Genomic DNA, 72089 nt, shown 5'->3' on the forward strand with positions numbered 1-72089 from the left:
ACTGCAACAGAAAAGAGCCTATGTGCATATTCCCATCGCTTTCCCTGACTGGCAATAGAACCTGGTGCACCGGCCAACTTAACAAATAACCAATGTCCATCACCTGAATGACAGAGACTATTTAAGTATAGTACAACACACCAACCCATTCGTAATAAACTACATTGTAAATATATATCATAAATACTACACATTTAAAAATGGGAATACCAGCCAAAAAAAGAAAACGAAAGTTTAATTCACGTCGTGGACGTCATGCATATGCAACCAAACGAAGATATACAAAACATGCCAATTTCCTAGAAACACAATTGCCCAGCTTACTGCAGCATGTCAATAAAAAGAAAGTGAAACCCTACAAAATTGTGCCAGTAAGAAATACTTCTGTACCTGGAAAGTCTTCCATTAAAATTATAGTTAAGCGTCTGACAGTGTGCAAATCTTTGAAATTACGAAATTTGACATGTAATAAGACATTGGAATTTACATGTACATCTACAAAGAAACAAAAAGTTGAAGGCTTTCGCTTAACAGATATTTCCCATATACCGAATTTCATTAATCAAGCATGCAGGCATACCGTTTCTTGTGCTGAAGCAAGCAAGAAATTAACAGAGGGAAATGATGCCTTTGAAATTGTTAGAGAAAGTAAAAAGTCTGGATTGGTCTCAACATTAGTTGTTGCATGTTGTTGCGGACATACATTTACAGTAAATACTAGTGACCGGGATACATGTGGAACAACGTCATTTCATGATGTCAACATCAGAGCAGTATGGGGGTCGATGGTCACTGGGAATGGGTGCTCCCAATTAAATGAGACATTAGGCACTATAGGTTTGCCAGGTATGACCCCAAAAATGTTTTCTCACATAGAAAATCATATTGGAAATATGTGGCTGAACTGTCTCCAAGGAGACCTGGACTTAGCAAATGCAGAGGAAAAACGTCTGGCTCTAGAACGTAATGATTTGCATGATGGGATAGCTGCCATCACAGTTGTTTGTGATGGAGGATGGTCCAAGAGGAGCCATCGACATACCTACAATGCTTTGGGAGGTGTTGGGGTGATATTTGGTGCTGTCACTGGCAAATTATTATACATAGGTGTTAGGAATCGCCACTGTCACATATGTACACTGGCCGAATCAACAGAGACAGAACCTCCAGCCCACACATGTTACAAGAACTGGGACCATAGCAGCCAGGCGATGGAAACAGACATTATCTGCAATGGATTTGAGGAGGCTGAGGAAAAACATGGGGTTCGCTACATGAGAGTCATAGGAGATGGGGACAGTTCTGTTTTTTCAAGTATACAGGAGAGAGTTCCAGTATGGGGTCGACATGTGAAAAAGTTAGAATGCGCTAATCATGCATGCAAGTGCTTGCGTTCTAGTCTGGAGAACCTTGTCAATGACAAACCGCATTACAAAGGCAGAGGAAAGTTGACCAAGACAGTTCGTGTTCGCCTTACAACAGCAGTCCGTTGTGCTATAAAAATGCGTTCCCTTGAGGAAGACAAAAAACAGGCCACCAAACAACTAGAAAAAGATATTCGGAATTCAATCTTCCATATATTTGGGGATCACAAAAACTGTAGTGATTTCTGTAAAGACTTCACAGAAAAAAACAAGGCACCACTTCCTTCATCATTAACATCAGCATCATCTTCGACATCCCATCCATCTCCCTCATCAGCAGCCTCATCCTCAACATGCCATCCATGTCCCTCATCAGCAGAATCATCCTCGACATCAACATCTACACCATCTGATTTCAGCCCGTCTGAAATACTTGAGGATCAGCAAGAATACTGGAAAGAGGGAACTTCAGAAAAAGATATGGCAGAGTCTCGTGGGGGAGTTAGCTATGAAGTTGACCTAGACAAAGATATTTTAAGAGATGTTAGTATTCTGTTGGACCGTCTAGCATCGAAGAGTGACCGTCTTCTCGGGAACTTCACTACAAATCTTGCAGAAAGTTGGATGGCTATCCGCATGAAATTTGATGGGGGAAAAGTTATCAACAGATGCAAGAGGGGATCCTGGCATGCAAGATGCTATGGTGGAGCGTTGCGAAAAAATTTTGGCCCGGCTTGGTCCCCATTGGTATTTCATAGATGTACTGGGAGGAAACCTGGAGAATCTTTCACAACACTTTATAGACAAAGGTCAAATCACCTTACTAGAAGTCTGAGATGCCAGGCCAAACCTGAAACCAAGGCCAGAGCGAGGAAAAGAAAACTGAAATCAACATCTGCCGCAAACACCAAGGCAGCAAAGAGAGCGTACGGAAAGGAGGTGGTGGAATCTGTTGCTGACTTGTCATCCGATGAATTACGAGAACGTTGCAATTCTTTTTATAAGAAAAATGTGGATGTTTCTGTGGAACAAATCAACATTATTGAGGCATCAACAAAATTACAAAGCCTAAGTACTACATGGAAAGAAGAACGTCATCTTCGCCTAACATCATCTTCATTTGGTGAAATAGTACATAAGAATGTTCATAGGCCTGTAGTTCCACTAGTTAGAAGGCTTCTTTACAGCACTTTCCAAGGCAACAGGTACACTGCCTTTGGACTCGCTCAAGAACAACCATCTGTGAAAGAGTACATTCAGTACAAGCTGGAACATGGTGAAAAAGTAAGTGTTAAACCAGCAGGTCTTCAAATTGATGTCAACAATAAATTTCTGGCTGCAAGTACGGATGGTTTGGTAGAGTGCGTTGATAAATCTGAATGTGGACTCCTGGAAATTAAAAACATCTTACAAAGAAATCAACTTTCCTTCCAAGAAGCTTGTAAGAAGCAGTCATCATTTTGTTTAGAGATGGAAGGAAACATCTTGAAACTGAAAAAAACACATAATTATTATATGCAATGCCAAGGGCAACTGAACATATTTCAGAAAAAGTGGATTGACTTTGTTGTTCGACGCCAGAATCCGTACCAATTACACATCCAACGAATATTCTTGGACAAGGAGTTGTGGCAGCAATTGATATTACCCAAACTTCATGCCTTCTATTTCACTTCCATTCTACCAGAACTCTCATTACCGCGATACAGACTTTCACCTGGAATCAGAGAACCACCTAAGCCTTGGGTAATGATAATCAATACATATCATACATGTCATATCATACACTACAACTTTTATTAATTACTAATATATGCGATCATAGAACACTTGTATACCAGGGAATGGTCTTGTTAGGACTATTGCTAATGTCCCTGAAGAAAAACAAATATGCACACAATGTCTAAGGTACTACATATGCATGTATATATATAAAACACATATTTACTATACACCAAAAATTTCATAAATGTGATAATTGAATTGTAAACTGACTTTAAAGTTGATTACAAAAATGTTTCCAAATCTCAAACACAATCACATGTTAAAGTCTGAAATATCAATATTCATATTCTGTCTTCTTCACCTATGCATATTTACAAGTGAAATTTACTTATATTCCCATATATTAGCATTTTAATCACAAATGTCAACAAAGGGTCAAGCCAAATTGGCTTCACGAAGAAGCCGTGTGGCTTACATAAAAGTTGTAGGGGCCAAATATTGTAAATTGTATGATATAATTTACGAATAACACTAGGTATATGAATGTCATAAATGTTTAAGTTTCAACTATATTGGTATTTATGTATTTATTGTAATATCATGTAACTAATAAACATGGTGGTAGGTAGGTCCAATAGTCCTTAACGTTGATTGATGTTCTACTTTCTCATTGTATCATCAGCATTGTGCTATGTTCTTGTAATTCATTTTACTAGTTTTCTGTAATAATATAGTATACATGTATCTATAATATTTTATTTTATTTCAGTTTAACCAGCAAAAATTAACATCCAAGTTGAAGACAAGCAAGCAGACTTCAGCCACTACCAAAAAGACTTGTCATGGTAATTTGTTTTTCATGCTTTTTAATTGGAGCTTATTTAGATCATACTAGTCGATTCGCACTTAATGTGAAAAAGTTGTCAGTTACGTAACGTACATCGATGGTTATCTCCTGGTACTCCGGCTTGGTCCACCATTAAAACTGTCTTGTCCTTACATAACCATAAGTGGTTTACTAGACGTTAAACTCTAGCTCCCCCTTCATACTAAATATTGTAAACGTAACATTAATGGGCAGGTGTAGACGAGGAAAAATGCTGTTTTTACGTGAATAAGGGCAATTTTCTGTTTTTATTCCAGTAAAATTATATAATGAGAAAATGTTTCATTTCGAATTCCACAGTTCCAGAACCCACTTTATCAACAAGAAGCAGTGGACGTAAAAGATGCATGAAATTTGTTGGAAGAAAGATTTCACATGCGTGGTGTCCAGCTGAAGGGTCACAGATAAGCCGATGGTACACTGGAATGGTTTTAGATTGTATCAAGGTAATATCATATTCAATTTATTTATGTATTATGATTAATCATGATATACATTGTATTGTGCAATATATTAGAAATTATCTGAAGTCGGCTTAATAAAATTAATTTTTTATGCATTATTATTAGTTTGTAGTGATATTTCTTGCAGTCTTATTATATTATGGGCTTGTGACCGGTTTATACAGGTGTTCAGTTTATACAAGTTTTTGGTGTATATACAATTAAAATGTATTCTGTGTGTGTTTGCTTTTTAGATGTTTATAACGTAAATACTCTTGATTTTTTTGTTATTTTTCTGCTGCATGTAAATTATTTGTTCTTAGAGAAAACTCTTGTAAATGTCTCTCAATTCACTTCAGGGAAAAGATGGTGACAGGACAGCTGTTTATGAAGTTGCATATGAGGGGGAGGCAGCTTCCAGCACACTATCAAATTTGCAGCAAGACTTGGACAAAGGTTCCCTGAAGTTTATAGATATTTAGGTAATATTTAACATTATGTTACAGTTAAAGTAAACATTATGGCCTTCATTTTTTGTTTAGATGGTGATAATTGAGGTAAGAAATGAAGCTTGAATAATAGCTTATTGGTGCATAATTACATGTATAAAGTACAAAGTGAAGTACAATAATGTGAAGCAAACCACCATAGAGGTTGATGTAAAGCTAGACCTTATGAATGGTCACCTATAATTTTGGGATATAAGTCAGTTGATGGGTAAACTTTGTCACTCCAGTCAGCCAGCCACATATCCAGTCAGCCAGCCACATATCCAGTCAGTGAGCCACCTCTCCAGTAGTGTACACAGCCACCAGTGCAGTGAGCCACCTCTCCAGTAGTGTACACAGCCACCAGTGCAGTGAGCCACCTCTCCAGTAGTGTACACAGCCACCAGTGCAGTGAGCCACCTCTCCAGTAGTGTACACAGCCACCAGTGCAGTGAGCCACCTCTCCAGTAGTGTACACAGCCACCACTGCAGTGAGCCACCTCTCCAGTAGTGTACACAGCCACCAGTGCAGTAAGTTTATTTGTTAATGTGAACACAGTTCTACATTACTGTAATTATCATAGAGACACCATGTGACTGTTAATACACATTGATTCTATTGAAGTAGAATAACAAATATACATACCATAGGTCTAAACCCAAAAAAACTGACATGAACTCAACAGTCAAGGGACAAGAAAAAACAAGTTAAACAAAGGAACATACATCGACAGGACACAACATGAACCTCCATAAAAATCATGATGGGTGCCACATGCGGAGCAGGAAATGCTTACCCTTCCGGAGCACCTGACTTCACCTCCAGTTTTTGTGGAGGTTCATGTTGTGTCCTGACACTGTGTGTTTCCTAAGTTTCACTTGTTATGTCTTGTCCCTTGACCATTGTGTTCGTTTTAGTCCCTTTGTTTAACGTGCAGTATATATTTGTTCTTCTATTCTATTACAGTCAAATGTAGACAGTGAGTCCGGCATTAAGTCAGTCATCAATCGATCAGTCCAGTAGCCTACCAGTCAAATCTGCTATCAACTAAGTAAGCTATAGTTTTTTTTATTTTAGTTTGTTTGTGTAAGTGTAGTTGTTTATTAAGTTTTTTTTGACAAATATTGATTCAGCTAAGACCATTCATTGTGCAGCTTTGTTATCTCTCCTCAAAAATAGATCATTCAATAGATTAATTTAATTGTAAACTAATTATAATATAAGTTCATTGAAAACTATTACTTGATAACGATTAAGTGTCCTCATTTTACAGATAAATGTAGAAAGATATTGTTTGAAACAAATTTACCACTTTCACTTTTCAGTCAAATGTACACATGGACTTGGCCATCAGTAAGCCACTAGTCACCAGTCCAGTTACTAGTCACCAGTCCAGTTACCAGTCATCAGTCCAGTTACCAGTCATCAGTCCAGTAACTAGTCATCAGTCCAGTTACCAGTCATCAGTCCAGTAACTAGTCACCAGTCCAGTTACCAGTCATCAGTCCAGTAACTAGTCACCAGTCCAGTTACCAGTCATCAGTCCAGTTACCAGTCATCAGTCCAGTTACCAGTCATCAGTCCAGTTACCAGTCATCAGTCCAGTTACCAGTCATCAGTCCAGTAACTAGTCACCAGTCCAGTTACCAGTCATCAGTCCAGTTACCAGTCATCAGTCCAGTTACCAGTCATCAGTCCAGTAACTAGTCATCAGTCCAGTAACTAGTCATCAGTCCAGTAACTAGTCACCAGTCCAGTTACCAGTCATCAGTCCAGTTACCAGTCACTTGTCCAGTAACCAGTCATCAGTCCAGTAACCAGTCATCAGTCCAGTAACTAGTCATCAGTCCAGTAACTAGTCACCAGTCCAGTAACTAGTCACCAGTCCAGTTACCAGTCATCAGTCCAGTAACTAGTCACCAGTCCAGTAACTAGTCACCAGTCCAGTAACTAGTCACCAGTCCAGTTACCAGTCATCAGTCCAGTAACTAGTCACCAGTCCAGTAACTAGTCACCAGTCCAGTAACTAGTCACCAGTCCAGTTACCAGTCATCAGTCCAGTAACTAGTCACCAGTCCAGTTACCAGTCACCAGTCCAGTAACTAGTCACCAGTCCAGTAACTAGTCACCAGTCCAGTAACTAGTCACCAGTCCAGTAACTAGTCACCAGTCCAGTTACCAGTCATCAGTCCAGTTACCAGTCATCAGTCCAGTAACTAGTCACCAGTCCAGTTACCAGTCACCAGTCCAGTTACCAGTCACCAGTCCAGTAACTAGTCACCAGTCCAGTTACCAGTCATCAGTCCAGTAACTAGTCACCAGTCCAGTTACCAGTCACCAGTCCAGTAACTAGTCACCAGTCCAGTAACTAGTCACCAGTCCAGTTACCAGTCATCAGTCCAGTAACTAGTCACCAGTCACAAGGCACCAGTCCATTCACTAGTCATCAGTCCAGTTACTAGTCTTCAGTATTAGTGTGTCACCACAATCTGACAATCCTATAGTAGAGTAAGCCAGTAGTGTCAGTCACTCTTTTCTAAAGCCAATATGAGTGGGATTTGATTTTAAAAAGTATATTTGTTATTTTGTGTACAAATTAAGAGAATAAATTTCATATTATCAAATGTTTAAAAAAATAAAGGCAGATATTGGAGAATACCTGATTTTTAATTTTTATTATTCATTTCATACATACAATATATCTATGTATATACTGTATACATGTGTGGAAAGAAAATGATAATAACAAAAATCCTTAGACCATCATCACATTTTCAGGGATGAAAAAGATCCCCCCTCCCCCTCATTCTTTGTGGAAACTTAAAACTCAGAAACAATACATTAACCTTTGGCCTAAAAGCATTCAAAATTGCAAAAGAAATGAGATAAAAATGTCAAGGGGAATAACTCCTATAAAAGTTTTGCATTCATGGGCCTCCATACTTACTAGTTGGAACTACTTTTATGTAAGCAACATGGCTTCTCAGTGAAGCCATTTTGACTTGACCCTTGATTGAAATTTATGACTGAAATGCTGATATACGGAAACGTAATTAAATTTCATTTGTAAATATGTATAGGTGGAAGATGTCAGAATATAAATATTGATAAATCAGATTTTAACATGTGGTGGTATCTGAGATTTTGAAACATTTCTGGAATCCACTTCAAAGTCAGTTTTTAATTTAATTTTCACATTTATGAATTTCTTGGTATAGTAAATACGTGTTTTATATCATACCATAGACATTGAGTGCATTTTTGTTTTTTTATCAGTAATTTTTGAAGAGTTTTTAATCCTTCTACATGTAACCCCAATATGGCTGACATTAGTAAGTCCAATAGTCCTTAATGATACAAAATATTGAATCATAAATTACATTAATGAATTACCCAGAGCAAAAAAAAATATCTTTATGCACGCAACACATGTTTTTTAAACACGTAGTAAAACAGATCATGTGATCACATCTCATTTAGTCGATTGGTCGAACCTCGCAATGCATTATGGATAATAGGTTGGTGACGTAAATCTAAACTTATGTTCGTATATAGCGATCGACTCGACCTGTTGTAGTCGCAACTCCGCCGTAGCCGGTCCCAAGCCCGTGTTGAGAAAGGAGGAGGGAATCACCAACTGACAACATCTAACAGTCACCCCGGACTAATGTTCTAACCTAGAGTCGCGAGTAGAGGTTGTAACCTAAATCGAGACTTTAAACCAGCAACATCAACTCACATCATGTTGTAGTCGCGCATGCATAAAAACGTAAACAAACATGGTAGAGTGTGCGCCATTGGGCTACATCAGCAGCTCTAACGATGGCAAGAAAACTAGAATGCTTTGGTCTCCAGAAGATAAGAAATGTCGGACAGCAAACATCGACAGTAAAAATGAAGAGACGACTTTCTCCATCATCACACAGGATTGTGTCAAGACAACACGTGTTTTCGGAGAGATCCGCGGTAGATGTTAGTCGCGTATGAACCGATCAGCCCCCGACAGAAGCCTGGAGCAATTCCAACCAATTTTGATTACTCATCCCCTCACTCTACCTCATTTCATCACTCTACAACTCCATTGAAAGATAACTACTTCTAAATGGAATCACCGAATCAGAGACCTATATTAATATCTATAGGTTCAGAGAGGAGGAGGAGGAGTTCAAAAGACCGGAGAGTGGAGGTAAGATCATTGCCGGTTATAGTTACATCACTATAGACACTCAAACACTGGGGTACAATTGGAAATATAGGTCAAATTATTTCATAACATTAGGCCTACAAGATGCGAAAATGTTCATTTTGTATTGTGTGTTTTAACAGCAAACATTAGCTAAGTGCTTAGAGCCGTTTCTCTTACGGACAAAATTATGTCAACTAATAAGTTAATCAACTAATGTACACAGAAAAGCTATAACAGGCAACAAATATACATCACAATTGGAACAAAATAATTCAAATGCTTGTTTTTATCAGTACAGTGCAAAAATACATCTACGAAATGGCTTCTCAAATTTCATCCAAATAATTATATAAAGGCAAAGTGCTTTCAAATAAATCCAAAATCGAATCTGAAAGACAGTTCTATGCTTGAGACACAGGTACTTGTAGACATGATTATGATGTTTTTAATTTAAATGTTTCATTATAGACGATTAAATTATTGTATTACAATCCCATGCTTAATTTGTAAAAAAAATATTGTACCTCGGCCTTATAAATACTGTACATGTATTTATAAGGCCGAGGTACGATAGACATTTGGAAAGAGAATAACATATGAAAAAGATATTGGTGTAATGGTGGATGGAGATTTAAACTTTAGGACACATATTCAATTAAATGTCAACGAAGCCAATGATATTGTTGGTCTTATATTTATATTAGAACATTCACTTATCTGGATGAAAAATGTTTAAACTTAAGTTTTGTATCAGTCACTCGTTCGACCACACTTGGAATATGCCTCCAGTGTATGGAATTCGTATATGATATTTATATATATAATTATCTAATTGAAAACATCCAGAGTTGAGCTACCAAGATCATACCTGGATTTAAACAAATGACATATACAGAGTTGATCTATAAGGATCATACCTGGTTTAAACAAATGACATATACAGAGTTGAGCTTCCAGGATCATACCTGGTTTAAACAAATGACATATACAGAGTTGATCTATAAGGATCATACCTGGATTTAAACAAATGACATATACAGAGTGTCTGCAGAGACTTGATCTACCAACCTTAAAGCACTGACGCATGCTAGGAGACCTTATAAATATGTTCAATTTGTGAAAAACTTTTATAATCCGAGAGTAACTATAAGCATTTATCAGTGTGACATGAGTAGTAGAAAAAGAGATCATTCACACAAACTCTTTAAAAAACACAGTCACCTTAATATACAAAAAAGATGTCTTCACTTTAAAATTTTGTAGTTGATCTCTGAAACAGTCTTCCTTAGGATGTAATAGATTCAACAGATGTTATAAAGTTTGAAATTGCTCTAGATTGGTATTATGAACGTGATAATAGAACTTTTAAAGTTTAGTTTAAATGCTGTTCATTTGACACAGGAAGTATGTTATAATGTAAATTTTATTTTTGTGTACTGATATGGATATATAGGCTCATAGCCTACGTCCATAATGTATTATATGTAATATAAATGTACACTGTACCAAAGTTTTCTTGATGAGAGGAGTATAGTTTATTCAGAATTATACTGTTACGTTATATTGTTTGAAAGGACAGGGGAAAACACATTCCTGTTGATTGCCCGGACTGAAATTGAACCCGGGATCACCGGATCACCGGATCACCGGGGTAATAAGCCACCTATCTACCTCGTGCACCAAAGAAGGATGCTTTGTTGGCTGAGTGACAGAGACTGTATTTACACTACATGTATGTACAAGCCACACCGACCTGTTCCTGTTACACATGTATTATCAGATTCAGGTATTAAGGATTAAAAAAAAAGATTAAGGAATACATTTTCGTAACATAGAATTTATAAGAAATTTAGTAAGGCCTAAAAAAATAACCGTATGTATACTGACCCTATATATTTGTGCCTACCCTGAATTTTTTTTGGTAACTTTTCTATAACCTTAGTAAAAACTACTTTGAAAATGTCATTTATAAAGATAAAAAAAAAAGGTAGTGGGCCGACCACTGTCCCCTGGTATGGGGTACCCGGAGAGGACAGATGCGCTGTTTATTGTCCCCTTAGGTACCCTGGAGAGGATGGGGGCGCTATCTGTTGTCCCCTTAGGTACCCTGGAGAGGATGGGGCGCTATCTGTTGTCCCCTTAGGTACCCTGGAGAGGATGGGGGTGCTATCTATTGTCCCCATAGGTACCCCAGAGAGGATTGAGGCGCTACTAGTATCTGTTGTCCCCTTTGGTACCCTGGAGAGGACAGTGGTGCTATCTGTTGTCCTCTGAGGTACCATGTAGAGGATGGGGCGCTATCTGTTGTCCCCTTTGGTACCCTGGAGAGGACAGTGGTGCTATCTGTTGTCCCCTTAGGTACCCTGGAGAGGATGGGGACGCTATCTGTTGTCCTCTGAGTTACCCTGGAGAGGAAGGGGGCGCTATCTGTTGTCATCTGAGTTACCCTGGAGAGGAAAGGGTGCTATCTGTTGTCATCTGAGTTACCCTGGAGAGGAAAGGGTGCTATCTGTTGTCATCTGAGTTACCCTGGAGAGGATTGGGGTGCTATCTGTTGTCATCTGAGTTACCCTGGAGAGGATGGGGGCGCTATCTGTTGTCATCTGAGTTACCCTGGAGAGGATTGGGGTGCTATCTGTTGTCCCCTCAGGTACCCTGGAGAGGATGGGGACGCTATCTGTTGTCCTCTTAGGTACCCTGGAGAGGACAGTGGTGCTATCTGTTGTCCTCTGAGGTACCCTGGAGAGGATGGGGCGCTATCAGTTGTCCCCATAGGTACCATGGAGAGGAGGGGGGCACTATCTGTTGTCTCCTTATATTAGGTACCGTGGAGAGGATGGGGCGCTATCTGTTATCCCATTAGGTACCCTGGAGAGTATGGGGGCACTATCTGTTGACCCCTTCGGTACCCTAGAGAGGATGGGGGCACTATCTGTTGGCCCCTTAGGTACCCTGGAGAGGATGGGGGCGCTATCTGTTGGGCCCTTAGGTACCTTGGAGTGGATGAGGGCGCTATCTTTTGTCCTCTGAGGTACCCTGGAGAGGATGGGGGCACTATCTGTTGTCCCCTTAGGTACCCTGGAGAGGAGGGGGGCACTATCTGTTGTCCCCTTAGGTACCCCAGAGAGGACGGTGGCGTTATCAGAGCAGGTTCCATGTAGTACCACCTTTTAGTATTTAGAGAGAGAAAAAAAGAGACAAAAACCAGAGAAGAACTTCCTTGATAACATAAAATCTTAGATAGTAGTCTGGAGTGAGGAACTTTGTCAAACAAGAATTCTAACTTTGTTTATTTTTGTCATGGTTCCTTGTGTAAAGTCATCAATAGTAAGAATACATTGTGTTTCAGTAGAGTGTGGATCTGAAGTCATGTTGAAGATTTGTTAAAATGTTGTGTTGTTCAAGGTGAAACATGATGTTACTGTGTAGTATATGTTCAAGAAACTTACAGGTAATAATAGTCTAGAAAGTTTTTGAAAACTGGTACTACATTTGCCTCCCGCAAGTCAGATATGGGACAGTACCAGAATCTATGGAAGTTTGGAAAAGATATGTAAGGGCTGTAGTGATTACAGTAACCAGTTGTTTGAGAGCTCTAGCTGGTATATTGTCTGGGCCAGTAGCTATATGTACCTGTATGTTCTGTAGCAGTTTGTGAACACCTGTCTCACTTAAGATGATAGGAGACATTGTTGGAAATGGAGAGCGACCCATGTCTGGTATAACCAAAAGATTTTCTTTGGTGAAAATAGACTGAAACTGCTTGTTCAATATAGTACCTTAGATGCATTTATGATCAGAATAGTTGATACCATCTCTGATTTCTTATTGGATGAATGCTTTTTGTGTGCTATCTTTTTACATTTGAAAAGCTCCAGAATTTCTTAGGTTTTTCTGTAAGCTGGCTGCTGATAATTTCCACTGTTAGGCAAAGTATTATATACAATGTAATTTATTCAGGATACAAATAATTATTTTTCCATTTAAAATCTGAAAGATACAATCAGAGGCTCAAGCTTTTGGAGGGTGGTAATAACATAAAGTACTGTATATTTAACTTTGAATATTGAACTGTCTATTCTTGTTTTAAATTGATCATACAATTGTACTTTTTGTCAGATCTGTAGCATCTTTTATCATTTTTGCATACTCTGTGTAGTGTCGCAATATAACGGGAGGTAACTGAGGAGGTACTTGTCTAGGTAAACCCCACACAAAGAAATAATATTTGTTGAAATATTCAACATATCTTGTGTTAAAACAACAGATAATTCAAGAATATTGTGTTAGCCTTAAATACAGGTGGATTTAATTTGGAGCAAGCTCCATTGTTTGAGAAAACAGCTACAGCCCTTGGACATCTGGGTTTGGTAGGACCACAACTTCTACAGCCCAGACATCTAGGTTTGGTACAACCACAACTTCTACAGCCCTGACATCTGGGTTTGGTACGACCACAACCACTACAGCCCTGACATCTGGGTTTGGTACGACCACAACTTCTACAGCCGGACATCTGGGTTTGGTACAACCACAACTTCTACAGCCCCGACATCTGGGTTTGGTACAACCACAACTTCTACAGCCCCGACATCTGGGTTTGGTACGACCACAACTTCTACAGCCCTGACATTTGGGTTTGGTACGACCACAACCACTACAGCCCTGACATCTAGGTTTGGTACGACCACAACCACTACAGCCCTGACATCTGGGTTTGGTACGACCACAACCACTACAGCCCTGACATCTGGGTTTGGTACGACCACAACCACTACAGCCCTCGGACATCTGGGTTTGGTACGACCACAACTTCTACAGCCCTGACATCTGGGTTTGGTACGACCACAAATTCTACAGCCGCTCCAATGACCAAACTCTCCAAGGTGGAGGTGGTATATGTCTGGGTTTAATCTTGATGGAGCCAGCACAACTGGGTCAGGTCTTTTGGGCAGTGGAATGTCTACAAACACTGGTCTGTTTGGTGGCGGTAAGTCAGTTGGATGGGGGAACAAGAACTGGTTCCCTGTAGACAGTCTCTCCAATGTCAATAGGTTAATGATATTGTAGATCTTCATGTGAACATAATTAAACCTCGGCAAAGATCAGAGTTTAATTGTATTTTGTTTCAATTGTATTTCGTTTCAATTAGATTTAATCATTATGATTATAATTAGCCAGTGATTGTAAGTGATATTTAGGACTTGGAATATCAGTATCATGGATTCCTGCTTTTCCTGTATGACTCACCATATCTCTTAATATTGGCAGGTTCATTAGAATTTTGGAAAAGGTGTGCTGTGTAATTTAGTGTAATTTGATGAACTCTGGCAATTCATAGAGTGTTTATGTTAATCTATTGTGACTATAAATCATCCCAGTACACTCCATTACCCTAAAATAGATAGTCATGAAACAGATAAGAGCATGAGGGTATTTAAGCGAGAAGATTGTATTTTAAATTCTTATGAAAATGTCAAACGTTGTCAAAACTGTTCTAGTAGGTAATGAATTAACACTTTGTCAATTAATAACTGTTTCTCACACCTTTGAATGACTTGGTCAACCATCGGCGGCCAGGTAGCTCAAGCAGTAGAGCATTCGGCTAGTGTTCGGAGGTCCCAGTCTGGCTGTGCATTTTCCCACTCCTACTACATGTATAGTAAGCTTAAAGAACAAGTCTATCAAGTCAATTTTACTAAAAAGTATGTTACATATTGCACTGGTCATATCTATTGACCACATGCATACGTAATGTAGTCATTTGTGCTAGTCATGTGACCAAAGTACACAAGGACTGAAGAAAATGACCAGAAATAGGGAAGTTGGACACCTAACATTGAAATGCAGTTGTGAAAACTGCAGACAGAAATGATGAGGAAATTCTTGAAAAACAGTGATTTTTGTTCTGTTCATACACTGATCTTATTTAACATAATTAAACAAGCAAATGTGGAAAAACACTGATTCAGATCTATATCCCAAACAGTTAACCAGCAGCAGCAGAAACAACGGCAGCAACAACAGCAGCATCAACAGAATCTCCAAAGTCTGGAGAACCGTGGTACCTCCATCACCACACCACAGCTGTACTGTGATGAACGAGATGCCATCAGCGCTAAGTGGAACTAGCTCCAGGCATACTGGGACACTGGCAAGGGCTATTTCAGACAGAATGGTTGAGTGACCTTCACCCCAGTGAATCTTTAACTGTAAATTTAAGGTAACTTAAGGTGTAGAGAACCTTTTATGTATAATGCGTTAAATGCACGGTGTTCATGAAATAGTAAATGCCACCCATTTAAAGACTTTCTGGGTTTGACACCATCCAGGGTTATCCCCGACACAGATTTCCTGTGTCTTAGACGCAGAAAATCTTAAAGGGCTCTGGTACAAACTAAATGTCTGCATGGATGCATTGTAATTCCAAAATCTGCCATACAATGAAGAAATAACAGTTGATTTTGATTGACACTAGTATTTCATTGTTTGTATATTATTACTTCAGGCAACATTGTTATACCTGATGAGCAACTTTGATGCTGGAAATGCTTTACCATGATTTTGTCAATTTTTAAATGTCATGGAACTCCTGGATTTTACAATGGGACTCCCGCTTTTCCCATCCGAGAGTCCCCGGGACCCTGCATAACAAAATTTACATTTCTTTTACATTTTTAATTTGGAACAAAAATTTCATTAAAAAATTATACAAATACTATCAGAGAAAAGAGCAAATAATTCTCAATGTGTTTGTGAAATTTGATAAATTCCATTGAGAGATAGACATTAAAACTGATTTTAAATTTGTTAAAATGAATGAAATTTATATATCATGTAAGTAACAATGTCATGTGATCAAATACTTTTGGCATGTCTTTGTTAAGGGTAGGTATGTAATAACTGTAGGCCAAAAGGTGTGTAGCATACTTATTCAATCATTTGTGAATTATAATTATATAAATTAAGCCATATATATAATCCTCAACCTTAGATGGAGAAGCATGCTAATTATAAACACTACATAGACATGGTAACGACAACATTCTACTACATGTCAAATCCATACTTCAATGATCATGTAATAACTGTAGTCCCTTCTAGGCATAAACAATTTGTTATTGTTTGAACTATCTGAAATGTGGATCATATATGAATCAGCAGGGTTCAAACAATCACTAGCTAGGTAATTATTGTTGTTATGTATAACATACATGTTCAAACTATCCACCGGAGGTTTACCATAATCCTCTTTCTATGTAAAATTATGAATATCACTCACTTGGTTTCCATTGATCAGTTTCCTTATCTAATTATGTATATTGATGATTTACCAGGCCATAGGGTACAGGTGTCTACCAAAGTTTTGTAATGAAGACAAGCGTTTGGCCATCACAATCAAGAAGAAGGAGTCAGAAGTGTCTGCTGGACAGTAGCTGATCCTCTACTCCCCGTTCAAGATGTTGGGTAGCAGCCTGGGTGTTCTGTCGGACATGAGGCCACTACCAGATAACAAGTCAATCCCACATCATCTACCACATGACTGTCTTGCCACATGTGCCTTATATTTCAGAATTGGTCAATTTTACTGTACACCACTACTGTACCTTATAAGGGATTGAATTTTTTTTTTGTAATATCAGGTTTTATCATGCTTGATTAAACTTCATTGCTCGAAACAACATAAAAAAAACAACTAAGACTTGATAAACATCAATCGTGTCATCGTGGGATTACTAAAGGAAAATAACTCACTCTCATATCTGTTCAATTTATTGGTGGGTTTATAATCATAATATTCAGTGTATTAGTGTTAATTAGATAATTATTTTATGTTGAAGTGTATATAAAACAAAGCCAAAATAATTGATAGGATATCAGCCTGTATCCATGGAAACTAATGAAGGAAGTGATATTTTTGGAATTATTGGTGAAATCACTACATGTGTATTTTCAATTTATTTACACAATGATAATTATCATGTGTTTATTTTTGAAAGACTGAGTGTAGGGCAGAGCTGGTGATATATATTGTGGAATGACCTGACCAAAGACAAGCTTGGACAATTCCAACTCTGGACACAGCAAAAACTAAAACAACATAATTTCTAACATAGCTGCTGTCACAGATCATGGCTGAAGACGTCTGTCAAAGACTGGATTCACAAGGAACAACACAAAAAAAGCTAGGACAACAACCCTTCAGGTATATGTAGTACAAAAATAAAAACTTTAATAGCATTGTTTATTTTCAACAAAAGTAAGTATATATATATATATATATGACTGTCTTGCCACTGGTGCCTTCTGCTTCAGAATTGGGTAATCTAAAATTTACTATACACTACTACTCTACCTTATAAGATATTGAAAATAAAAAATCAAAAAATGTTCATTTACATTCGTTATTGTTCAAAACCACATCAAATAAAAAGTGTAAAACTTGTTAAACGCCAATCTTGCCATTGTGGGATGACTAAAGGGAAATAACTCACTTACATATAAGCATAGTATTCAAATACTCCAACAATGTTAGAGGATAACATCGCTAGAAACTTATGACAGGCGCAGTGTAACCTCCCAACTTCCTAGGGTGGATTAATAGTCGGCAAAGAATGTTAAATTTTCAAAATGAGGATTTTGATCATGTCAAGCATCACGTTTTAAATGGTGTCATGTTATTACATCTATTTCATTTCTATTTCTATTTCTAATTCACAAAAATAGCACTCAGAGACACACAATCACGATTATTTACAAATTTACAAAAACAAACTAAAAAAATATATACAGAGGAGCCCACTTATTTGCATATCGCTTATTTAAATATCCCACTTATTTGCATAAAATTCTCAGTTCCTGATTTTTTTCTTCTTTATCTTTGTATTTTAATCCCGTGTATTTGCATTGACTAAAACACCGACTCCCGCTTATATGCATATAAATATTCAAAAAAATCGAAAATTTTTAATTGATTCTAGGGTATATTTGTGATTTTTCCGTAATAAAAGTTTTATGAAAAGTGTTTGAACTTACATATTGATTTGACACGATGTACAACGTTATCTTATCATTGGTTCACACTTCGTCATTACAGGTTATGTTCAATGCATCGATATCGACATTTAGTTATTATCCAGACCATATCGTTAGCATTGTGCAGAAGAATTTAAGTCATTTAAGACAGTCTATTGCTTCAGCAGTTCCAAATTCATAGCAGGTACATCTCGTGATGATTAAGAATGTTAATTGAAACGATGACATTGTTCAATGTGGTGCCAACCCACATGTGTATTCAGGTTGTCCTACATCCATGGTACTAGCTTGTCTGGCCATATCATTGTTATTCTTGAGATTTACAGGAAAGATAATTCTCTAACTTCATGTGTATGTAGGTTTCCCTTTGTCCCTAGTTGAGCCCATTACATTTAGAGTTTGATAGGGACAATAAAATGGCCTACATCTATAACGACTGTTGAAGTTTGCCATCATTTTAGAAATTACTGAAATGGTAACTCTCAAATTCCATGTTTACGTTCCCCTTGGTCCCTCTATAGCTGTGCCCATTACATTTTGAGTCTGATCAAGAAACAATAATGGCTGATAGGCTTTCTGACTGTTGAAGTTTGTTATCGCTATTTCTTGAAGAAGGATATTTCTCAACTTCATATGTTTGTTTGGCTTGTTTTCACATAATTAAGAGGAAGAAAAGAGAAATGTAGAGAAATTTCAGTCTTATATTAAAGACCTAATAAAAATCATTTAATGGTGCATTGGTCCAAGATCTCTCTGAGGTTGACACTTATTCAATCTGTGATATTCATTTACAGGTAAATTCAAATCGCCTTGCGTTCGTTTGCATTTTGGGACTGATCGGAAAACAACATGGCCGACAGACAGCCATCTTGGATTTGGACAATTGAAGTTTGTTATCACTATTTCTCAGAAAGTACTGAAGGGATCTTCCTCAAATTCATATGTAGGTTCCCTTTGGTCTTTAGTTATGTATGTTCTATTTTGGGACCGATCAGAAAACAACATGGCCGACAGGCAGCCATCTTGGATTTTGACAATTGAAGTTTGTTATCACTATTTCTCAGATAGTACTGAAGGGATCTTCCTCAAATTCATATATAGGTTCCCCTTGGTCTTTAGTTATATATGTTCTATTTTGGGACCGATCAGAAAACAACATGGCTGACAGGCAGCCATCTTGGATTTTGACAATTGAAGTTTGTTATCGCTATTTCTCAGAAAGTACTAAAGGGATTTTTAACGTCAGGGTGCCTTTGGCACCTGCCGTTATAGGCGTGGTGGGAAAATGTTGTTACTGACAGATCTGTTCCGGCTAACTATTCCTCTTTTCTGTCGTACAAATGATATACATCCGCAGCCTAATATAGTTCCTATTTTGATAGCAATTATTGACTCAATTTAAGTGATTTAAACCGTGTTTACTGCAATTATTTAAAATGGAATGTGAATGTTTGGTGTTCTACACTATTTTAGAGTATAAATATCAACCTTTTAGGGAACAACCAACCAATTGGAAAAATATATTTATGAAACAGCCCCTGTGTATTGAACGTTGAGCCAAGGATAAAATGTCTGGCAGCCACTGATTGGCCAGTACGTTATGAAGTGAGAAAATAGATATGTAGCCTGATAGGTAACTATCAATAAGAAATGTTGCTATACATTTCTTAAGTCCGATTGGTTTTTTTCCCAAAAGTTCACGTAATAATAGTAAACAGGTAAACATTTAAGATTTTTGAGAATTTTTACTGCGAAATTCACCTATTTTCAAAATGGCTACCCTGGAGAAAATTTGAGCTGAAGGACCCAACTTTTTTTTTTTGATTAGGTGTTATATCAGACCCTAAACTTTTGTTATAAACCATAATCGTCATATTCAATTCAAGAATTTGAATGAAATAATCCAAAACGTTAACACTAAGGTCTATGGGAAAACAATTGGTTGGTTGGTCTCTATTTACCTCGTCAGTATATGCAATTTTGTTGGCGTAGGATTACGTAGTTCTGTCAGTTTGATCTTCGTGGAAATTTACATGCATTCTCAGAGAATAACTTCAGCTGTCACGTGACTCATCACTAGTCGGCCAAAATGGCGGTTATGTCTAATGTAACTAAACCAACGACCGTTCGCAGTTTCATATTCATTTGTATGTCGCTAGAATACGCAAGAAATATGACCAGGAATTGAGGGCAAGTTGTAACAAACTACATTGCCGTTTTTCGTGAGGATTTTATTAAATAAGGTTATTATTTGTTGTTTGAAAAGAATCTAATGATTATGATCCGTGTCAAAACTAGATATGTCTCGTCGGACAACGCGACCGCAATTTTCTATCAGAGTTAAAATGTGTTACTAGGGGTCATAAAATAGATGTTTGATAGGCCTTATTAACATCTTATAGTATAAATAAAATTTTAAAAAAACTTCGGCTGTGTACATCTTGGATTTTCTCTTTAGTTGTAGTTACTTGAACAACATGTTCTATTAATAGACCAATTTGTCGTTCAGTTGATTTTTTTTTCAAAGTTTACAAACAGCTTTACTGATTCAGGAGTATCTCAATAATCTTCCACAAGCATTAAAGAAATAGGGAAAGGACTATACTCAGCTATTGTAAAGTTGTCAGCAGATAAATATGTTTTACATGTTTTCTTGAATACATATATATATAAAATAGGAATACCAGGGCCAGATTAAGCCATTTCATCTGATACAAATGCAACTGTCTGACTACAAAATCCAATTTTAAATTTGTTATAATATGACCTCAGACCCTGACGTTTCTCAGGGCCTTTGGCCCTTTGAATCTCAAAATTCATATATAGATTCCCATTGGTCCCTTTTATGAAGGGGCCGTGGTGGCAGAGTGGTTAAGGTGTCCCGACACTTTATCACTAGCCCTCCACCTCTGGGTTGCGAGTTCGAAACCTACATGGGGCAGTTGCCAGGTACTAACTGGTTTTTCTCCAGGTACTCTGACTTTCCTCCACCTTAACCTGGCACGTCCTTAAATGACCCTGGCTTTTAATAGGACGTTAAACAAAAACAAACCACACCCTTGTTATGCATATTGCATTTTGGGACCAATCGGAAAACAGCATGATCGACACGCAGCCATTTTGGATTTTGACAATTGAAGTTTGTATTTTTATGTAGGTTTTCCTTGTTCTGTCGTATTGCACTTTGGGACCAATCTGAAAATAACATGGTCGACAGACAGCCATTATCGCTAAATCTCAAATTTCATATATAAGTTCCCTTTGTTTGCAAAGTACTGGAGGGATGTTTTTCAATTTACACAGATTAGTAAGAGGAAGGGAAAAATAGAGAGAAGATCAATCTGACATGGAAACTATAAAGATCATTCTATTGTTGGCACTAAGATCCCTCTGGGATCTCTTATTAGTCTCCTGCTGTTTGAAAAACGGGGGGACTTTAGGTTAATCTCCGTCCGTCTGTCCGTCTGTCTGTCCGTCTGTCCGTCTGTCTGTCTGTCACGCAATAGTTGTTCGGACAACTCCTTCTAAAGAACTACACTGATTTTAATGAAACTTGGTATACATGATGAGTATAACATGTAGTTGTGCATCCCACATTTTTTTTTCCGATAAACCAATTTTCAAAATGGCCGCGACTTCTCATTGGTTGAGGGGTGTCCGGACAATCCTAAAGTACTACTCCGATTTTAACGAAACTTGGTATACATGATCAGTATAACATGTAGTTGTATATCCCAATTTTCTATTCGAAAAAAACATATTTCAAAATGGCCGCCGGTTTCTCATTGGTTGAGGGGTGTCCGGACAATCCTAAAGTATTACTCCGATTTTAATGAAACTTGGTATACATGATCAGTATAACACGTAGTTTAAAAAATGGGAAATAAATAGTTGCACTCCTTGGTCAGGCAGGGGACTTTGTATTGCTGTTGCAATACTATCCATCCTTGTTATTGTTGGGACCAAATTTTCACTTCATATTATTCGAATTGTTCGAGTTTTCCAAGGTTTTTTATTGGGATAAAGAGAGAATTCACCCGGGACTGACAAAGTACTTCGAGTTATGTGGGGTATTCGAGTTTTCTGAGTTTGAGTTAAAGAAGTTCCACTGTAAATTAAACTGATAAAAACATGACAGGAAATGTCTGACCTAGAAGTACCTCCATGTTAGCATTCCTACAGAATACTAATCTCTTGTTAGCATTAAATGATTCTAAACATTCCATTGTTTTATGTAACAGTTTCAGTAGTGAACTCAGCAGCAGCAGCATCAAGGTATTTGGCCGTAACTCTGGGCGATCATTAATGGTAGGCTACTCTGACCATTACCTCTCTGACTTTGTTTTACATCAGAAATCACGAAAAACTAAGTAGTGATTTGGAGGTCGCTGTTCAGGTATGTGTTATAAGTTTAAAATGAAACATAAATGTATCTACTGTTAAATGATACTTGTAGCTTGGTGCAGTTTCTCAAATTGTTGAAGTTTATTGACTGCAGAACAAGTGGATGTTTGTTCAGTAGATAAAATAAATATAAATTGTTAAACTGTTGTCCTGATTTATGTACAGCTTATTGATTAGTGTTTTCAAAATTCTATAATTACAATTGAAGAGGCTGGGCGGGTTAAGATTTTTTGGAACTGACCAGATTTATTAGAAAAATAACCTCACAAAAATTCATTTACAATTGCAGAAAGATAACAAAATATTTAGTTTAGTTTTTGGTGAAACTGGGTCCGGGATACCTTGGAGAAAGTGAAAAATTCAATTTAAATTTCATAGTATGTTTTTATTTCATTTTCAGCATTCTGTGTTGGACGAACCTATTGGTGAAGAAGTTTGAATTATAGCTGATACTGATCAATGGTGAGTAATAAAGTTCAACATCTGAGATAATTATGGTGTCTATCTGAGATGTTCTTCAAGGTCAGATTAGATATTGTTATCCAATCATTCAACTCTAATTCCTGTGTGTGTAACTTTGTACTTTTAGAACAGCTGTGAAGATCTTTACTTCAATAACTTCCTTCCTTTCCAGGTGTGTCACTGTGGCGAGTAGTAGGGATGTGGACAAGCCCTTTGAACCTCTTACCAAGCCAGTAATAGCGTCTCAACTTGTATGCAACCTCATGGAAGAAGTCCTTCAACTTTGTAAACTAAAGATGAGTTCAGAATTTGTAAGTCTGAATTCTGTGTTTTACAGAAAATTCAGTGTGATATTTTCAATCTGAATGAGAGGGAAACCAGGTTCCTAGTCTGTGCCAGTAATATTTGCAAAGAACCTGTGTTAAAAAAATATTTTTATGTAGTCATTTTTCAATTTAAAATATTATGGAAGTAGAAAAAGGTTGGTCATGTTTCCATGTATATGTTCTTATACAAACAAAATTTTCATTCTTTTGGGGGTATCTTATTTTGTTTCCAAATGGAACAAAGACAACAACAAAATTTCAAAACTTTTCTCAATTTCAAAGATTATGTAAATAAAAAAAAAATGATTTTAAGGTAATATTTAATATATATATGTACAATTTAATAAATTGTTCATGTGTATGTGTTTTTATACCAGTGAAATAATTTATTCTTTTGAGGTACCTGATATTAAAAATGTTTTCTAAGAAATTACATCTTCTATATTTGTTTATCTTGCAGTGTCTCATGCATTTAGAAGATGGACTGCAGGAAATTTTCTTCAAGAGCAAAATGTTGGCAGAATATCTGAAGGATTTTAAGAAATGTAATATCAAAGAGCTCACACAGTTGTTAGGGTTAAACTGATTGTCAATCAAATGGTGACGTTTTTTTTATTCATTTAACTCTTATTGAGTTAAAAATCTGTTGGTTTCACTGTCAATATCCCCTGCTTGGAGGAACAACTCTAAACAAACCTACTACACCAGACTCTATAGATTGTTGTTATTGGTATGGCTAACTTAAAATTCAACCATGTTGAATTATTGTCGCTTGTTTATTTGTTCACAAACTTACAGGTATTTTTGAAGAAATCAATAGGTAATTGCAAAACAATTCAACATCTTAGAAGAATTTCATTAATAAAAATTTTAAAGACAGGTTAGGTTGCAGTTAAGATTCAAGAAATATGAATTTATATTTTATTGTTAATGATTATTAGCTCACCTGCCCGAAGGGCTGGGCAGGTGAGCTTATGCCGTGGTGCGTTGTCCGTCTGTCTGTCAACTTTTCATTTAAACTACTTATTCTCAAGAAGCCCAGGGACTTGATATTGGACCTGTAGCATGCTAGGGTGAAGGGCTACCAAGTTTGTTCAAATAAATGACCTTGACCTTCATTAAAGGTCACATGGGTCAAAAGAGCTATAATCTTCTAACAAGTTCTTCTCAATAACCACAAGGCACATGGACTTGATATTGGGTCTGTAGCATGCTGGGGTTATGGGCTACCCAATTTGTCCAAATGAATGACCTTGACCTTCATTCAAGGTTACATGGGTCAAATAGGCTATCCTCTTCAAATGACTTCTTCTCAATAACCAATAGGCATAGGGACTTGATATTGGGTCTGTATCATGCTGGGGTGAAGGGCTCTGAAGTTTGTTCAAATAAATGACCTTGACCTACATTCATGGTCACAGAGGTGAAATCAGTTTAAATCTGTAAACAATGATTTTGCGATAGCCAAGAATCTCTGAAACCTGATATTAGGCAAATATGCTGGAATGAAGGACTAGAAAATTTATTGATATGAAAAACCCAGCATACACTGATATTTGAATAAAGAGGTAATCAGCATAGTATGTGTAGAAAGGACCTCAATCAAATTCAAAGTTGCGATAGAGCCAGGTGAGCAATACAGGCCCATTGGGCCTCTTGTTTAAGATTGTTAGAAATCATTACAAGTACATGATTGTAGTAAATACAACAAAAACTCTAACTCTAGAAGTTATTGTAATGAATGTTATAAAGATTATAATCCATCAATCAATTCCTCAGTATAAATCAAGTCTGACATTATGCCACTTGCTTTGTTCCCGCTGTTTTATTTCAATCAATTATTTAAAATGGGTCATTTCTTATTAAAACCATGTCAGTATTTCTAAAAAAAATTGGTGTCAAACCAAAAAACTTTATTTCATTTGATAGTGTTTGGGCAAATGAATTGCTGGTTGCAAGTTGAAATGTGTATGAACTGTATTATGTATGAACACAAAGCATATTTCTTGATACTTATCTATGCTCTACAGAAGGTTTGCTCAGCTCTTGTTTTATAATGTTACCACAATGACTGCATGATGTGTTCTGTCTTTGTGAATCATGCATATGTGATTGCCATATACACGAGTGTGAAAGTGTGTTTATGTATCTACATATCTGCATTTCTTACCTGGTTAAGAGTGTATATGATATATTAAAATATGTATTGGTGCTCCAGTAAATAATCTTCCTGTGCCATTTAGTTTGACATTTCTTGTGTAATTTATAATAAAAAGTATAATTTCATTTCCTGTTGTACTTCTTGAATTTTGATTTTTAGCAGATTGCACGTGATCCTGAATTTAACCCCCTGGCACGACTACTGTCGTCTAATCATCAACAGTGTCTAAATATCAAATATTATGTACCACACAAAACGTACTTGATATAGTTTCTATTTCACTACAATAACGCAAGTTATTTCTCATCGGATGTCTGCTCATAATTGTTTTTCAAGTCGAAAGATCACAGATCAGTTGTTGATATCTTAATTACCGAAAATGACAAAACAGTCCCTGGACAATGAACAGATCAGATTGATAATTATCAGTAATATTTCACATTGTTTATACTTACAATAATTACAAAACAACTACATCTTTTGTAGTATTAAATCTGGATATAATTACAAAACAACTATTATTAAATCTGGATGGATGTGTACACACTGGACAGCCTGAGGTCACAGGAAGGTCAGAAGGTTCCTTTACCTTTATCATCCTGAACCTTGCTTTTATGATTGATCTCATGTTTTACTGGAAAGGAATGCTATTGACCTCGACCTTTAACCTGCATCTACAGCAAAGAAACAACTGAATGTGATCTTAATGAACTTGACATTTTACCCTAGATCAACAATCTACTCTGCATTTTCATAACAATATGACTAAATAAATATATTCCATATACAATGAATACAAGCAACATATTTGTCTTCTAGTGATCTTCACCATTGATTTGGGGAAACACATAGAGAAATCCTAACAGTATAATGCTTTATAATTATATCTGATCTTAAATCAGGAAAATAGTCACAGAAATGTTTCTTCAAATTGAATTAAAAGTCAATTTTTACCTTCAAATACATAACCTTAATTGTACGCCATGATGCATTTGAATGGACAGAACTTTTAATATCAAACCAGAATGATCTGTTAAACTTTTCACTATAAGACTTAGAAATACCATAGAATATGATAGAATATAAAAGAATATACTTGGGGAAAATTCCTGACAACATTATTGCATTAAATATTTTTTGATGAATGCGACCTTTAGAAAATGATATTGCATATCTAGCACCGAAAGAGAACTGGTATGTATGATAGGTAAGAAAGCCTGTCCAGTGCTTTTTGAGAAATATTATACATTTTAATGTTCTTTTAATGATTTAGACCAATTGTATTATGTTCAGCAACTGAAGGATCAAGTAAAATTATGTGTGAAAGGATAGCCGGATGAAGTGACAGATTCATTTGTAATTCAATGGTTCAATAAGTTTATAATTGAATGGATGTCATGCATAGATCTACAGAGCTTGTAGAGCAGTGTAGACAGAAGGGATCAACCACTTGCCAGTCTCCAGTAGAAGTAGGTGTCGGAGGGTTCCCTGCACAGTTCGCATGGAAACTTATAGAAAGTAGGACTGACGAGCAAAAAAAAAAAAAAAGAAAGCTATCAAGACCATAGCAGAGAAGGTAGAGAGGGCATCATGTTGGTTATGGTGTAGACGAGATGAGCTGAACTGGCGACCAAACAACAGCACGCAGTGATTGATCACCACTACCAACCAGACCACGCCATAGAAATAAGGTAAAACCTGTGATGAGGTTGGATAGTCTCCAAAGCTCCATGTCACTATATATATAGCTACTGTCTAATTGAATTAGCGGCAAGGTTCATGAAAGAGAAATCTGTCATAATGGCTGATGATGAATACACAGTTAAAGACAGCAGGCTTGATATAAATTTCTGCTTAATAGAAAGTAAATTAAAATCCCAAATTTGGCTCAATCTTTTTTTTAGCTTTTTACATTTTAAAACCTCATAACAAATTTCGGATATGACTAACTGTTTCTTCTGGTTCCGTGGAATTTGTTATAAACAAGTTTCACTGTAGTAAAATATATATGTTTTTTTGTTGGGTTGATCACTGTTTAATAACTTCTAAGGACATTTTGAGGCAGGGTCTCCTTGTAGTAGTTGATGACAAACTTAATGAACAACAAACAGAAGGCCGGTTGCACGCCATCAAGAGCAATTGGTGTAAGGTGTCTTGTCAAAGGACACAACCACAAACACGCAAAACAGTTGGTCTCTCAGCTCCCTAGAAACACAGCCAGTCAGCATGAAAGCATGCACCTCAGATCTTCACCTGAGATTACGTAGGTCGATGCTGTAAAACATTGATAAGGAAACAGAAATCCTGAATGTGTCGTAACAGTATCGGGTAATACACATATACTGTACCCACCAAGGTTATTACGAGCCAGGTTTACCACTCTACTCCACCTCTTGGTGGTTAGTACAGCAGATTCAATAAATTCAGACATTTTTATTTCTTTAATTAAAAACCAATCACTGCTTTAGTCTTCTGTATCTCTGTATTCAGTATAACAGTCAACAAGATTTCAATACAAAATATACATGTATATAATCAGCTTATGAAATTCATAAATAAACTTCGGTCTCAACATCTTTTGTTCTGTCTATAAACACTGTAAATCGGTCTCAACATCCTGTGTTCTGTCTGTAACACTGTACAATCGGTCTCAACATCCTGCGTTCTGTCTGTTACACTGTACAATCGGTCTCAACATCCTGTGTTCTGTCTATTACACTGTACAATCGGTCTCAACATCCTGCGTTTTGTCTGTAACACTGTACAATCGGTCTCAACATCCTTCGTTCTGTCTATAACACTGTACAATCAGTCTCAACATCCTGCGTTCTGTCTGTAACACTGTACAATCGGTCTCAACATCCTGCATTCTGTCTATAGCACTGTACAATCTGTCTCAACATCCTGCGTTTTGTCTGTAACACTGTACAATCTGTCTCAACATCCTGGGATCTGTCTATAACACTGTACAATCGGTCTCAACATCTTGTCTCCTGTCTATAGCACTGTACAATCGGTCTCAACATCTTGTGTTCTGTCTATAACTGTACAATCGGTCTCAACATCCTGCATTCTGTCTATAACACTGTACAATCGGTCTCAACATCCTGCGTTTTGTCTGTAACACTGTACAATCGGTCTCAACATCCTGCTTTCTGTCTATAACACTGTACAATCGGTCTCAACATCCTGTGTTCTGTCTATAACACTGTACAATCGGTCTCAACATCCTGTGTTCTGTCTGTTACACTGTACAATCGGTCTCAACATCCTGTGTTCTGTCTATAACACTGTACAATCGGTCTCAATATCCTGTGTTCTGTCTATAACACTGTACAATCGGTCTCAACATCCTGTGTTCTGTCTGAAAAAATGTACAATCGGTCTCAACATCCTGTGTTCTGTCTATAACACTGTACAATCGGACTCAACATCCTGCGTTCTGTCTGTAACACTGTACAATCGGTCTCAAAATCCTGTGTTCTGTCTATAACACTGTACAATCGGACTCAACATCCTGTGTTCTGTCTGTAACACTGTACAATCGGTCTCAACATCCTGTGTTCTGTCTGTTACACTGTACAATCAGTCTCAACATCCTGTGTTCTGTCTATAACACTGTACAATCGGTCTCAATATCCTTTGTTCTGTCTATAACACTGTACAATCGGTCTCAACATCCTGTGTTCTGTCTGAAAAAATGTACAATCGGTCTCAACATCCTGTGTTCTGTCTGTAACACTGTACAATCGGACTCAACATCCTGCGTTCTGTCTGTAACACTGTACAATCGGTCTCAAAATCCTGTGTTCTGTCTATAACACTGTACAATCGGACTCAACATCCTGTGTTCTGTCTGTAACACTGTACAATCGGTCTCAAAATCCTGTGTTCTGTCTGTAACACTGTACAATCGGTATCAACATCCTGTGTTCTGTCTATAGCACTGTACAATCGGTCTCAACATCCTGTGTTCTGTCTATAGCACTGTACAATCGGTCTCAACATCCTGCGTTCTGTCTATTACACTGTACAATCGGTCTCAACATCTTGTGTTCTGTCTATAACACTGTACAATCGGACTCAACATCCTGTGTTCTGTCTGTAACACTGTACAATCGGTCTCAAAATCCTGTGTTCTGTCTGTAACACTGTACAATCGGTATCAACATCCTGTGTTCTGTCTATAGCACTGTACAATCGGTCTCAACATCCTGTGTTCTGTCTATAGCACTGTACAATCGGTCTCAACATCCTGCGTTCTGTCTATTACACTGTACAATCGGTCTCAACATCTTGTGTTCTGTCTATAGCACTGTACAATCGGTCTCAACATCCTGTGTTCTGTCTATAGCACTGTACAATCGGTCTCAACATCCTGCATTCTGTCTATAACACTGTACAATCGGTCTCAACATCCTGCGTTTTGTCTGTAACACTGTACAATCGGTCTCAACATCCTGCTTTCTGTCTATAACACTGTACAATCGGTCTCAACATCCTGTGTTCTGTCTATAACACTGTACAATCGGTCTCAACATCCTGTGTTCTGTCTGTTACACTGTACAATCGGTCTCAACATCCTGTGTTCTGTCTATAACACTGTACAATCGGTCTCAATATCCTGTGTTCTGTCTATAACACTGTACAATCGGTCTCAACATCCTGTGTTCTGTCTGAAAAAATGTACAATCGGTCTCAACATCCTGTGTTCTGTCTATAACACTGTACAATCGGACTCAACATCCTGCGTTCTGTCTGTAACACTGTACAATCGGTCTCAAAATCCTGTGTTCTGTCTATAACACTGTACAATCGGACTCAACATCCTGTGTTCTGTCTGTAACACTGTACAATCGGTCTCAACATCCTGTGTTCTGTCTGTTACACTGTACAATCAGTCTCAACATCCTGTGTTCTGTCTATAACACTGTACAATCGGTCTCAATATCCTGTGTTCTGTCTATAACACTGTACAATCGGTCTCAACATCCTGTGTTCTGTCTGAAAAAATGTACAATCGGTCTCAACATCCTGTGTTCTGTCTGTAACACTGTACAATCGGACTCAACATCCTGCGTTCTGTCTGTAACACTGTACAATCGGTCTCAAAATCCTGTGTTCTGTCTATAACACTGTACAATCGGACTCAACATCCTGTGTTCTGTCTGTAACACTGTACAATCGGTCTCAAAATCCTGTGTTCTGTCTGTAACACTGTACAATCGGTATCAACATCCTGTGTTCTGTCTATAGCACTGTACAATCGGTCTCAACATCCTGTGTTCTGTCTATAGCACTGTACAATCGGTCTCAACATCCTGCGTTCTGTCTATTACACTGTACAATCGGTCTCAACATCTTGTGTTCTGTCTATAACACTGTACAATCGGACTCAACATCCTGTGTTCTGTCTGTAACACTGTACAATCGGTCTCAAAATCCTGTGTTCTGTCTGTAACACTGTACAATCGGTATCAACATCCTGTGTTCTGTCTATAGCACTGTACAATCGGTCTCAACATCCTGTGTTCTGTCTATAGCACTGTACAATCGGTCTCAACATCCTGCGTTCTGTCTATTACACTGTACAATCGGTCTCAACATCTTGTGTTCTGTCTATAGCACTGTACAATCGGTCTCAACATCCTGTGTTCTGTCTATAGCACTGTACAATCGGTCTCAACATCCTGCATTCTGTCTATAGCACTGTACAATCTGTCTCAACATCCTGCGATCTGTCTATAACACTGTACAATCGGTCTCAACATCTTGTCTCCTGTCTATAACACTGTACAATCGGTCTCAACATCTTGTCTCCTGTCTATAACACTGTACAATCGGTCTCAACATCCTGCGTTTTGTCTGTAACACTGTACAATCGGTCTCAACATCCTGTGTTCTGTCTATAGCACTGTACAATCGGTCTCAACATCCTGCATTCTGTCTATAGCACTGTACAATCTGTCTCAACATCCTTCGATCTGTCTATAACACTGTACAATCGGTCTCAACATCTTGTCTTCTGTCTATAGCACTGTACAATCGGTCTCAACATATTGTGTTCTGTCTGTAACACTGTACAATCGGTCTCAACATCCTGCATTCTGTCTATAACACTGTACAATCGGTCTCAATATCCTGTGTTCTGTCTGTAACACTGTACAATCAGTCTCAACATCCTGTGTTCTGTCTGTAACACTGTACAATCGGTCTCAACATCCTGTGTTCTGTCTATAGCACTGTACAATCGGTCTCAACAACCTGTGTTCTGTTTATAGCACTGTACAATCGGTCTCAACATCCTGTGTTCTGTCTATAGCACTGTACAATCGGTCTCAACATCCTGCGTTCTGTCTATTACACTGTACAATCGGTCTCAACATCTTGTGTTCTGTCTATAGCACTGTACAATCGGTCTCAACATATTGTGTTCTGTCTATAACACTGTACAATCGGTCTCAACATCTTGTCTTCCTTCTATAACACTGTACAATTGGTCTCAACATCCTGCGTTCTGTCTATAACACTGTACAATCGGTCTCAACATCCTGTGTTCTGTCTATAGCACTGTACAATCGGTCTCAACATCCTGTGTTCTGTCTATAACACTGTACAATCGGTCTCAGCATCTTGCGTTTTGTCTATAGCACTGTACAATCGGTCTCAACATCCTGCGTTCTGTCTATAACACTGTACAATCGGTCTCAACATCCTGTGTTCTGTCGATAACACTGTACAATCGGTCTCAACATGGCCTCTGCTGATCATCTGCTTTATACGATGTCCAATAGTCTTGTTTCCTTAAGGGACTCCCATTGCAAACACACCTGAAAATCAATAATAAAACATCATCAACATTTTGCAAAACTATTTATCAAATATTTTCACCTCAAAAATAAATAATATTCACATGAAAGCTCATAAGCAGACATTTTCTACCAGAATGACATTTTTATCTATTGTACTGATATTGTAACATGAGACCCTTAAAACTAGTTGCACACCTCATACAACAACCCTAACACCGGATCCTAATTACCACTACATCAACCCTAACATGGGATCCTAATTACCACTACAACAACCCTAACATGGGATCCTAATTACCACTACAACAACCCTAACATGGGATCCTAATTACCACTACATCAACCCTAACATGGGATCCTAATTACCACTACATCAACCCTAACATGGGATCCTAATTATCACTACAACAACCATAACATGGGATCCTAATTATCACTACAACAACCCTAACATGGGATCCTAATTATCACTACAACAACCCTAACATGGGATCCTAATAGCCACTACAACAACCCTAACATGGGATCCTAATTATCACTACAACAACCCTAACATGGGATCCTAATAGCCACTACAACAACCCTAACATGGGATCCTAATTATCACTACAACAACCCTAACATGGGATCCTAATTACCACTACAACAACCCTAACATGGGGTCCTAATAGCCACTACAACAACACTAATATGGGGTCCTTATTATCACTACAACAACCCTAACATGGGATCCTAATAGCCACTACAACAACCCTAACATGGGGTCCTAATTATCACTACAACAACCCTAACATGGGGTCCTAATAGCCACTACAACAACCCTAACATGGGATCCTAATAGCCACTACAACAACCCTAACATGGGATCCTAATTATCACTACAACAACCCTAACATGGGATCCTAATTATCACTACAACAACCCTAACATGGGGTCCTAATTATCACTACAACAACCCTAACATGGGATCCTAATAGTCACTACAACAACCCTAACATGGGATCCTAATTATCACTACAACAACCCTAACATGGGGTCCTAATTATCACTACAACAACCCTAACATGGGATCCTAATTATCACTACAACAACCCTAACATGGGGTCCTAATTATCACTACAACAACCCTAACATGGGGTCCTAATTATCACTACAACAACCCTAACATGGGATCCTAATTATCACTACAACAACCCTAACATGGGGTCCTAATTATCACTACAACAACCCTAACATGGGATCCTAATTATCACTACAACAACCCTAACATGGGATCCTAATAGCCTCTACAACAACCCTAACATGGGGTCCTAATTATCACTACAACAACCCTAACATGGGATCCTAATTATCACTACAACAACCCTAACATGGGATCCTAATTATCACTACAACAACCCTAACATGGGATCCTAATTATCACTACAAAAACCCTAACATGGGGTCCTAATTATCACTACAACAACCCTAACATGGGGTCCTAATTATCACTACAACAACCCTAACATGGGGTCCTAATAGCCACTACAACAACCCTAACATGGGATCCTAATTACCACTACAACAACCCTAACATGGGGTCCTAATTACCACAACAACCCTAACATGGGGTCCTAATTATCACTACAACAACCCTAACATGGAGTCCTAATTATCACTACAACAACCCTAACATGGGGTCCTAATTACCACAACAACCCTAACATGGGGTCCTAATTATCACTACAACAACCCTAACATGGGGTCCTAATTACCACAACAACCCTAACATGGGGTCCTAATTATCACTACAACAACCCTAACATGGAGTCCTAATTATCACTACAACAACCCTAACATGGGGTCCTAATTACCACAACAACCCTAACATGGGGTCCTAATTATCACTACAACAACCCTAACATGGGGTCCTAATTACCACAACAACCCTAACATGGGATCCTAATTATCACTACAACAACCCTAACATGGGATCCTAATTACCACTACAACAACCCTAACATGGGGTCCTAATTATCACTACAACAACCCTAACATGGGATCCTAATTATCACTACAACAACCCTAACATGGGGTCCTAATTACCACAACAACCCTAACATGGGGTCCTAATTATCACTACAACAACCCTAACATGGGGTCCTAATTATCACTACAACAACCCTAACATGGGGTCCTAATTACCACTACAACAACCCTAACATGGGGTCCTAATTATCACTACAACAACCCTAACATGGGATCCTAATAGCCACTACAACAACCCTAATCATGATCAATGACAGGTGTGCTTGCTTCCCAGATTAATTAAATTCTTCAGACTTATGTTTTTGACTTGTTGTATACTTTGATGTTAATTACATCTTACCTAGTAGATGTAATTATTGATAGCAATAAATGTTGATAGTGTGATCTAGACATAAACTATACAAAAAAACTAACAAGAGGACTCACCAAATTGTAAATAAAATTTCTATAATTGAAAATGAAATATCTAAAGTATTAATAACATTGTTCATTACCTAGTTAATTCAGCATAAAGAAAACAATCATATTTGACCTCAAATACTCGGTAACCACCACATCACACCAACAAGTACTGTTAATGACTGTGTCTTTGTCTTAAACACAACATACCAAGTAATGTTTGACAGGGTCGATGGTCCTGTCATGTCACCAGCGCAATATATTTACCTTTATGTCATGTAATCACAGCATTATCAAAACATCTTCAATGAATTACTTGTTCCCGGGGCAGTTTGGAAATCCAGAATTCTACCAAGTTCAAGTTTCTCAAAAGTTAAGTCATTACAATTAAAGGCCATGTTTATTGAATTTAGTTAAAAACATACAGAACAGCTGTTATTTATTAATTACAAACAGTACCTTTGGTTCTATGTGGAGATGGTCATCATCATCATCCAGATGAAACTTCCCCTGGGGTTTATAATCTGTATTGAAGTAAAAAGAAAAACAACATAAATGTATAACATCAAAGCCCTTTAACATTCCCCCTTGAAAGAACCAAGTGAGGTTAACATAAATTGATGATAACTTTGACAATGACTCTTCGACATTCCTCTGGGGACAGAATCCAGTGACTAGAGGTAAATGTAAACATTACTTGGTATGTTGTGTTTAAGACAAAGACTGCAAATTTTATTGTTAATTAATTGGATTGAACATCAGGCTTAAGCCTATATCTCCATGGTGATATGGTTATCAAACACTAGATTCTGGATCTAAAGAGAATATTGTTATCGTATACATAATAATGGAATGTTGTTTTACATGAATTGTAATGTATGTCAGGACTCAAACTTTTCATAGCCAATCGGGCCAACACTTTGAAATTTTGCATAGACCGACCAGGTTTTCTATAGCCTCGGGCACTGCAGAATACTGGAAACCTTAAGTACATATGTATACTCTGCCATAAAAGTTAAACAAAACACATAACTATTACATTGTTTGTCAGTAGAATATGGCGCTAATACCTGTGATAACTTGATTTCTATCTAAGGTAAATGTGACCTTGACCTTTAACCTTCAAAGCTGAAAAGCAAAGCTATGACTTTTGACACAGAAAAAACAATCTCAAGCAAGCACTTTCAATAAGGAAGACCTGTAGGAAGTTTAGCGTTTTGACTTTTCAATAATCTCCTGGGACCTAGAACCAAGTGAGTTATAATATATCTTTACATTTACTTTGAAATGATTAGTCTCCTGAGACACAGACCAGGGTAAGATTTTTGTTTGTGATGCATGGCTAATGTACACTGCATTGCCTCTGGTGATGGTAACACTATACAGTAGGAAAGGTTTCCAGAAAGTTGCTGATGTTTTTACAATTAATAGACAGTAGCCAGAGAACATGATAAAGATCCATGGCGTGCATACCACTCATCAATATATTATTTGTCAGTGTTAAATTCATGTGAAATACACCTCCATGATGCCCCCTCCCACCCACCAATCCTCGTTTTTGTTAACACTGTGAGAACATGTAAAATTAATGTAAAATACACTTGCCTGTTCCACCTGGTTTTGTTTCAATTTTTATCATTTGTGAATTGTGGTCAAAATTAAGGCCAACAGCTTCCTGCAACAAAAAGAAACCTATCTCTATGACAGTGGCAAGCTGTGATAACAAATCAGGGTTATCAGTAGACGTAGCACCAAGTTTTTAAGTGTTGGAGTAATTCTCTTTTCATACACATATATCTACAAAGGTCTGAGACATGAATAGTAATATGATTTACGGTTTCCTTAGTCCATGAATCCTTTTAGCAAATTTTATCCACATATATACATAAGTTATCCCTTCGTCCATAAAGAATAGCAGACATTTTCCTACTGGATCCCATCTTTCTGTCCCAAAGCTGTCCTGATCAAATCAAGTTAATTCAGGAAATGTCTTTGAGAAAATTAAAATAGATTTTTTTAACACAAACTTTGTAGCTAGATACTTCTGGAGGGTAATTGTCTGAAAGTTCCAGGATCAGTGAAGAATAAAAGTTAAATATACTTGCTGCATTTCAGATGACTTGTAGATCATTTACACTTGTGTACTTGTCAACGAAAAATGTTACAAATAAGGGAAGTAAATTAAGACTGTCACAACAGGTAATGTGTGTATCTAAAATATTCAACCTTAAAATATAGACAGACATGCATCTATTACCTCTGACAGATACTGACAAACACCCACATACCAGTTGGAGAAATCCAGGACCATAAACTATATAACTGAGTGTGTGGTTGTTGGTGTTGTATATTGACGTGTGTAGGTGTTGGTGTTGTATATTGATGTGTGTGGTTGTTGGTGGTGTATATTGATGTGTGTGGTTGCTGCGTATTGATGTGTGTGGTTGTTGGTGTTGTATATTGACATGTGTGGTTGTTGGTGTTGTATATTGACGTGTGTGGTTGTTGGTGTTGTATATTGACGTGTGTGATTGTTGATGTTGTACATTGACGTGTGTGATTGTTGGTGTTGTATATTGACGTGTGTGATTGTTGGTGTTGTATATTGATGTGTGTGGGTGGTGGTGTTGTATATTTATGTGTGTGGGTGTTGGTGTTGTATATTGACGTGTGTGGTTGTTGATGTTGTATATTGATGTGTGTGGTTGTTGATGTTGTATATTGACGTGTGTTGTTATTGGTGTCGTATATTGAAGTGTGTGGTTGTTGGTGTTGTATATTGACATGTGTGGTTGTTGGTGTTGTATTGTGACATGTGTGATTGTTGTGTTGTATATTGACGTGTGTTGTTGTTGGTGTCGTATATTGACATGTGTGATGATTGTGTTGTATATTGATGTATGTAGTTGTTGATGTTGTATATTGATATTTGTGGTTGTTGGTGCTGTATATTGACGTGTGTGGTTGTTGGTGTTGTATATTGACGTGTGGTTGTTGGTGTTGTATATTAACGTGTGTAGGTGTTGGTGTTGTATATTGGCGTGTGTGGTTATTGTTGTCGTATATTGAAGTGTGTGGTTGTTGGTGTTGTATATTGACATGTGTGGTTGTTGGTGTTGTATTGTGACATGTGTGATTGTTGTGTTGTATATTGACGTGTGTTGTTTTTGGTGTCGTAAAGTGACATGTGTGATTGTTGTGTTGTATATTGATGTATGTAGTTGTTGATGTTGTATATTGATATTTGTGGTTGTTGGTGTTGTATATTGATGTGTGTGGTTGTTGGTGTTGTATATTGACGTGTGTGGTTGTTGGTGTTGTATATTGATGTGTGTGGTTGTTGGTGTTGTATATTGATGTGTGTGATTGTTTGTGTTGTATATTGACGTGTGTGGTTGTAGGTGTCGTATATTGACGTGTGTGGTTGTTGGTGTTGTATATTGACGTGTGTGGTTGTTGGTGTTATATATTGACATGTGTGATTGTTGGTGTTGTATATTGACGCGTGTGGTTGTTGATGTTGTATGTTGATGTGTGTGGTTGTTGGTGTTGTATACTGATGTTTGTGGTTGTTGGTGTTGTATATTGACGTGTGTGATTGTTGGTGTTGTATATTGACTTTTGTGGTTGTTGGTGTTATATATTGACTTTTGTGGTTGTTGGTGTTGCATATTGACTTTTGTGGTTGTTGGTGTTGTATATTAACGTATGTGGTTGGTGGTGTTGTATATTGACTTTTGTGGTTGTTGGTGTTGTATATTGACTTTTGTGGTTGTTGGTGTTGTATGTTTATGTGTATGATAGTTGGTGTTGCATGTTGATGTGTGTGGTTGTTGGTGTTGTATATTGACTTTTCTGGTTGTTGGTGTTGTATATTGACTTTTCTGGTTGTTGGTGTTGTATATTGACTTTTCTGGTTGTTGGTGTTGTATATTGATGTGTGTGGTTGTTGGTGTTGTATATTGACTTTTGTGGTTGTTGGTGTTGTATATTGATGTGTGTGGTTGTTGGTGTTGTATATTGATGTGTGTGGTTGTTGGTGTTGTATAATGACGTGTATGGTTGTTGGTGTTGTATACTGACGTGTGTGGTTGTTGGTGTTGTATATTGATGTGTGTGGTTGTTGGTGTTGTATACTGACGTGTGTGGTTGTTGGTGTTGTATACTGACGTGTGTGGTTGTTGGTGTTGTATACTGACGTGTGCGGTTGTTGGTGTTGTATACTGACGTGTGTGGTTGTTGGTGTTGCATATTGACTTTTGTGGTTGTTGGTGTTGTATACTGACGTGTGTGGTTGTTGGTGTTGTATACTGACGTGTGTGGTTGTTGGTGTTGTATATTGATGTGTGTGGTTGTTGGTGTTGTATACTGACGTGTGTGGTTGTTGGTGTTGTATACTGACGTGTGTGGTTGTTGGTGTTGTATATTGACGCATGTGATTGTTGGTGTTGTATACTGACGTGTGTGGTTGTTGGTGTTGTATATTGACTTTTGTGGTTGTTGGTGTTGTATATTGATGTGTGTGGTTGTTGGTGTTGTATACTGACGTGTGTGGTTGTTGGTGTTGTATGTTGATGTGTGTGGTTGTTGGTGTTGTATGTTGATGTGTGTGGTTGTTGGTGTTGTATATTGATGTTTGTGGTTGTTGGTGTTGTATACTGACGTGTGTGATTGTTGGTGTTGTATACTGACGTGTGTGGTTGTTGGTGTTGTATATTGACTTTTGTGGTTGTTGGTGTTGTATACTGACGTGTGTGGTTGTTGGTGTTGTATACTGACGTGTGTGATTGTTGGTGTTGTATACTGACGTGTGTGGTTGTTGGTGTTGCATATTGACTTTTGTGGTTGTTGGTGTTGTATATTGATGTTTGTGATTGTTGGTGTTGTATACTGACGTGTGTGGTTGTTGGTGTTGTATATTGACGTGTGTGATTGTTGGTGTTGTATACTGACGTGTGTGGTTGTTGGTGTTGTATACTGACGTGTGTGATTGTTGGTGTTGTATACTGACGTGTGTGGTTGTTGGTGTTGCATATTGACTTTTGTGGTTGTTGGTGTTGTATATTGATGTTTGTGATTGTTGGTGTTGTATACTGACGTGTGTGGTTGTTGGTGTTGTATATTGACGTGTGTGATTGTTGGTGTTGTATACTGACGTGTGTGGTTGTTGGTGTTGTATACTGACGTGTGTGATTGTTGGTGTTGTATACTGACGTGTGTGGTTGTTGGTGTTGCATATTGACTTTTGTGGTTGTTGGTGTTGTATACTGACGTGTGTGGTTGTTGGTGTTGTATATTGACGTGTGTGATTGTTGGTGTTGTATACTGACGTGTGTGGTTGTTGGTGTTATATATTGACGTGTCTCTGTCTGGTATACACTGGTACACCGTTAGCCAGTTTAAGTAACTGTAGCTGTACCAGAGACATGCCAGTGTTGACCTGCTCCTTCCCATGTTGCTGAAGTTGTCCATTCTCATGCACATGTTCAGTATTTGAAAGTTGTTGCACACTATTGTATGATGTCTGTCCTTGCACATTCTCACCGACAGGTTCTTTAATCAGCAGATGTCTATCAAATGTGTAGGAATTATCCGTCAGACTGTGGTATTCTTGTTTAACTTTCTCTAACAACCTTTTCTTGGCCTGCTCTAATGATTCCTGCTGTTCATCCCCAGGTATATTATCATCTTCCATTCCATTCACAGATTCTTGTACAGATTCTTTAAATACTTTATGATTATTTTTGGTTCCATAAATATCAATAACATTTCTGGCAGGTTTAGGATGAAATTGCTTTTGTAGTTTGTTGCCAAAAGAGTTATTATTTTTGTTACTTGGTCCACTTGCTTCTGCTTCAGTAGTCTTTTTATTTTTTTGCCTTTGTCTCCTTCGTTTCTTAAGTAGATGACTTTCATGACTTTCTTCACATTGATCCAGTTTTCTTTTCTTTTTCAACTTCTTAGTTTTGAGTTCTCCTGCATTAACAAAATTGGGGGATACAACCCTTTCCTTCTTCTTCTTCTTCTCCTTCTTCTTACTAACAGATTGACACAGTTGTAGTTTGCTTTGCTTCTTTTTGTCCTTTTTCTTACTTTTGCCTGATGCCTTTGCTATCAGCTCAATTTCTTTTGTTTCCTCAGTGTTATCAAATTTGTGAGGCACAATATTTTTCTCCTTCACACATGATAAACTAGGATCGGGTGGGATTTTATGATGGTCACACTCACTGCAAAAAAAAGATGTTCCAATAAGTACACATACATATCTATATTTGAAGGATTTAACATAAACTAGTACATGATCAGCTAGTATTCTAAATATACAAGTATTTTCAAGATGGCTGCTGAGACAGGCATGCACAGGGGCATGAGAAGTTATTTGCAGTGATTGTGGATATTTTTTGTGCAATGATGGTGTTAAGATTGAGGTTAAGTAAAGATATAAGAGGCCCATGGGCCTTAAAGGTTATATGAGTTTTGATATATTTTATATCAAAGCCATCGACTTGAACATATTTGGTAGATCTTTATCCCAGCATGCTACAAACCTTATATTGGGTCTGTGAACCTTTTGGTTATCAAGAAGAAGTCGTTTAAAGTTTTAGCATAATTGACCCCTGTGACCTTGAATGAAGGTCAAGGTAGCCCTTCATCCCAGCTGTAGCAGGGTTAGCAGCTTTCAAAAAAAAATCATTCAAATTTGTTTTTTCAAATGAAAATGGTGTTTCGGCATGTAATAACACCCCTTCTTGCATAAAACACTGAGAAATATCAGATTTATAAGCAATAAACACCTTAAAAACCCATTCGGGTCCAGATTCAGGTCCTTTCAGGTCCATTCATGTCTTTAGGAGGACCCGTTTTTTTTCAAAGCATTTTTAAAGCAATTACACTTTCTGTTATTTTAGGGATTAATGTAATCTGTATTTACCCGACAACTACACGGTCATTATCTCGTAAAATAACTGTTTTTTCACACTTTGGTAAAACACAATCGTCTAGTAACAGCACAAATGAATTGTTGTTTCCAAAAAATCGTCGTCTTATTTCATTTTCCAAATCTTGGATAGTGTGCATAGATTCGTGGTCAACCAAAAGCCATGTTGGGGTCTGCAATAAATTTCCGAAGTAAATACGTATGCGAACGTGTTTTTCCACCATGGTAATAGCGATGCTCAGGCAAAGGGGAGGTAACTTTTTTGTCATTCTCAAGCGCCTTTTTATAGCGTTAAATTAGTACATGAAAGCGTATACATTTCAAACATTCGTTTGACTGATGATGCAGATATGATATTGAGGCTATGTTAACTAAATTTATTAATCACATCATCTCCCTTTTTTTCTCAAAAATAATTACACTTTAATTTATTAATTATTTTTGTTTTACAACTAGTTCTATTGTGACATAAAACACACTTCTTAAAAAGTGTTTTTATTTTTTTTCTGATCCAAATTTAAATCCGGAATTTTTTGGCAGTTTACGACTTTATATACTAGTATTGACCAATTAAAGATGGCGGCAGTACAAACGCTGGTCCTGACAGCTACGATTAAGAAAGGCACTATTGGCTTTAAATTTCATGTGAGTAAATCTTGTTGACAGATATGACCAGTAATTGTTCTCGAAGTGATGTATCCTAGTTGTAATCACAAAATTAACTGACCGTGTCAATTGAAGCCACATACTCATAGACACAGTTGTAATGTACACTGGTCATACATGCCATATTTTTGGGAGACCAATAAGGGAGATTGAGGATTATTTTAAGGGAGTTTTGCCTAAAATAAGGGAGATTTGTGCGCGACATGAATATCAACAGTTTTACTCAATTTTAAGCCAATAAACTAATTTTTAAAGTGATAAAGAATATTTATCTTTATTTTGGATATTAATCATATTGTATATGCAAAAAACAAAAAGTTGTATAAGGTAAAAAAAATGCAATAAGTATATATTCAGATTCTGGTGCTTTGAAATTATTTTTTAATTTTTGTTTATGTAACACAAAAAGTTTCACAGCTTTATGCATATTACATAACAGTATTTGAAAAGGGTTTATAATAATTACATAGCTAAAGATTAAGATAAGCAAGGTAATCATTTATCAGTTTGGATTTTCTGAAAATTAGAAAGCTTGATCCACTCTGAGGGAGCACACCAGCTGTAAAAATCACCATGAAATGTCCTGTGGGATCTCTTATGTTGGACCATTTAGACATAAAAATATTCCAAGTGTGCAAGTATATACATGTACATGTACATGAAGTCATGAGAACTGAAGATGTTCATGTTATGAGACTGCAGTAAATCTTATCACGATCATTCTAGATTTTGTATATTGTCTCTGTCATGGACGGTACAGTCATTGTAAACATCATGATTGACCACTACGACCAACAGATGTGCTAATTTTGATAGTTTTCTAAAAGAAAATATCGGATTTCATCTTGCTATCACTGATCAACGACACACATGTTAAATGAAAAACACGCGTGATTTTGGTGATTTTGCGTCTGACTCTAGACTCTGTATCAATTACCATCGTCAAGGTATGGTCCTAAAAGAAAACAAACAATAATTCAAGTCTGTTAGCAAAGGGGGTTTAAGTTGTAAGCGACTTGCCTTTATTTCATGGTGATAGATATTCTAGCGCAAACATTACACTAGCCAGAGCTCCGTGTGAAAGCCGTGTCCAACAGGCGCCATTTTGATTCAGTGATCACGTGAACAGATGGATCACGTGATCGCTAAATTTAGTCAAATCTCGCGAGAAAAACTACTCAATTGTAAACAAAAATGGCGTCGGCAGAAATACCTGAGGGAATTACAAAATACGGGAATTTGGGCTCTCCTCCCGGGAGGAAATATATGACTTGAAAATAAGGGAGATTTTGTCTCACGCCGGGAGGTATGGCATGTATGACTGGTCGGCAGGCACGCATTGTGACCGACTCTCCTCTCCCACCAAGCCCCAGCTACATAGGTGGTGTGGGTTTTTTGTTTACATAATCAGTCTTGGGTCGAAGTATCTGAGATTTCTGGGGTTTTATGAGGGATGACTACTCCAATCCTGGATAAATTTAACCCTGATTCGGGAACTGTACCAAATCAGGATTTAGGGGAAATTTTAATGATTTTCGGGCACTTCTCACGTAATCTGGGATGGTTGGACAATTTCTGACAGATGGTCGTCATCAGAGCTACGATTCCTTCCCATAATCGTAATGTAGCAAAACAGTGAACCTCAAAAATGCTACAAAAAGCGGATATTGTTTAATTTTGGAGTAATAGTTTGTAGAATTAAACATTTCTAATACAATTTTGTAATGTATTAGCCTACTGTCTAATCTAGAAATCTTTAATTTGCATATTCTGAGATCATACTGCTCGGAGTTGTCTCTGTGATCCGCCATGATACTTCTCAAAGAACTCTCGCGAGGATTCTAACCCAAATCATGGAACCAGTGATCCATATATTGATGAAGCTACTACGATAAATAAATACATACCCATATTTATTCTAATAATAAACGCCCCCCCCCCCCCCCCCCCCCCCCCCCCCCCCCCTTTTTTTGGAAAGAAAAATTCCTCAATTCGAGAAAAAGAACTTACCGTGGCACAGTTATATATACATCCACGTGTGTCAGCAGGTAATTATTTAAAGGATATCCAACATAAAACTAACACAAACCACAAAACAAAGTTTCAGTAACTATATACACAGTACCACTATATTGTATCAACAAACGTTAATGTCCCGGGCTGTCATACGCGCCACCCACTGTCCTCGCTGTCGTCATCACTTCCGGTGGATTCACTTTCACTTTCACTGAGTTAAACTGCACCTCCCATTAAATTTTTCAGTACATTCTCAGCTTCCTGGACGTCAACATTTTGGAATTTTACTGGCCTTCCTCCTCCCTTACAGCGTTTTGATGTTTTAGAAATGTTTTTTAGATTTTCTTTGTTTTGGCACCAGTCCCCCACTCGTTTCCGGTCAACCTGAAACACAGTAGCTGCCGCATGTTTTCCCTTTTGCTCGGCGTAGTTTACAACTTTCAGTTTCTGATTCAGATAAAAAAAAATAACCATGCAAAAATTATACTGTACAAATGTTTAACTTTTGTGTCACAAATGAAACATGTACTGTACTGTTTTGGGGCCTACTGTAGCTACGCATTAACCGAGCGGCTTCGCGCAATAACCATCATAATTATCGCGAAATGAAGAACGTTTAACGATCAATTAACATTGAATTAAATAAAATACTATCATGTTTGTGTCTAATGATTTCACTCTACCGAGATTTTCGCCGATATTGACTCTAATAGTTCGAACTCACGCTTATTTTCTGAAGCATAATTTCGAATAATTCGAACTGGTTCGTCAATATTTATTTAATTTTGTTCGAACTAACCGGAGGTTTACCGTACTTCATATAACTTCGCTTCAAACCCGACATGATTGATAGCAGAGATATGATAAACTACAAGTGATGAGAGTAAACTGGATCTTGACCGGTTTATGACGCAATTTAACACACTGGACCGTGTGTTTCAAACAATGTACATGTATATGTTATACGTAATGTACAACTACCGTAAGTATAAATAACAAAGTTTATGTTTCTTGCAATTTCATACACGGGTGTCAAAATGTTTGTCACTTGTTTTACAATGTTTTGGATACATATACACATGTTTCATGGTGTGAAATGGGGTACATACAACAGATCTCACAACTTACCGACTCTGAAATTTTGATCTCCATTAAACGCCCCCCCCCCCCCCCTTGGAAAAATTTCACGCCCCCGGGGCGTTTATTAGAATAAATACGTTAATTAGAGATATTTAACCACTGTTTTGTAACTCTTGTGAAGAAGCTAATCTTACTTACGTAATTAAATAATTTCAGAATGAATTGACCTTCCTCACCGATGTATATACAACTCTGAATCTGATTTTCTGTTGAAATCTCGCGGGAAATCTCGCGGGAAATCTCAGCATCAATTTATTTTGATTTCCTTGTAAAGAAATTGACCTTTACACTTGTATCAAAGATGGCGGTATGTTTGAACTGATATCTCCGTGTGTCTTGCTTGTTTTGGATTTTACTATTAATGTCAAACAATTGACGTAATGTGTAGGTTTGTGGCTTCAATATTGGTAATAGATACCAAAATCAGCAATTTACATGTGTTTTTTTATCGGAGAAAATTTTAACCACAGCTAAATACTGCCCGATGTGAATCACATCGGGGCCTGCTACACTATTGGCAATGGGAGGTTTGGTTTGGTTTGGTTTATTTTGTTTAACGTCCTATTAACAGCTAAGGTCATTTAAGGACGGCCTCCCGTGTGTGCGACATGCACGTGTGTGGTGAGTGCGTATGTGTGTTTTGGGAGGCTGCGGTATGTTCGTGTTAAGTCTCCTTGTGATAGGCCGGAACTTTTGCCGATTTAAAGTGCTACCTCACTGAAGCATACTGCCGAAGACACCCGCAGCACACCCCACCCGGTCACATTATACTGACAACGGGCCAACCAGTCGTCCCACTCCTAATATGCTGAGCGCTAAGCAGGAGTAGCAACTACCATTTTTAAAGACTCTGGTATGTCTCGGCTAGGGGACAGAACCCAAAACCTTCCTCACAGCGGCGAACGCTCAACTAAAGGCCAAAAGTGAGGCATTGTCAATGGAGACATTAGGAAGAAGAAAGTTGTTAAGAAAGAAGAGAAAAGATAAGATCCCAAGTTTAGTCGCCTCTTACGATCATGCAATGGGGGCAGCAGGTACAATTCTTACGCCCTACCTGCAGGGCAGGCAATGGAGGGAATTCATACCCTGGTGGAGAGCAGTGTAGGCAGGGTATGAATATTCGTTCTGATATAGACTTGACATGTTCCTAAACATCTCAATGATTATTTCCAAGTGTTGTTAAGAATACATTTTCATGTGATTTCAATATATTTGACAGTCGTCTAAAGTTTAACAATGTAGAAGATACGGTCACAGACACAGGCCCTGGTTATAATTTCATGCTTTTCATAAATTAAGATATTTAAATGTTACTTCTTATTTTTCTAGTTTGTATGTTTTAGACAGGATTGTGTATTTTCTTTGGCAAAGAAAGCAAAATTGTAGATAATTGCAAAGGGAGATAATTTGCTTGGTTTTTTTTTTAGGTCACCTGAGACAAAGTCTCAAGTGACCTATTCTAATCCCCTTTTGTCCGTCGTCGTGCGTCGTCCGTCGTGCGTCCGTAAACAATTTACATTTTCGACTTCTTCTCCAAAACCCCTAAACCAAATTCCATGAAGTTTGGCAGGAAGCTTCTATGGCTAAAGGTCAACCAAAATTGTAAATTATATGGTCCCCACCCCCCAGGGGCCTGAGGGGCGGGGCTAAAAAGGGTCAAATTGACTTAAACTTCAAAAATCTTCTTCTCTACTCTCAGATATGGTGGAATCAAACACTCTTCGTAGATGGAAGGGTCCTAAGGTGCTTTACCAAAATTGTAAATTTCATGACCCTGGGGTCTCACGTTTGCCCCTGGGGAGGGGGTAAACTTTACAATAGTTTATATAGGGAAATCACATTTTTGACTTTTATTTGTTTTATTTCTATTGGAATTCATTCTAATTTGGTAAACATTGTCAGCATGAGATGACAGTTTGATGGCATGCACATGTTGGCCCTGACTGACCCCCAGGGGCTGATGGGCGGGGCTAAAAAGGGCCAAATTGACTGAAATTTAAAAAATCTTCTTCTCAAGACTGAAATAAGGTGGAATCAAATACTCTTTATAGTTAGAAGGGTCTTAAGGTGCTTTACTAAAATTGTGAATTTCATGACCCTGGGGTCTCAAGTTTGCCCCTTGGGAGGGGGTAAACTTTACTATAGTTTATATAGGGAAATCACATTTTTTCCTATAATTTGTTTGAATTCTATTGGAATTCATTCTAACTTAGTTAACATTATCACCTTGTGAAGGCAGTTTGATTGTATACACATGTTTGCCCTGACTGACCCCCAGTGGCTAATGGGCGGGGTTAAAAAGGGCCAAATTGACTGAAATTTAAAAAATCTTCTTTTCAAGACGGAAATAAGGTGGAATCAAATACTCTTTATAGTTGGAAGCATCTTTAAGTGCTTTACTAAAATTTTGAATTTCATGACCCTGGGGTCTCAAGTTTGCCCCTGGGGAGGGGGTATACTTTACTATAGTTTATATAGGGAAATCACATTTTTCACTATAATATGTTTGATTTCTATTGGAATTCATTCTATTTTGGTTAACATTATCAGCTTGGGATGACAGTTTGAGGGTATGCACATGTTGGCCCTGACTGACCCCTAGGGGCTTATGGGCGGGGCTAAAAAGGGTCAAATTGACTGAAATTTCAAAAATCTTCTTTTCAGACTGAAATAAGATAGAATCAAATACTGTTTATAGATGGAGGGATCTTTAGGTGCTTTACTAAAATTGTGAATTTCATGACCCTGGGGTCTCAAATTTGCCCCTGGGGAGGGGTAAATTTTACTATAGTTTATATAGGGAAATCACATTTTTGACTGATTTGTTTGATTTCTATTGGAATTCATTCTAACTTGGTTAACATTTTCAGCATGGGATGAAAGTTTGATAATATGCACATGTTGGCCCTGACTGACCCCTTGGGGCTTATGGGCGGGGCCAAAAATGGTCAATTAAATTAACTGAAATATTTCAAATCTCAGGTGACCGTTAAGGCCCATGGGCCTCTTGTTTTTTTAATTTGTGGCATCTTTGCGCGGAAATAAAAAATGTTGTTTGTTTTGGATGCCAAATTTGCTTTAATATGATAAAATACATATAGTTTTATATCATGGTTTATGTTAATATTGCCCAAATCACTTTCATTTTTTTTTCATACTAACCCATTTTTTTTTAAAATGACTGACACAGCTGACAAAAATTTATGAATTTACGAAATTAAATAAAAAATTATTGAAAATCCAGAAATACACACATCTTCATTCTGTTTTTTTTATTGGCATGCATAAGAGATGCTTTATGCCTAAATATACAGCTTGCAAGTATATTGATAAAAAATAAAAATGCCAGAGCATTAACTAATGGTAGCTGACATATTGAATTGGAGGAATGTGACTTCAGCATTATAAGAGAGTTCCACAATAAATATTGGAAGTTAATTGTTAGTTATTATTTCATATTTAAGTCAATCTAGAAGTGATGGGAATAAATTTCAAAAAATAATTATTTTGTCTCCTAAATATGCATAAATTTCATATTATTCAATATTTTGACATATGCATTTAAATATTGCATGTGTAAAATAATGTGTTCATCGTTTCCAGTCTAGACAAGTGGGGTTATTTCCCTTTATATGTGGGAAGCCACATGTTAGAGTTACATGTGCGACACCTTTTCACAGCAATACCAGTTAAATTGCTGCCAGTTTTATTATGTTTAGGGTAAGTTGTGGTTGCTTCATACTTTTGCAGTAAATGGTGTTACAAAATAGTAATGAATTACTCGAATTAGAAGATATGATCAATACTCAATACAATTACAAATTGGCATTCTACAGGCAGCTATATATAGCATTATGTGGTGGCGCAATACATTCTACTTCACTGTTCTTTGCAATATCACAATTACATACGTCATTTGAATGTGGAAGATATGTAAGTTCTAAGAATACACCGAATCCGGATCCCTAAACAACCGAAAATATGTAGATCTGACACTCGGGTGCTTAAGGATAGTAGTATTAATTGCTTGATTAGATATAGTAATAGATACTATGTACAGTTATGATATCAAGCCCCAAGCAGTGGAGTAGCTGACAAGCTGGTCAATGGTGTAATATTTATATACATTGTATGTCCGCAATTTTACAAAAATCATCAACTATCTGTGAATCTGTTTTTGTCAGAAATGTTTTATTAATCCAGGTGAGCGATACAGGCCCTCTGGGCCTCTTGTTAATCATTCAAATTAATTATTTTGCTGTTGTCTATTACTGATATATAGATTCATTGTGGAAGTGGTATGGATTTTCTTCAGTTTTTCCTTGTCAACCTTGATTTTTGAAGACTTTTCCATCTCAAATAATAATTAAGCTGTTTTTTTTCAGTGCTACTGCCACTTCAGCTACCTGGATGTAAATGAGATGTGATGAAAACATGTCTGCAGATCATCAGCCAAGGTGGCTAGAAAATATTTTTAAGAACCACAAAAGGGTAAGGAAACGTCATTATGTGGTAAAATATGATTGGTGGTGAAATGAATTTGAAGTTCAAACTGTGATTTCAGTACTATTCATGATCAGATGTTGGTGGAATTCAGTAAACTTGTAGATTGGAACATTCAATTACTCTTGTCACACAATCAAAATGTGTTAATATTACTTATATGAAATATATGTATATAATATATGTTGGTGTTGAAAACCTCCCTGCTGTGACAGTCACAGAGCAAGGAAAGACTTGATACTTAATTAAGTTAACAAAGATCAAGATGCTACAATGTTTGTAAATATAGTTATACCACTGTAAAACTGTATTGCATAGTAATTAATACATAGCTATCTATTGGTTGTACATACTCTCTAGATGTTTTCTACCAAAGATAATTTTCAATATTCATAAGCATCACTGTATCTATTCAGAGCAGATCAGAGAGAGCCAATTTGTTTAAAAAAACAATGAACATGATTAAACTTAAGTTTCTTGTTCAGTTAATACACACAGTGTAACCTGAGACATAAATATGTAATACAATATGTCTATAATAATATGCCTATCTATATAGCTAATAGTATATGTAATACAATATGTCTATAATAATATGCCTATCTATATAGCTAATAGTATATGTAATACAATATGTCTATAATAATATGCCTATCTATATAGCTAATAGTCCTGCACTGCCATCCATAAATTCCAGACCTATCCACTTTTAAATTTGGAGACAATGTTTTAAAATCTGTTAATATGAGTTTAATATTGTGTATTTGATTTTTTTTTATTTGGTAACTTCTTATCATAATGATTTTATGGTCTATCAATACAGTAATTGCATGGTGATTTACAAATATTTACAAAAAAAAAGTATTTTTTGCAATGTTATATATTTTTAGAAGCTTTGTTAAAACTTTTGGAAAGTATATTTGTAGAGTGTAATGCTATGGTACATTTAAAAAAAAAAGGGGGGGGGGGTTGGTTGGTTGGTTGGTTGGTTTACACTTGTTGGAAAATAGTTCCCTCACTTCATACTCCCTGAAACTTCATTGAGGTGGATTATTTTCCGATAAATTTGCCTTTGTCACTGACAAATTAATCTTTAAGTAATTGCCAAGTTAAAGTTTGTGATGCACTTGTAATATTTCAGCAAGTCAAAAGATTGTGCATACTTTTTATGGATAGCCATGTATATTGACACCTTTTTCAGGCAAAAACACAATATATTTTTCAGAAATTGTTTCAAAATCATTTTTCTTGTAATAACCGTGTTTTACTTATTATTTCGAATAAGGGCTACCAAGTTTGTTCTAATAAAAATCATTGTTTTCTGTTCATATTTCCAGTCTGTAGAGCTGAAGTCATGTATTCAGTCCCTGAGGGAGTGTATCACTTTCCTGGATAAAGATCATGAAAGTCTTGTGGGAGTTCTGCTGGTAAGGATTAACCAGTTATGACATAATTACTGAATCCTATAAAGATTAAAAGAATATTTTTCATTTGACATGTGAAGTATGTGCAAATGAAGTTGAGTTACATGTACTGTTTTGGGGGCCATAGCTACACATTGGCCAAGCAGCTTCATGATTAATATACAGTAGCAATAATAATTATCACAAAATTAAGACAGTTTAATGAACAATGACATTGAATTTATCAAAATACTATAATTTTACTCATTTATAATGTGCTGTTGTTCAGGCCTTCATTTTACGTATCAGATTTACATTGGAAGGTATGTGTTTGTGTCTTGTTTTATTCTTTTCCAAGATTTTTGCCGATATTGACTTGGATAGTTTTAACTATAGCTTATTTTCTGAATCAGTTTCAATGTATATTTGGTTTACTAAATATTTGTTTATACATAACACTTTACCCTTCCCCTGCGCGTATGTATATAACACTTTACCCTTCCCCTGCGCATATGTATATAAGGAGTTCTATTCAACACCAACATCCTCACGTATCACGTGACTCAGCTGACCAATGGTCAATAAGCTAGAGGGGTCTAGCCCTCCATGATACCAGCCACAGCGGTCTAGGCAGCGTCATCGTTCATAGCAGCAGTGGTTTTTTCATCTCTTCAATCTAGTTTGTAATATATCTTTATCGTGACATTTTTTATTTAAAAAGTGTAATTGAATTTACTCGGAATCGTCTGCTACATCATTGCTTCCACGTGTTTTGTACACGTGCATTTGTTTACGCTTTTTCTTCGTTTTGTCAAGGACATTCCTTTGTTACATGTCGTCATCGGACCTACAACTCTATAGGGATTCCTTTCTTTTCTGCAAGAGGAATTAATTGTTCTCATCATGTTTCGTGTACAGTAGGATTGTGAACTAATTTTTGTGCGTGACTTAGGCCTAAATTTGGCAAGTGAAGTTATTCGTGCTGAAGTTCTACAACTCTCGCTCATACTACATCAGCTTGCTTTTACATTAACTGGTACAGTTGTGTAAATAAAGGGTCAGCTGGCATCTGGGACACCAACTGTGAACAGGGCCACATACATTACATAAAGCAGGCCTCACCCTGATCAAATAGCAGATGACTAAATTTGGTTATATTTAATCTGTTTGTCCAATGGGATGGACACTTCCCTGCTAGAGTGAACCCCCATAGGGGAAACAGTCAGCAGACTGTTCCCTTGCTACATGCTGGTCACTTCAGAATTTTCTTGGGGGCTCTCATTCAGTTACTTTTATTCAAGATTATTTGTAACTTCTTTCGATTTGGATGCGCAATTCGGTGAATTTTTCACCCCCAATTCACTTAATGATTTTATGTTTATTTTCTTATGTAGATATGTACATTGTCAGGTTCTTTTGTAACTATAGGTAGGTAGGTGTGACTTGGAGAGTTTGTCCAGCTGTTCAGAGTCTAGTCAATGTAAGTGCCTGTCGGGGATCGCCCTGTAATTCACGTTCACTTATCTAGTCACTCTGATACATTCTAGCAGGGCCGCCTGCTATCAGCTACTTACTCTGTGGCTTGAGATCACTCAAGTTTAAGGGGATCGCTCCTATTACACTATCCAAGTCTCTTAGTTAAGCTTGGGATCGCTCAAGCATGGGGGTCGCCCCACTAGTAGCATGTAGTTTATGTAACTTGTACATTGTATTCTTGTATCTTGAGTTATAGGTAGGTGTGACTTGGGGAGTTTGTCCAGCTGTTCAGAGTCTAGTCAATGTAAGTGCCTGTTGGGGATCGCTCCGTAATTCACGTTCACTAATTACCTAGCCACTCTGAATGAGTCTCGGCAGGGTCGCCTGCTACCAGCTATTTACTCTGTGGCTTGAGATCACTCAAGTTTAAGGGGATCGCTCCTTTCACTACCAAGTCTCGGAGATAAGCTTGGGTGCACTCAAGCTTGGGGGTCGCCCCAACATTAGCAGTATATAGTTAAGTGTATTTAGTTAATCTTCGTATTCAATGTAAGAATGAGCAGCCCCTGAGAATGCCAAATCTTAATTAAAAGTCAGAACAAGTTGTAAGTTTCAGTAAATCAATAAATTTTGTCTTAACTTTCATCCTGTTTGTGTTGTGTATAAATCAATATTTATTTGATTTTGTTTGAACTGACTGAAGGTTTACTGTAAACATCTTACAGAAAAGCTCAGCATTGGCTTTAATTGTAACCATACCGCGATATTTGGTACTCAGTTGAATACTTGATTGAAGTCATAAAGTTATGGATTATGTATTAATATGTGTTCATAGAAAAATAGTCCTGAGTGAGCTGACCCTAGTTAGTAATCAATAAATCCTGTCGTCAATTCAAGACTTAGACATGTTGTATGTTCTAGCTGGGTAGTCACTCGTCCACTTAATTATAAAAACCTGGCCTTATTAAAACATACAGAACATACATCTATACGGAGACATCACCTCAAAGGAAAGTTTACACCCCCACCTCCACTTCCCAACTTCTAGATTTTCTAATTTCTAATTTGTAGATTTACATGAATTTAATCAAAATGATATGTAGAATAGTTTGATTACTCTAACTGTTGTTTTTTGTACAGAAAGTGGACTGGACGAGGAGGGAGTCAGGCTGTTGTCCTAGAGTATCAGACCCTTCTACACAACCTTGTATCCGCACACACATACTATCTACGGGCTTCACATGCTTGTCAAACACTTCCTGCCAAGTAAGAGACATCAAAGAAAAGTGAAAAATGCTTGTCTTGATAATTATGATGATCGGAATGCAATGACAATCAAATTTTACATCATTCAATTTTCTGCATTGCACATTTTGATATAAGATAACTTTTGAAATATGATACTGTTCCAGTTTTTCTTGAAATGATTTACATGGAAATTATGTCTATAAGATATTTTGAAAAATGCTTTTGCTCAAACTGTATTTTGAATGATTTGTTTAGAAATCGGGAGAATTCCAAGGACTGCTCATTAGACAGTGTAGTTTTGGACAGCCAACAACTTCAGGATCATAGGACAAGCTTCATCAACATCCATTTGGGGATCAAGGCCATATCTAACATTTTACCAATGTAAGTTAATGTTCAGAAATAAACAGGGTGTTAAAGAGGAGGAATGTTCGAACTGGAAACTCTAAATCTGTTCTTTTGAGATTAATAGTTCAATCGTCAGGTAGATGCAAGTAGAAAGTTTCTTGTACAAACTTTCTGCTTCCCACTAATGGTTGTAAATGAATTAAAACTAGAAAGACCATCAGGTTTGGGCGATAGCTAAGGTTTATTACTGTATTGTCATTGTTACGTAATATTGCGTAAATATCTGTCATTACATAATCTGACTAGGATTACATAATATTGCATAAAGGATTACGTAACATATTCATAATTAATACAGATACATTTAGAGGAAAAACATGTAATAAACCATGTAGTAAATTGTCCTAGACAGAGGAACCTTAGCTTGACTCTCTAAACTACTGATACTATCACAAAGTCTACTTCTACACACACATTAATCTACTCTACAGATACAATTAACTGACATTTTCCAAAATAAGAGAACTTACAACAAAGGGTGGGTGGGAGAGGTAGAGTTTTGAAGCTGCCGACTTTCAAAGCAGCAACCTACGTGGTCTGTACAGTAACAGAGAATTTTTGAAAGTGGACGTTTATCTGGGATTCCAATATACATATTCAAATTTTGGCTTGATTCAAAATGATTGGATGTTCCTTACCCTATCGAAAAATTTGTTGTGTCCCAGGGGAAGACACAACTGGGCCACCATTTGATTACATCGCTACGCAGTATGAAATAGTCCGAGAGGCTCGAAGGGATCGTAAATCGCGGGACTACGAGACATAGAAAATGTTACTTATATTCTAATAAAAACGTTGTTAGAAGCTTATAAAATCACGATTATAGCAAAATTAAGTTATAATAGGTTATCAAACCAGAGGATAAGATTTTCTAACGTGTAAAAATATAGAGATTTCCGATGCGCAATACTGGAAGTAAAATTTTGTATACACACAACCGGAGAAGAAACACATGTGTAGCAGACCACGTAAGAGTGCTTCCTCTCACAATTGATAACATATTATCACAATAATACATACATTAATAGTTCAATCGTCAGGTAGATGCAAGTAGAAAGTTTCTTGTACAAACTTTCTGCTTCCCACTAATGGTTGTAAATGAATTAAAACTAGAAAGATCATCAGGTTTGGGCGATAGCTAAGGTCATTACATAATCTGACTAGGATTACATAATATTGCATAAATGATTACGTAACATATTCATAATTAATACAGATACATATGTACATTTAGAGGAAAAACATGTAATAAACCATGTAGTAAATTGTCCAAACACCCAAACCTGAGTAGTGTAGTTATAATTATGTAGTGACTAGATAAAATGTGTCATAAAATACAGATGAAAATAAAATATTGAGAAAGATAGTTCGGTGAAAAGTGCTGGGATCTCGTTCCATGATCAAATGCATGCCCATTGTCCATATAATGACACACTGCACAGGAGTACGAGATTAGTCCTGATAAAGTCCACTGCATATATCCAACATATAAGTGTTCAATGTTCCTTTGGGGCAACCATAGGTTGGGTCCTCAGCACATATGGCTATAATCCACAGGTATCAGTATACATGTACCTTCACATAATGTCCATAGAGCTTGTGTTGGGCAAAGGGGGGAAGCCATGATTAATGGTAGTGGGACAGAGAGTGTTCTCTCTTGAAACTGTATAGTTTTTGACCAATTGACACGCAGGACTACCCCCTTTGAGCTGAATAGTACACTATGACGACTCAAATGTTTCTCGGGACTAAATTCCTTTAAAGAAGGAGCGAGTAAGTTAGACTTCCTAAAGAAGGAGAAAAAGGCTACCAAACAAGCTGCCCAGAAACATATATCACGTGGTGCATGAAGGTCCAGTTGTGATAAAATTTTTAATAGGATGTTCGGTGTTATAGGAAGTTTTGGACAAGTAGAGTCACCCAGGACTCTACGCGCTCCTCTTAAGAGACTGTTAGTGATATAATTGTCAATAGTGCAGTAGAAATAGGAACTGGTTTTATAGCATGGTCCCCACAAAACTTGAAATATGTATCTAGATAGGTACAGTATGTGCGTCTTGTAGAAGAAGCCAAGGCGTTAGCCCTTAAGAGGGCTACTTGTTCATCCAGCCTCTTGGTATTTAAAACCGTGCCTAGATAAAAGAAGGGAAAGAGACTTGATAGACATATGGTATAACCAAGAGAAAATAAGGACTGGGGGTTGGAGCAATGATAAAAATGTGTGAAATGCTTTCTGTTCATGTAATCGTGACACACAATCTGCTAAACAATCATATTTCCCCTTTATATGTCTGGATGACAAATGGAAATTATGTGTGGCCGATAGCCAGAAAAGATATCTGAGAAACCGCATAACAATAGGATTTCGAGACGTGCATTTGTTTATGCTTGATACAGTGACCATATTGTCCGAATAGACAATAATTCGCTTATTAGCCCAGGCCGGAGCCCAGTAATGTGCTGCAAGGCATACAGCTAAAACTTCCTTCTCATTTATGTGCATTTGTTTAGCACCAGGGATGTCAGATGACCAGTTGGAGTAAAACCAGTCATTGCCCCAATGCCCCCCTGTCCCTTCATTACAAGCATCTGTGTATACATTTGTAACAGGGACTTTGTTTAATAAGAGGGATTTACCGTTAAAGGTTTGAAGGAAGGTATGCCACCAAGCTAAGTCCCGGAGGACGTCTGCATTAAACCGGAGTTTATGAGAATCTTTTTTGAGGGTGCACATAGCATTTATCAGTCTGCGAAGGAAAACTCTCCCGCCATACACTACCGATGATGCCCAGTTGAATTTGCCTACTAAAGATTGCAGTTGCTTTTTGGTTGCACGACGACGAGAACTGAAAATGTTCAGATCTGACTTAAGGGCTTGAAGCTTCTCGTTAGGAAGCCTTAGATGCATTTCATGGGAATCTATCTCAATACCCAGAAAAGTTAAAGTGCGGGATGGATCGACAACTTTATTCCAGCTAATCATGAATGCCAACCTTCGTAAGAGGTATAATAAGGTATTCAAGGTATACAATTGTACATGCATTTTTCCTTAGATAATTCACAGATAAAGAAGTCGTCCAAGTATGCTACTATGTTACGAAAACCCTTACGGTTCATGATACGAACCACAGCCTGGGAAAGTCTATGAAAGATACTAGGTGCTAAACGAGAGCCAAATGGTAATTTTTTATCTATAAAATAACGAGTACCATCTTGAAATTCCCAATGAATGCCAGTCACCATCTGACTTTTTCGACTAATTGGGACTACCCGGTAAGCACTTTTCAGATCTACTTTTGCCATATAACAGTCTGATGAGACTAGTCTTCCAGCGGAATCAACAGTACTAAACTTGTGCTTGGGAATGTCGGTAACATAATCATTTACTGCTGGTCCTTCAGGTCTACTAGTCATGTATCAACCTGACACCCCCATCAGGTTTTGGTATGACCCTCAAAGGGCTTATGACCTTTGGTGGGTTTGGAACTTCAACATAGTTCCCATTTTCAATCTCTGTCAAAATTTGGTCTGTTGCTTTCTGATATAGTGGGCCCGAAATTCTTGCAGATGGGTGGTTTTTTAAAAGGACCGGAGTAGGGTTTGATGAGGGATCAATTATGTCAAAACCATTTTTAATTCCATTTAGGATGTAATTCTTGTCTACATCATTTTTTAATTCATTTTCCCAGGCTGTGAAGTTCGAACTTGGTGAGGGTTTAACTTTAACTAGTTTTTTGATGCATGGTTACCCCTTTCATGCGCAGCAAAGCAGCCTGGCATAGAACATACATGTTCATATTTGCATGATTGGCTCAGACAACCCCCTTTTGAGTTAAATTTTTTGCAGATCTCCTTTCCCTGGGGAGTAAAATTAGCAAATTTCGCTGAGCTTGAATTAGAAGAAAATTTTTTCTTCTGTGTTGCTGACTGAGAAGGCTGAGAATGTCTGAGTCGTAAAAACTCATCTGATAGGTGGGACACCACAGTGCCCCAACGGAATTTGTGTGCATGTTGAAGGCGCCTATACTCTCTATCGTACAGAAAGACGGACACCATCTCATGCGATGATATCAAACGATAGATTCTGGATTTGTGTGACAGATAGTCAAACACATTATCTTTGGGTAAAATACCATCCTGGACTAATTTGTACAAAATTGCCAAATTTGCATTGGACCACTGAGTCAGAGATATGTTTTCCAGTTTGGGTTTAAGTGGTCCAGTTTTATATACAAATTGAAAATCGTCATTTTCAGTCACAACCTTCTCAGTCTGCAACCCCCCATTAACAAAATCAGTGATGTCCAAACGCCCACCATCACGAGTCTGATTGAGAGATTTTAGGTGGACCTGGGGATCTTGCCATGGGTACCCACCTTGCAATATCTGTGCTAGTGTCTAGTGCTAGGGAGTACTGGTCCACCTCCCTGCTGTCCTCGTGCTCTCCGAAGGTTGGATAGGACTTCCCTCACGAGAATGTCCTGATCCTGGGAAAGGTCATCATGATCATTGTCTTGGTCATTGTCCTCTTGCTGGTCAGACGCTTGTTTGCCGGGTTGTTGGGCTTGCTCTGGGATGAAGGTCTGCTTCACCGCCTTAATTATTAATTTTGCCTGTCCTACGGGTATTTTCACTTTTGACAAATCTTCTGGACTAAGACAGGAAAGCGCTTCCATAGATTGGAAGCCAAGGCCAAATGATATTTTTAGAGACTCCTTGGTGATCTTTTTTTGAATAGCCCATGTCTCTACCTTTCTCATGTCCGTGTCCATTGACTCCATTTTGGTAAATTATGAAGATGTTGGTTGTTTTAACTGAAGTCCAGAATGATGATGAATCCAAAGTTATCTTGTTTTGTATTAATGTCCAAAATGCCGAAATTTTTATTTAGTGAGAGTTCATAATAAGGTGATGTCCAAAATTACGCTGTGTTTTTTGAGTTGTCACAGAAATAACACCCATCACAAAATGCGGCACAGTCCAGGCGAATACAGAACAATGCCTGGCCTAAAGATGCAGAATTTTTAACAATGTCCCGAAGTCTTGAAACTGTTTCCTCGCCAAGAACAACATTGTTTGGTATATTTAGAAAATTCCTGATATTAATTTCTGCCATGAATATTACAAAAGATTTTTCGGGTCTAAAATATCGTTACTGTACTGTAACCTTTTAAAGATAGAGTTTTGAAGCTGCCGACTTTCAAAGCAGCAACCTACGTGGTCTGTACAGTAACAGAGAATTTTTGAAAGTCATAGGACAAGCTTCATCAACATCCATTTGGGGATCAAGGCCATATCTAACATTTTACCAATGTAAGTTAATGTTCAGAAATAATCAGGGTGTTAAAGAGGAGGAATGTTTGAACTGGAAACTCTAAATCTGTTCTTTTGAGATTGTGTTAATTGAATATCTCCTTTTCAATTCTTTATCTCAACCCTTATGTTATGTATTCTTTGTATATTTGTGTAGAATTGTTGTCTTGTTTGATATAGGAGCCGGACAGTATTGATGCCACTCCTCAGTGATAACAGAGTTGTTGTCTTGTTTGATATAAGAGCCAGACAGTATTGATGCCACTCCTCAGTGGTAACAGAGTTGTTTGTTGTGTTGTTTGATATAGGAGCCCGACAGTATTGATGCCACTCCTCAGTGATAACAGAGTTGTTGTCTTGTTTGATATAAGAGCCAGACAGTATTGATGCCACTCCTCAGTGGTAACAGAGTTGTTTGTTGTGTTGTTTGATATAGGAGCCCGACAGTATTGATGCCACTCCTCAGTGATAACAGAGTTGTTGTCTTGTTTGATATAAGAGCCAGACAGTATTGATGCCACTCCTCAGTGATAACAGAGTTGTTGTCTTGTTTGATATAAGAGCCAGACAGTATTGATGCCACTCCTCAGTGGTAACAGAGTTGTTTGTTGTGTTGTTTGATATAGGAGCCCGACAGTATTGATGCCACTCCTCAGTGATAACAGAGTTGTTTGTTGTGTTGTTTGATATAGGAGCCAGACAGTATTGATGTCACTCCTCAGTGATAACAGAGTTGTTTGTTGTGTTGTTTGATATAGGAGCCTGACAGTATTGATGCCACTCCTCAGTGATAACAGAGTTGTTTGTTGTGTTGTTTGATATAGGAGCCTGACAGTATTGATGCCACTCCTCAGTGATAACAGAGTTGTTTGTTGTGTTGTTTGATATAGGAGCTCGACAGTATTGATGCCACTCCTCAGTGATAACAGAGTTGTTTGTTGTGTTGTTTGATATAGGAGGCAGACAGTATTGATGCCACTCCTCAGTGATAACGGAGTTGTTTGTTGTGTTGTTTGATATAAGAGCCCGACAGAATTGATGCCACTCCTCAGTGATAACAGAGTTGTTTGTTTTGTTGTTTGATATAAGAGCCAGACAGTATTGATGCCACTCCTCAGTGATAACAGAGTTGTTTGTTGTGTTGTTTGATATAGGAGCTCGACAGTATTGATGCCACTCCTCAGTGATAACAGAGTTGTTTGTTGTGTTGTTTAATATAGGAGCCTGACAGTATTGATGCCACTCCTCAGTGATAACAGAGTTGTTTGTTGTGTTGTTTGATATAGGAGCCAGACAGTATTGATGCCACTCCTCAGTGATAACAGAGTTGTTTGTTGTGTTGTTTGATATAGGAGCCAGACAGTATTGATGCCACTCCTCAGTGATAACAGAGTTGTTTGTTGTGTTGTTTGATATAGGAGCCCGACAGTATTGATGCCACTCCTCAGTGATAACAGAGTTGTTTGTTGTGTTGTTTGATATAGGAGCCAAACAGTATTGATGCCACTCCTCAGTGATAATGGAGTTGTTTGTTGTGTTGTTTGATATAGGAGCCAGACAGTATTGATGCCACTCCTCAGTGATAACAGAGTTGTTTGTTGTGTTGTTTGATATAGGAGCCCGACAGTATTGATGTCACTCCTCAGTGATAACAGAGTTGTTTGTTGTGTTGTTTGATATAGGAGCCCGACAGTATTGATGCCACTCCTCAGTGATAACAGAGTTGTTTGATATAGGAGCCAGACAGTATTGATGCCACTCCTCAGTGATAACGGAGTTGTTTGTTGTGTTGTTTGATATAGGAGCCAGACAGTATTGATGCCACTCCTCAGTGGTAACAGAGTTGTTTGTTGTGTTGTTTGATATAAGAGCCCGACAGTATTGATGCCACTCCTCAGTGATAACGGAGTTGTTTGTTGTGTTGTTTGATATAGGAGCCAGACAGTATTGATGCCACTCCTCAGTGATAACAGAGTTGTTTGTTGTGTTGTTTGATATAGGAGCCTGACAGTATTGATGCCACTCCTCAGTGATAACAGAGTTGTTTGTTGTGTTGTTTGATATAGGAGCCAGACAGTATTGATGCCACTCCTCAGTGATAACGGAGTTGTTTGTTGTGTTGTTTGATATAGGAGCCCGACAGTATTGATGCCACTCCTCAGTGGTAACAGAGTTGTTTGTTGTGTTGTTTGATATAGGAGCCTGACAGTATTGATGTCACTCCTCAGTGATAACAGAGTTGTTTGTTTTGTTGTTTGATATAGGAGCCTGACAGTATTGATGTCACTCCTCAGTGATAACAGAGTTATTTGTTTTGTTGTTTGATATAGGAGCCCGACAGTATTGATGCCACTCCTCAGTGATAACAGAATTGTTTGTTGTGTTGTTTGATATAGGAGCCCGACAGTATTGATGCCACTCCTCAGTGGTAACAGAGTTGTTTGTTGTGTTGTTTGATATAGGATCCCGACAGTATTGATGCCACTCCTCAGTGATAACAGAGTTGTTTGTTGTGTTGTTTGATATAGGAGCCAGACAGTATTGATGCCACTCCTCAGTGATAACGGAGTTGTTTGTTGTGTTGTTTGATATAGGAGCCCGACAGTATTGATGCCACTCCTCAGTGGTAATGGAGTTGTTTGTTGTGTTGTTTGATATAAGAGCCAGACAGTATTGATGCCACTCCTCAGTGATAACAGAGTTGTTTGTTGTGTTGTTTGATATAGGAGCCTGACAGTATTGATGCCACTCCTCAGTGATAACAGAGTTGTTTGTTGTGTTGTTTGATATAGGAGCCCGACAGTATTGATGCCACTCCTCAGTGATAACAGAGTTGTTTGTTGTGTTGTTTGATATAGGAGCCAAACAGTATTGATGCCACTCCTCAGTGATAATGGAGTTGTTTGTTGTGTTGTTTGATATAGGAGCCAGACAGTATTGATGCCACTCCTCAGTGATAACAGAGTTGTTTGTTGTGTTGTTTGATATAGGAGCCCGACAGTATTGATGTCACTCCTCAGTGATAACAGAATTGTTTGTTGTGTTGTTTGATATAGGAGCCCGACAGTATTGATGCCACTCCTCAGTGATAACAGAGTTGTTTGTTTTGTTGTTTGATATAGGAGCCAAACAGTATTGATGCCACTCCTCAGTAATAACGGAGTTGTTTGTTGTGTTGTTTGATATAGGAGCCAGACAGTATTGATGCCACTCCTCAGTGGTAACAGAGTTGTTTGTTGTGTTGTTTGATATAAGAGCCCGACAGAATTGATGCCACTCCTCAGTGATAACGGAGTTGTTTGTTGTGTTGTTTGATATAGGAGCCAGACAGTATTGATGCCACTCCTCAGTGATAACAGAGTTGTTTGTTGTGTTGTTTGATATAGGAGCCTGACAGCATTGATGCCACTCCTCAGTGATAACAGAGTTGTTTGTTGTGTTGTTTGATATAGGAGCCAGACAGTATTGATGCCACTCCTCAGTGATAACGGAGTTGTTTGTTGTGTTGTTTGATATAGGAGCCCGACAGTATTGATGCCACTCCTCAGTGGTAACAGAGTTGTTTGTTGTGTTGTTTGATATAGGAGCCTGACAGTATTGATGTCACTCCTCAGTGATAACAGAGTTGTTTGTTGTGTTGTTTGATATAGGAGCCAGACAGTATTGATGCCACTCCTCAGTGATAACAGAGTTGTTTGTTGTGTTGTTTGATATAGGAGCCTGACAGTATTGATGCCACTCCTTAGTGATTACTTCCCTTACATGACCAAGGACAAGTATCTACAGGAGAGCTATGTCAAAAATCTCCTTCAGTACACCCATTACATGCCCCAGCAATGACAGTCTCAGTGGGTGCTGGGGCACTTATCAGTAAACAGTGCTGGGGCTGAAAGAGTTAACATCTGGAATACTTGAACTCATTTATGATATTTGTATATGTTCAGTTTCTGATGTCTGTGTTTTCATACACGTTTGTGAAACACCAGACATGGGCATATTAATTGGATAAATATGGTACCAGGTATAACCATGTTTTTGATAAAGTTCATTTTAAAAAGTGGTATATCATGTATTCTGAACATTCTTCTTTAAATGATCATAAAAAAAATTAAACCATAGCTCTATCAGATCTAATATTTAACTAATCTCTTTCGCACAATTTTTAGAATGTTTTGTTTGATGATACCACTGCCACTCCTGGCTAGTTGTTTTGAGTATAATCTAACTATTGAATGAGTTTAATGAATTCCAAATGTCCTGGTCCTTAAGGGAAGATTTTGTTTATCACACACAAATCATATTTATGAAAACTGAAATAAGTCTTTATATAATTAGACAAATTCCGACATGGGGGTATGTTTTGCACTACATAGATCTAGTCTAAGAGACGTCATACAGTTAATGTGATGTCATAGAATATTTCTGATATCACATGTTCTATGTGTCTTACAATATTTATGACATCTCCATATGACATGGTAGAATGGTCCAGTTTTGTGATAGATGAATTTCTAACATATAAATACACAGCACACTACCTCTACCCACACACCATGCCTATATATTAACATTAACACTGGTACTGTTCAGCCTTATCACCACTCTGTACTGTATTATATTTTATGGACTGTACAATGATTGGTCTTGCTATAGGTACGGTCACCCAAACATGAGATAGCAGAAGCTGAGGACAATATGGAGGAGGACAATGACATCATATTTGTTATGGTAACTCTGATAGCAATAAGTAAAATCTGCAATACTGAATATATAATATTCAACTAATTATATTTAATTTCAAATTAATATTGTTTTCATGCTGGAATATATATTATCATGTTCTGATGATTTAGTATAGAGAGCATCAGGATTGCCCTTTCTGTTTTCTGTCTGTATCAGAATCAAACTTTTTGTTAGACTCCGTGATTAAACTATAGCTGAATCAATCTTCACTAATATTTAAACCAATTGCATATTTTATATCACTATCATGAAATCTAAGATGAGGGCATATGCATATTTTGCAAGCATATTTTAGTTGAACTATGCATTTTTTGGAGAATATCAATATTGATATGATTTTTAGCCCACCATCATCAGATGGTAGGTCCGTGGTCCGTCTGTCTGTCCCTCCGTAAACAATTCTAGTTATTGCTATTTCTGAGAAAGTACTAAAGGGATCTTTCTGAAATGCAGGTTCCCCTTGGTCTGTAGTTATGCATATTGCATTTTGGGACCAATCAGAAAACAACATGGCCGACAGGCAGCCATCTTGGATTTTACCACTGTGCACATATACAGGTAAAGCTAGTGTTAGATCATAATTGATCATCGGTTGGAATCTATCTATATGGAATTCATAGTTGTTAAGTTTAAATCCACCAACACACTTTGGTTTTATTCCACAGTGAACTTTAGATTTAGCAAGTCAGCCTACTCAACTGATCTAGATGTAATTCTCTGATTTCCTGAGAAAACATGCTAATACAAATATATCATGTATCAATGAAATTGATATCATTTTAGCTTATATTTATAGGAAGCTATTAAAATATAATTTTGCAATGTTTTAATCGTAACTGAAAAAAGACAAAAGTTACTGAGTAATGTATATACAAGGTTTATCATTATACAAACAGTATATGTAACAATAAGTGATGTGTGGTGCACCAAAACTTTCGGTGCATCAAGTTCAATAATTTATAATTAAATCTTGAATTGCGAATTCTGAAAATCAGGTTGAACTGGATCTAATTTTACAATTGTCGCTAGTAAACCAAATGGCGGCCCCTAGGTGGTCCAAGGTATGGGACCACTTCAAGTTTTCCGAACAAGACAGGGAAAAAAGATAAAAGTATCTTTCTTTCATAAAAGTACAAATGTGATGGCCGCTTTGCATACCAAGTAGTCAATCCTGGAGTTATCTCAGCACAAGTTGGTCACTTGATCTATTGAACAAAATAAAAGCTACACTTCAGATGAAGTAAAATCTGTATGTCTATGTGAAATGGTAACTATATATTTTTGATGACAGGACATTTTATGAACAGCCAGGGGGAGAAGCAGGGCAGAGGCAGGACTCCTTGCAGGTCATTAAATGTATAATCCTGAAAATTTGATCCATGGAACAAGTGATAATGTAAAAATAAGTAGTAATATTAAATGTGTTCAATATAGATGTAGGTTTATTGTTTTTCATAACAACAAAATAAATCTGCCTTTGGACATAATGTTAGGATTGCCAACAGGAGGGGCTGAAGTCTGCTGCCATAATATGTATGTGGACTGGCTCCAAGGGGCAATGAGAGAGGCTTTCAATGTAGCTAGGTGGAACTTGGGGGTTGCAGCAGCACGGCAGAAAAATTATTTTGATAGGGGTTTTAAAGCCAGAAGATATACAGTGGGGGATTACATTTGGCGTGTACTCCCTGGGGCTTAATAACAAACTGGGAATGTGATGGACAGGACCCTACAAAGTAACTAGGAAACTATCAGAGGTTACATGTGAGATACAGAAAACCCCAAAACATCGTCCAATTACAGTCCACGTAGATCATGTCCAACCTTACACTGGAGAGTCAGAGCCTCAAGCATGGGTAGACAAGGGATCAGGGATAGTGCCACTAGATGTGGAGGAACCAGGGTTAGAGGAAAAGGGGGAAGATGATAGGGAAGGATACAGAGTCATATAAGGACCATAATGTTAATTTTCCAAGGGAGGTAACTACTCCTGTGAGGACTAGAGCTGGGCGAATTATTAAGCCAAAACAAATATTCACCCCAGAATAGATAGGAAAATAAAAAATTGTTACATGAATTATTCACTTTAAATGCACTTGCTATTAATTATATATTAACAGATAACTAGTGATGGATGTGCTCCAACTAGCTGTGGAAAGCGGTAAACAAAATGAGCTGAATAATGACTGGATATGGTGGGTTGAAGGGAGCATGCAGTGTCCAGTGCCAGCCTGTGGTTCTTTAGAACATACAAGCGGATGAGGATCCATTGGGTGGATAAACACCGGGCAGAACTGGTCAAGTACCAGTGTACCCTGTGAACCTTTACCCAGTATTGTGTTCCGCAACTCATAAGTCCCTATGTGTGGAGGCATCAGAAGTCCACAAAGGAGGCCAAGGTGGCAGTGAAGGCAACAGAGGGGGTGGAAGGACCAAACCGGAAGTACATCCCGACAGGGGGAGTCCTGATTCCTCTGAGACCAGTCCCCGAGCGTTTAACAGCGTATTGGGAGAGTGTCCAGCAGAGGAGACATATGGCTGCTTGGGCTGGCTTAGGGCCTTTGGAGACTTCTTTTGTACATCGGTGCAGGGATGAGGAGGTGAGATTCCGGAGAGACGAAGAGGGGAAGCCCATAGCCACCACTGTAACTCATGGACTAGGATCCACCAGGGAGGAAACCAGGATCGAGACAGGGGACCTAGACTACCTGGACCTGATGGAGGATTAGCCGTCTAATATCAGTGATAGTTTATTTTGATGGACAATTTATTACAAATACAGATATTCTGATTGTGATCGGGTGAAGTATAGGGTACAACATTTTATGAACTCTGATCTCTGTTTGTATACTATATAATTCTGCTCAGGCAGGGTAAAGTTTATTTTTGTTATTGGTTATATTTGTTGATATTTACTATACACTTGTTAACTTTGATTACTATTTGATAAACGTTGATTTTGTTTCACTGTTGATACTTTACAAATGTTATATATATTTCAAGTTTAAATCAATGTTGTTCAAACGGGGACTTAATTTTTCAAAGAAGGGAGTTGTGTAGCGGGGGATGTTCCTGTTTGTATGTTGTCAGGGTAAGCTGACTAGTCAAGCTTTTCTCTATGTTGTGTATTGTGTGTGTGTACCTGTCACTGTGACCGTTGTTGTACTCCAATCACATGCCCTGTCTGTGTTGATATTTTTGTCATGTAGTTGTTGCTTGCTTTCTCGTGATTGTCTGTCTTACTCGTATACCTCTGTGAGTCCTGTGTCGTGATTGGTTGTTTAGTTTCGTATTGGGTGATAAATTCAGGATTTTACTTGTATACTGGGCAGTCTGACGGATTGAGTTCCTGCATGCTGTCACTTTCTCTTCTCAGGTATTTATAGTTAGGTTAGGTTTTAGGTAAATAATGTTAGGAGTGGGCCGTGATGGGTTTAGTTTCGTAGATATTGACGGGTATGGGGGGTCGGTATATGTAGGATGTAGTATTATTGGTTGGCTAGGCCTAGGCTGATTGTCTCTGTTCATGTGTTAATTATTGTAAATATTTATGTTATTCATAATAAATTGTTAACTTTTATTCAAGTGTCTGTTCTTCCTCTCCCCAACAAACAAGTACATAATACCCAATCGAACCTGGATTACATCGGTATACACAGGCCAGGGCGAGTTGGGTGCTGTTTACATACATAAACTGGGCCCAACACACTCCTGTTACAAGTAAATTAATTCAGTTCAATAAAAATGTCATGTATTAATAGTGTATCAGTAGAAATCATGAATCCTGACTTAGTAATGGATTCTTTCCAAAAAATATTTTTATGAAATGCTGTTAAGTAGCTGTATATTTTAGTTAGTTGATTTAAAAAGTATCGGGGGGGGGAATTGTTGAATTGATTGTACAATTGTGGTTTGAGATGTTTGTACAGTGTAAACCGTATGAATTATAGAATTCTTTGTGTATTATTGTGATGGAATGCCACATTGATGTAGTTGTGTAAGGAGTGTATTGATTTAAGTGGTATTTGTGGATTTATTTTTACAATGGTCATATATCTGTGATATTGGTGTGTTGGGTAGATTATTTTTTATGGTAATGGTTTATAGAGTGAGTGAGTATGTTGTTGTATATACATGTAGATGTCCATCTCATGTAAATGACATTTTTCTTCAAAGTCCAAATATTTAATTGGAACTGTGTGGGCAGAGCATTGTAAATGTGTGAGATTTGAATTATTAATTTGGTACTTTGTGGTTGCAATTAATTAGTTGTGTACAATCCCGATGTACTGTTCTGGTATTTTTCACACTTGTCCTGTTGAATAAATTAATTTGAATCTTTATATTTTTGAATCTGTTCTTTTTCCTTACTTCAGGTGTATCAAATTATAACACCGCAATCTTGACCGTTATCTCTATATTGACTGATGTATCTCTATATTGACCGTTATCTCTATATTGACTGATGTATCTCTATATTGACTGATGTATCTCTATATTGACTGATGTATCTCTATATTGACTGATGTATCTCTATATTGACTGATGTATCTCTATATTGACTGATGTATCTCTATATTGACTGATGTATCTCTATATTGACTGATGTATCTCTGTATTGACCGTTATCTCTATATTGACTAATGTATCTCTATATTGACTGATGTATCTCTATCTTGACTGATGTATCTCTATATTGACTGATGTATCTCTATATTGACTAATTACGGACAAATTTCAGACAAAAGGGTAAAGCAGTATCTAGGACTTTGTCTAAGGTAGCCTATATAGGATGGAGAGAAAAAGTGATTAAAGACGCGACTTTACAATCCCAAGAAAGGGGAGCACTAATACAACAACCAAAATTATATGCAATGTTACTAATTGTCCGGACTTCAGTCAATGTCATCATCAATGTCATCATCTGAGTCATTTGCAAGTGCTTGATAGAAAAATAGAAAAGGCAATAAATGTGCTTTCTATAGACACATAAACAAAAAATGGGGGTCAAGGTTAAAGTACCCACCCCCCCCTCAAACTTTGTTCCTCTGCTGTGACTTTATTATAGGTCACTGGAAGGGATGATTTACATTTTTGGACTCGGTAAGTAACAGACTATCCAACACAAGAAGAATTTTTGACCTTTGACCTTGCTTGCTTGCCTTAATAAAAGTTTGATTGAACTCAACCTTGGTGGATTTTAGTTTCTAAACAGTCTTTGTTGATCTAAAAAAGAATTTTTGAAATTGGAGCCGAAAACATTTTCAGCCCTAAAAAAAACCCTGGACTTAACCCCCCCTTAGGGTTTTTTTTGGCGAAAAAACTTTTTGTCTCCTTTTTGTTTAAATGGCAAATATTTCATTCTGTCAGCCCCGAAGTTTCTGCTTGTTCAGTCAATTGATAAAGTCACCGCAGCACTCCAAAGTGACCCATTCTAGGGCCCTATTTGAGTCCAAAATATTTTTGTTTCCAATTTTAAAAATTCTTTTTGCATTCACAAATAGCAAATAAAATTATTGACATAATTTTGCAATATTTCCTATCGGCATGCCTTTCTCATCCTAGATATCCATTTCTGTAATACTAATATAATTATTGGAAAAGTAGGTCACAGTGACCTAATTTTGCAATATTTGTTATCGGCATGCAATTATCATCCTAGATTTCAATTTCTGTTGTCCTATCATTATTATTTAAAACGTAGGTCACTGACCTAATGTTGCAGCATATGGTGTTCATCCTAGATGTTATCCTACTTTTCATTTGCACAAGTCACAACATAGAACAATGTGAAGAGTGATATATAAGTCACCAAAGGTCACAGGTCGAATTGGTCATCAATAGTATCAATGTGACATGCTTTCCACTTGCACATTATCACTACATAATATATATGCATATGACTAATCAATTAGAAACCTGTAGACTCTCTACTTTGGTCCATGCAGGATTTTTTGAAAGTTAGCGATTTAAAGGAATAACCTCTATTTCCTCTATTCGGCCCCTTTGGGGTCAGAGTCACCATTTATGCAAAAACTATTTCCTTTACCCCAAGGATGTGTCTGACCAAAGTGGGTTAAAATCCATTAACAACGTTATGACTAGTAGCATTTTAAAGAACGTTTTAAAGAAATTAACTCTATTTCTCCTATTGGGCCCTGCCCATCTTGCCCCTTGGGGGTCAGAGTCACTGTTTATGCAAAATCTGTTTCCCTTTCCAAAGGATGTTTCTGACCAAATTAGGTTGAAATCCATCAATAACTTTATGACAAGTAGTGATTTAAAGAATTACCTTTATTTCCCATATTTTACCGCAAATGTTCGTCGTGATGTCTGCCATTTTGGATAATAGCAATGACCATAATAAATGAGTTGATGACACTTATATTTATTCATTTTTTGTTGCATTGCAATCAAATAACAAGTAATACACAAGTATTAATTTTTAATTTATTCACAATGATAACGAACATATCACATTATTATTGGAAAACAATAAATAAAGTACTAACGGGCAATGTCCAGTACCGTCCAATATTATTCAATATTATCCAATCGAATAATCACAGTTCAAAACCAGAGTTCACACACTAGACATGATTCCTACCTAGTCATTGGGATCAAACCATTGTCTCATCACTGTCGATCAGGATAACATGAGCTCGTGCAGCCAACAACTCCTCCTGAAGGTCTCTGTCTCTAACATCGTTATACTGTTGATGTCACTGATGTAGGCGTTGGGACATCAAGTTGTCCTCAGAACAGGACAAAGCGTTAGACAGGCCATATGAAATGAAGGCGCCGATCATGGCAGTCTCCGTCACACTCTCCCACACGATGCTAACCCAGTCAATGACGTTCTGTCTCGTTTGTTGAATCAGATTCCCGCGCTTGTTCCACTGTGCTGACTGAAACCAGGTTGCCCACTGTTGTCGCATTCTCTGCTTAAACACCTTGTTGACATTGGTATCCATCAGTTGGATAAGGCCAGTGCAACCTGAAATAAACAAAATACATTATATTAACATGTTATGATTACATAAGACATAGAGATAAGCCTATAATTAGAAACGACAACGCTGTTGTTGATGTTCTGTATACCGCCTGCGGTAGTGATTTTAAGAAATTACCACTATTTTCCCTATCTGACCCTACCCCTCTGGCCCCTTGGGGGTCAGAATTGTCATCAAAACAAAATTTGTTCCCCCTCCCCCAAAGGATCTTTTGACCAAATTTGGTTATAATCCATTTAGAGCTTTATAACCAGTAGGGATTTGAAGCAAATGTTGACGGACGAAGAAAATTTTGACGGACGCCGGACGGACAACATCGGTCAGATGATTTTCATTTCAAGTAAATCCTAATTTTAGCAAAACTCAGCGACTGAAAGAGATTGAAGGAATATTATAAGGAATGTAGGTTGGTGCTTCGAGAAGGAAGAGACAGGGGATACCATCAGGAATGTAGGTCGGTGTTCCAAGAAGGGAAATACAGAGAGGATACCATCAGGAGTGTAGG

The 72089-nt window shown here is 37.5% G+C and overlaps 1 protein-coding gene and 3 long non-coding RNA genes across 12 annotated transcripts in view; 3 read left to right on the forward strand and 1 right to left on the reverse strand.

The window, feature by feature from the left end:
- LOC117345374 overlaps positions 1–6348 on the forward strand; it is a 7991-nt gene extending 1643 nt beyond the window's left edge. The window contains exons 2-7 of one of the 2 annotated variants that reach the window (XR_004536422.1): positions 3859–3934; positions 4276–4421; positions 4778–4900; positions 5155–5437; positions 5874–5958; positions 6233–6348. This is a non-coding gene — a long non-coding RNA (uncharacterized LOC117345374). The remainder of the gene's footprint in view (positions 1–3858; positions 3935–4275; positions 4422–4777; positions 4901–5154; positions 5438–5873; positions 5959–6232) is intronic. The other variant, XR_004536423.1, reaches the window with a different exon arrangement.
- Positions 6349–8500: 2152 nt separating this feature from the next.
- On the forward strand, positions 8501–25616 carry LOC117345072. 7 transcript variants are annotated; one of them, XR_004536344.1, is made up of 8 exons: positions 8501–9093; positions 10668–14083; positions 15083–16871; positions 17094–17299; positions 22371–22525; positions 22934–22995; positions 23168–23306; positions 23782–25616. It is a non-coding gene; the product is annotated as an uncharacterized LOC117345072 (long non-coding RNA). The 7 variants fall into 7 exon arrangements; XR_004536340.1 differs by having other exon boundaries at positions 15083–15316; positions 16431–17299; XR_004536341.1 differs by having other exon boundaries at positions 10668–10825; positions 13384–14083; positions 15083–17299.
- A 2329-nt stretch (positions 25617–27945) lies between these two features.
- On the reverse strand, positions 27946–41891 carry LOC117345386. Its single transcript, XM_033908460.1, has 5 exons — positions 41653–41891; positions 40141–40948; positions 36327–36396; positions 35181–35245; positions 27946–32312 (listed from the first exon to the last, which is right to left on the reverse strand). The coding sequence occupies exons 1-5, from the start codon at positions 41880–41882 to the stop codon at positions 32259–32261; spliced, it is 1227 nt and encodes a 408-aa protein (XP_033764351.1). The 5' UTR covers positions 41883–41891; the 3' UTR covers positions 27946–32258.
- Positions 41892–51310: 9419 nt separating this feature from the next.
- LOC117345356 lies at positions 51311–68914 on the forward strand. Of its 2 annotated transcripts, XR_004536418.1 has the most exons (5): positions 51311–51410; positions 54003–54128; positions 54366–54494; positions 64485–64559; positions 66692–68914. It is a non-coding gene; the product is annotated as an uncharacterized LOC117345356 (long non-coding RNA). The 2 variants fall into 2 exon arrangements; XR_004536419.1 differs by lacking the exon at positions 64485–64559.
- The last annotated feature ends 3175 nt before the right edge of the window (positions 68915–72089 follow it).

The sequence above is a fragment of the Pecten maximus genome, chromosome 16 (assembly GCF_902652985.1).
Source record: "Pecten maximus chromosome 16, xPecMax1.1, whole genome shotgun sequence".
Lineage (NCBI taxonomy): Eukaryota > Metazoa > Mollusca > Bivalvia > Pectinida > Pectinidae > Pecten > Pecten maximus.

Coding starts and splice junctions, on each gene's coding strand:
- LOC117345386 (XM_033908460.1), bottom strand. CDS start 41,882: ATGGTGGAAAAACACGTTCGCATACGTATTTACTTCGGAAATTTATTG. Junction 36,397..40,140: donor TCAACACTGGCATGTCTCTG/GTACAGCTACAG, acceptor TTTTTGTTGCAG/GAAGCTGTTGGCCTTAATTT. Junction 32,313..35,180: donor ATCTCCACATAGAACCAAAG/GTACTGTTTGTA, acceptor ATTGATTTTCAG/GTGTGTTTGCAATGGGAGTC.